The following is a 71,461-nucleotide window of genomic DNA, read 5'->3' on the forward strand; positions in this document are numbered from 1 at the left end:
CAAGCTGTGTGGCACAGTCAACTTGCCTGAGGGAATGGATGCCATCCAGAGGGACCTGGACAGGCTGGAGAGGTGGGCCTGTGCAAACCTCGTGAAGTTCAACAAGACCAAGTGCAAGGTCCTACATCTGGGTCGGGGAAATCCCAAACACAAATCCAGGCTGGGCAGAGAATCGATCAAGAGCAGCCCTGGCTTGGGGGTGTTGGTGGATGAGAAGCTCAACATGAGCCGGCAATGTCCACTCACAGCCCAGACAGTCAACTGCATCCTGGGCTGCAGTCATTCTGCCCTTCTACTCTGCTCTCGTGAGACGCCACTTGGAGTACTGCGTCCAGCTCTGGAGACTCCAACATATGAAGGACATGGACCTGTCGGAGTGGGTCCAGAGGAGGCCAGAAAGATGATCAGAGGCCTGCGTCAAGCTCTGGGGCCCCCAACATAGGAAAGACATGGACCTGTTGGAGTGAGTCCAGAGGAGGGCGACAAAGATGGAGCACCTCTCCTATGAGGACAGCCTGAAAGAGTTGCGGTTTTTCAGCCTGGACAGGAGAAGGCCCAGAGGAGACCTTAAAGCCCCTTAAAGTACCTAAAGGGGCTACAGGAAAGCTGGGGAAGGACTCTTTATCAGGGAGGGTAGCAATAGGACAAGGCGTAATGGTTTTAAACTGAAAGGAGGTTTTTAGATTAGATACTAGAGCGCAACAGCGCTCCCGCCTTAAAGGGGCCGCGCCATCGAATCGCCCAGCAAGACCGGGTGGGGCCCACTGCACCGACACCGCGTCCAGCCCGACCCGCGCCGCCACCATGAGGGAGATCGTCCACATCCAGGCGGGCCAGTGTGGCAACCAGATCGGGGCCAAGTTTTGGGAGGTGATCAGCGACGAACACAGCATCGACCCCACCGGCACCTACCACGGCGACAGCGACCTCCAGCTCGACCGCATCAGCATCTACTACAACGAGGCCACCGGGGGTAAGTATGTGCCAAGGGCCATCTTGGTGGACCTGGAGCCGGGCACCATGGACTCGGTGCGCTCAGGACCCTTCGGGCAGATCTTCCGGCCGGACAACTTCGTTTTTGGCCAGAGCGGCGCAGGCAACAACTGGGCCAAAGGCCACTACACGGAGGGGGCCGAACTGGTGGACTCGGTCCTGGACGTGGTGAGGAAGGAGGCGGAGAGCTGCGACTGCCTCCAGGGCTTCCAGTTGACCCACTCGCTGGGCGGTGGCACCGGCTCCGGCATGGGGACCCTCCTCATCTCCAAAATCCGGGAGGAATACCCTGACCGCATCATGAACACCTTCAGCGTCGTCCCGTCCCCCAAGGTGTCCGACACGGTGGTGGAACCCTACAACGCCACCCTGTCTGTCCACCAGCTGGTGGAGAACACGGACAAGACCTACTGCATCGACAACGAAGCCCTCTACGACATCTGCTTCCGCACCCTGAAGCTGACCACCCCCACCTACGGTGACCTCAACCACCTCGTCTCGGCCACCATGAGCGGCGTCACCACCTGCTTGCGTTTCCCCGGTCAACTCAACGCTGATCTCCGCAAGTTGGCCGTCAACATGGTGCCCTTCCCTCGCCTCCACTTCTTCATGCCCGGCTTCGCCCCCTTGACGTCACGCGGCAGCCAGCAGTACCGCGCCCTCACCGTCCCCGAGCTCACCCAGCAGGTCTTCGATGCCAAAAACATGATGGCCGCCTGCGACCCGCGTCACGGCCGTTACCTCACGGTGGCCGCCGTCTTCCGAGGCCGCATGTCCATGAAGGAGGTGGACGAGCAGATGCTCAACGTCCAGAACAAGAACAGCTCTTACTTCGTGGAGTGGATCCCCAACAACGTGAAGACGGCCGTGTGTGACATCCCGCCGCGGGGCCTCAAGATGGCCGTCACCTTCATCGGCAACAGCACGGCCATCCAGGAGCTCTTCAAGAGGATCTCGGAGCAGTTCACGGCCATGTTCCGGCGTAAGACCTTCCTCCACTGGTACACGGGCGAGGGCATGGACGAGATGGAGTTCACCGAGGCCGAGAGCAACATGAACGACCTCGTCTCCGAGTACCAGCAGTACTAGCAAGAAATTCTTGACTGTAAGGGTGGTGAGGCACTGGCCCAGGTTGCCCAGAGAAGCTCTGGCTGCCCCATCCCTGGAGGTGTTCAAGGCCAGGTTGGACAGGGCTTGGAGCAACCTGGGCTAGTGGGAGGTGTCCCTGCCCAGGGCAGCGGGGTGGAACTGGATGATCTTTAAGGTCCCTTCCAACCCAAACCATTCTATGAGTCTACAATTCTATGATTCTAAAGCAGAATCTTTACCGGACTCTTAGCAAAACTCCCCACATCTCCAGGACGGGGCGGGCGTCAGCAACATATCCTCACCTTTGATGTTTGAAGCCCACCACAAAGAGGTTTTCCACTCTGTCACATCCTGTGAGCTAAAACCATCAGCAGGTGCTGGCTCATTCTCGGGCTCGGTACCACCCAGACATGTGACCTGCAGTCCAAAAGTACCCCCGAAAAGACCTCGATAACTGCATTAACACACCGGCACGCACTTAAGATGTAAACACTGCCAAGTCTTCTCATATTTGCATCACATACAGAAGACCCAATTTAGCAAATCTAGCCTTTCTTCTGCTGAAACTTTCCTTACACACAGCTCATCTTCTGCCTTCATAAACTGCAATAAAGACCTGTTTGAGCACAAGGGCTTGAACGCTGTCTATGGTGAAGACGCCATTTAGACAAGCCCCAGGTTTTTTTCCTCAATGCCGCCTTGCTTCCCAGAAATCAATCAATACGAAAAGCTCCCTATGAAGACTGCATAAAAAAGCCAATTGCAAGTGCCTTTCCTTGCTACTGTGTTTGTCAGGCAGCATTCAAGGAAGAAACTAGCTTTTCCCCCTAGTTTTGCTACAGATTCATTACCTTTAAAGATGACACTTCTTCCTGTTGCTACACCATTACAGCCTCAGAGCTGAGCCAAATCATACTTCAGGTATGTAGAGACAGGCATGCGACAGGAATATGTTACTCTCAAAAATCAGACTCTTTCAACCACTCTTCCCTTTGCGTACCGAAGTTCAGAGACCATTAGAAAATAAGAACACGAAAGCAGGGTTCTGTCTTCTGTTTTATGAAGCCCATTCTATCAGCCATTCAACTTGAAGCCCAACTCCAGGCAAAACCCCAGAATAAGAAATACCTTCTTAAAAATTTCACAAAAAGGAAGGGCTTTGAAGTCACAAGACATGAAAACATTCATGAAAGCACCGCCATGCAGGGACACATCCTTTATCACAGACCACCTGCCCTGTTGGCTGAGCAATGTTCTCTGCTCATCTGCAGCCACTGACAATTTCAAAATAGCAGAGCGTCTCTTGTTCATTAGCACCGAGCATGTAGGTTGGAATTGGAGCTGGGAAGAAACCCATACACGGTCAGTCTGGTTTCATTCCAGTCCAGATAAGTTCATGATTACTAGGACTGACAGCAGGTCCGCTCCATGTCTCCAGACCCCAACACTGCTCCTGTGCAGCATCCCGAGAAGCAATAAGTGCAGAACAAGAAACCTTCCTTCAAAATAAGGCCCCCAGCTGGCTGTTTGAACAAGATGCATAGAGCACCAGCTGAGAATAACCTCTGCTTTAACTACACCTCGCTCCACTGTCCACATACGGACACCAGCCCCTAAATGATCCCTAAAACCACACATCTTCCTCAGGGCAATGCTAAGGAAATACCAGAGCACAGGGACACCGGGTCATTCAGTTTAAGTTGATGGGGAGAAGGGCAGAGGACTAGAAAGAGAAAAACATGATGAAAGAAAAGACAGAGGAGCCAAGAAAGAAAGGTGCAAGGAAAAAGGCTAGAGAGATGGAGAAATCAAGGCAAACAGGGATGAGGAGACCTGCAGAGACATGGAGGAAGAAAAAGTTGGGTTGAGGAGGAAGACAGAGAGACAGAGATGGGGGCAGGGAAGAAGAAGGAAGGTGGGATAGAGAAAGACAGGGACAGGGAGCAGGATGTACAGATGGAGAGAGAAAAAGGAAGGACAGGGAGGAGAACAAAGGGACCGAGAAACAAAGAGGGTCAGATCCTGATGACGAGACTGAGAAGGAAGGGGAAAAAAAGCAGCAATGTGTAGAGCACAGAGGAAAAGAGCGAGAATAACAACAAAGAGAAAGAGAAGAACAGGGACGGTGAGCAGCACAGGGGGATGGAGAAAGAAAGAGAGGTATCAGGAGCCCTGCAGGGGAGGGGGGGGGAACGGTCAGGGAGCAGCAAAGAGGGAAAGAGAGAGAGGAGATGGACAGGGAGAAGGACAGGGACCGTGGGATACAGAATGAAAAAACACAGCAACAGCGAGCAGGACAGAGCGACAGAGAGAGAAAGAGAAGCGGAAGGAAGGAGGGAGAGGGGAAGACAAGGACAGGGAGCGTGACGTACAGGCAGAGACACAGAAGGAGAGGGCACAGGCCAGAGAGACTGAAAAACAGGGAGGGATGCAGATCAGCACAAAGAGACAGGGAAGGAAACAACAGCAATGGGCTGCAGGGCAGAGAGAGGAAGAAAAAAAGAGGGACAGGGAGCAGGAGAGAGGGACAGCAAGAAAAAGACAGGGGTGGGCAGAGCGACAGAGAAAGAGGAACTTGGAGAAGAGAGGGATAGGGAGCGGTACACACAAAACTAGGAGAGGTACAGGGAAGTGAGAAAAACGACAGAGAGGGAAATGGGAGGAGGGCAGAGAGGGGCTGGGAGGCAGCAGAGGGGTGATGTGGCCCCAAAGGCCTGGGGCTCACTGCAGCTCACGCTCTCTGCGCTGCCAGCAACATTACGTTTCAGGCAGTTCTGTCTCTGCCTCCCTGCCCCTTCCTGCCTTCGTCTCCTCAGCTCTCCTCCCCTCAGCCGGGCCGTGGCTGGAGCAGAGACTGCTGCACCCGACACAACATGGCTGCCGGGCAGCCCTGTGCCCCCGGACTACAGCTCCCAGCATGCCCCGGGGTGTGCTGGCTCCCAGCATGTCCCAGGACTACAGCTCCCAGCATGCACTGGGACTAAAGCTCCCAGCATGCCCCGGGGTGAGCTGTCTCCCAGCATGCTCTGCGCATTCCCGCCCTCTGACCCCACGGGGTCAGCCTGAGCTGGGCTCCTGGCGCGGGGTTGAATGGCTCCTGTGGTGGCACTGGCACAGAGAGCTTGGAGAGGTGTTTTGGCTCAAGATCTCGAGGCGAGGCGAAATCAAGCCCTGCCTGTGGAAATTCTGCTTCCCAGAGCACCGTGGGGTGGAAGGGGCCCCTCTGCTGAGCTGCTCTCACTGACAGATGTGCCCACCACAGCCACACACCGCTCCTCCGAGGGCCGCTCTGGGGGCTGCAGGAGGAGGCAGAGGCAGGCAGTAGGCAGGAGCGGGGCAGGAGGGATGGTTCCTCTCCCCAGGGCGACAGGCCAGCCGAGGGGTCTTCCTCAGCGGCACTGGACAGCCCACGGAGGCTAACTGCACGTGGCCAGCCTTAGTGATGTACTTTGAAAGGGTAAAATTTACTTTTAAAAGGTAGAATGCATTTTCAAAGGTAGAATTTCTCACTAAGCAAGAACAAAAAGCTGTAAAAAGGTTACAAGGCTCTATCAAACAAGACACTTCGTATAACCAATACATGCCTTGCTCATGAAAGTACCCTCGAAGAACAAAAGAGGGATGATAACATGGGAATATCCTTAAGCAGAAAGTGCCAAAACCGCTGAGAACTGTACAGCTGCTGAAAGAGGCCCAAAGCCATCAAAGATAAGCAGTAACTGGGGGAAAGGTAAAGGCGGCAGTGGGAGATCACGACCACCGACTCAATTAGAGACTGAAAAGAATTACCCCCCCACCGTACTGGAGCATGCGCAGATCAGTTAAAGGACACTGTAGTTTCAAATGAAAGCGAGAGCCTGTACTAACCAATAGAAGTCATTAAGATAACTTACTAAGCAATAATTATAATTAAGGGTGTGTATTTCTGTGTCTTGAACTGTATAAGTATTCCAAAGATTTTGTAGGCTGCTGTGCTAGTTTGTGGATTACCACCTAGCACCCATCTCTGGCATGGAGATGGACAGGGCATAAACCTGCCCGCTTGCGTTGGTATTGGCCTTGGCCTCTCAAGGGGGTTGAGGTGAGGACTGGCTGTGGCGTTGGAGTAGCCGTTACTGCTGGGTGCAGTCCATCTGTACCAAGATCCAGTTGTAAAAGTGCTGCGCGGAGGTGTAGACTCTGGGCTGGTTTGCTCTCGCACAGCCCTTCCCCCAGCTGGTCACTCCAGCAAGCCAGAAGTGGTCAGCATTGCTGTCTTTGCAGACGAGAGGACCACCGCTGTCACCCTGCAGGGGAGGAGAGAGGATGAAGGTGGTGTCGGGTGGCCGCTGTCCGCACTCTGGCCGGCTCCTTCTCTCTCACAGCACCTGCCAGAGCTGTACTCATGGCACAGAACGGCTCTGCTCAGGTGCTGGAGCCTGCAGAGCCTTGCCTGGGAGGGGGTGGTGGGCCTGTAAGGTTGGGCTATCTCTCATCCCTGCACAGTGATCCTGGATGCGTGGAAGACAGATGTTCCGGGACTGGGATCTGGACCTATGAGCTGCCAAGAGCACTGAATGGGCTTTCTGGGCAGAGTCCCCGGCCTCGGGGGGACTGAGGTGCACTGGGCAAGGAGCTGCAGATGGGGCAGGGAAGGTGAGCCCCAACAGCAGTGGGGACCCAGCGGTGGGAGGGTGACTTGCCAGGCAAAGCACATGCCAGGGTCTGTTTGGGCATTGTGACAGGGCAGCCTGTGCTGCTGGGGCTGAACTTGTAGCATATCCTACCTGGCAGGTGTCGGTGCCACCCTGCGGATAGCCAGCACACAGGTTGTGGCTGTGGATGTCCTCTGCGTACTGCCGGCTGGTGTTAGAGCTCAACATCACTGAGGCACACCTTGGCCTCCTGCAGAACATCGGTTGATGCTCCTGCTGTGAGCTCAGAAAGGAATGAACACGCAGCAGCTCGTTGTTGCCAGTTCTCCTTCCCTGTCTGGGTGAAGCCCTTCCCTAGGGATTTCCTTTGCCTCCTGAGGGCATTGCACTGGGGTTTCCCTTCTGTCTCGTGTTGGGCATGGGTCAGGCCCATCTCTCTGGAGACATACGTCCCTGCAGCCTGGATCTGGCTGTCAGCTCTGCTCTCGGGAAGCCCAACCCATCTCCCCAGTGATCCAAGCTTGCACTCAGGACACCAGTACTTTTTGAGAACTCACATCTTGCACTCTTGGAACCCCAGCCACTGGTGTATCAGGTTCTCAGCTCTGACACTCTCAGCAAGGCGTCGGGCACACAGGCAAGCTGTATGGAGGAGCTGCACTGGACAGGCTGGTCCAATTCCAGCATGGCGATGTCGTAACTCTTCCTTCTGTCCAGGGCAGCCCATGGAGGGATTCAGCTGACCAAATGGAGTCATAGAATCATAGAATGGTTTAGGTTGGAAAGGACCTTGAAGATCATCGAGTTCCAACCCCCCTGCCATAGGCAGGGACACCTCTCACTAGACCAGGTTGCCCAAGGCCACGTCCAGCCTGGCCTTGGACACCTCCAGGGCTAGGGCCTCAACAACCTCTCTGGGCAACCTGTTCAAGTGCCTTACCACCCTCAAAGTGAAAAATTTCTTCCTAATGTTTAATCTGAACCTAACCTCTTCCAGTTTAAAGCCATTCCCCCTCAGCCTATCGCTACATGCCCTAGTAAAAGTCCTTCGCCAGCTCTCCTGTAGGCCCCCTATAGGTACTGGAAGGCTGCAATTAGATCTCCCCGGAGCCTTCTTTTCTCCAGGATGAACAGCCCCAACTCTTTCAGCCTCTCCTCATAGGAGAGGTGCTTCAGCCCTCGAATCATCCTCGTGGCTCTCCTCTGGACAAGCTCCAGCAGGTCAATGTCCTTCTTCTGCTGGGGACTCCAGCTGGATGTAGTACTCCAGGTGGGGTCTCACAAGAGTGGAGTAAAGGGACAGAATCACCTCCTTTGACCTCATGGCCACACTTCTTTTGATGCAGCCCAGGATACGGTTGGCCTTCTGGGCTGTGATCGCACACTGCTGGCTCATGATGAGCTTGTCAATCAGCACCCCCAGGTCCTTGTCCTCGGGGCTTCTCTCCAGGCATTCCCTGCCGAGCCTGTATTTGTGCTTGGGATTGCCCCGACCCAGATGTAGGACCTTGCACTTGGCCTTGTTGAACTGCATGAGGTTTGCACAGGCCCACCTCTGCACAGGTACCTCTGGATGGCATCCCTCCCCTCCCGTGTGTCTACCTTGCCAAACAGCTTGGTATCATTGGCAAACTTGCTGAGGGTGCACTCAACCCCACTGTCCATGTCGCTGACAAAGATGTTGAACGAAGTCATGTGGCATAGGCAGAGCTAAGTCTCTCTTCCTCTTCTCAATCAGCTCTCATTTCCACATGTCGCTGGAGTACAATGGCAGGTGTCTCATGTGCATCCCTTCCTTGCCTAACCTAATTCAGGGCAGCTGAACTTCAATTTAGTTTACAAATTCCGTCCTGTAGTGGTAGGGGAGGTGCCAGGGCTCTCCAGCACAACTGCATGCGCCTGACAGGGACAGCAGAGGTCCTGTACAGGAACCCCGTCCCCATCCAGCCTGGCTGTGTGACAGGCATCACCCAGGGCATCTCAGAGAGAGTGGGTGCCTTTGGGCCAGTGACTGAATCCCACCCCTGCAGTGGTTTGAGCTCTCTCCCTTCTCTCTCCAGTAGATACTGGGCAGTGCCCGAACAGCAAACACATCACACCAGGGTCTTCACTCGTGTTCCTTCACTCTCTAACTTGAAAAGGTTCTTCTCTCCTCCAGTGTTTAACCATTCCCTTGATGATACAATTATGGATCAGGCCAATTATTTTCACAGTTGGCCTGAATCACATGCTGTCCACACCAAGGACACTCTCAGCATCATCTCTTCCTTCCTGAGATCAGCTTCACAGAATCTCAGAATCACAGAAATTTTCAGAGTTGGAAGGGACCTCTAGAGATCATCTAGTCCAACTCCCCTGCTAAAGCAGGATTGCCCAGAGCACATGACTCAGGACTGCATCCAGGCGGGTCTTGAAAATCTCCAGAGAAGGGGACTCCACAACCTCCCTGGGCAGCCTGTGCCAGTGCTCTGGTACCCTTCTTCACAGTTAAAGAAGTTTTTCTGTGTATTTGAATGGAAATTCCTATGTTCCAACTTGTGCCCATTACCCCTCGTCCTGTCACTGGGAACCACTGAAAAGAGTCTGGCTCCATCCTCCCTCAACCCACCCTTTAGGTACTTGTACGCCATAATAAGGCCTCCCCTCAGCCTTTTCTTCTCCAGACTAAAGAGTCCCAGCTCTCTCAGCCTTTCCTTGTAAGGGAGATGCTCCAATCCCTCAGTCATCTTAGCTGCCCTTTGCTGGACTCGCTCCAGCAGTTCCCTGTCTCTCTTGAAGTGGGGAACCCAGAACTGGACACAGTATTCCAGTGTCCTGGAATCCTCAGCATTTCAGAGTAGAGGGGGAGAATGACCTCCCTTGACCTACTGGCCACACTCTTCCCTATGCAGCCCAGGATTCCATTGGCCTTTTTGGCAACAAGGGCACATTGCTGGCTCATAGATACTTTACTATCTACCAGGACCCCCAGATCCTTCTCCTCAGAATGGCTTCCCAGCAGGTCTACCCCTAACCTATACTGGTTCTTTGCATTCTTCCTCCCCAGGTGCAGGACTGTGCACTTGCACTTGTTGAACCTCATCAGGTTCTTCTCTGCCCAGCTCTCCAGCCTGTCCAGGCCACGCTGGATGGCAGCACGGCCCTCTGGAGTGTCAGCCACCCCTCCCAGTTTGGTATCGTCAGCAAACTTGCTGAGGATACACTCTGTCCCCTCATCCAGGTCTCTCACATTTCCTCACTCCTCTCTCTGGCTGCTCTTGCCCAGCAGTTTTTCCCCCTTCGTAAATCTGTTCTCCCAGAGACGCTCCCACCATCACTGATGGGCTCAGCCTTGGCCAGCGGTGGGTCTGTCCTGGAGCTCTGTCAGACATGGGGGAAGCTTCTAGCAGCTTCTCACAGAATTTCCCCCTCTAGCCCTCCCACTACCAGACCCTTGCCAGGCAAACCCAGTAGAGAATTCATTCTTCTCGTTTTCTGCCTCATTTGGGCACAGCTATACAGCTACAAAGAGCCCCTGTTTGGATCGCTCTTGGCAGCATTAGCACTTTCTTACTCTGCTGATGCTGCCCACTGACAGTTCATTATTCATGGTCCTCATCTGCTTTCTGGAGCTTTCCTTGCCCCGTGTGCCCCAGTCAGATGTCGGGCTTATGGAACTGTGGGAGTCTTCTCATATCGTGTCTCTGTTCACGGCTCTCACTTGCACTCCCCACCTTGGTCCCCTTCTGTGCTCAGGTGGATCCATCCTTGCAGAAATCTCTTTATTCCAGTGCCAAAGTCCCCGTGGTCAGGTGTGCAGTATTCTCCTTCACAGTTATCCGCAGTATCCGCTGATACTCGAGTTACAGACAAGTTGATGGGCTCCTCGAGAGACAAGAAGTTGTTTCGATGCCTTCGTACTTCTTCCCCAACTTGGGTGTCACTACCGCTGAGCCTCGGACCGTTTGTGCCCATGGAGTCACTGGCACCTGCTTGTCATGTACGCGCCTGTCACCCTTCCCGCTGGCAGACCCATGGCATACAGTACAGGTGTGCTCCAGTGATTAGTCCGTCCAGCCCAGTGGTGGCGGTTTTGTTGGTTTTTTTTTCCCAAGAAACCAGCAGTCACATGCACTTCTAGGCCTCTGGCTTGAATTCTGCCTTGTATCTACCTCCCTTCTTTTTTGGCTTCATCTGTATCCTTCGTACTCGTCAAGTGGCGGCATCCTTCTCTTTTGAGGTCACAGCTCCTTTTCCTTTCGGTGCTTCCTGTTATGCTTTACTCCTAAGTTCCCCAGTTTTGGTCTAACAGTGCTAGATAGTTTTTGTTCAGGGCAGCCTGGGACCTGAATGGGAACAGAGGTGTTAACTGGGGGCACGGGCATATGCTGTTCTTTCTGCTTGAGCTGTGGCAGTGGACACCACGGCAGCAAGAAAAAGCAATGAAGCCCAGCAGTGTGAGCAGGTAACGGCTAACAGGGGACTAACAGGAAGCAGCAAGTTTCTCCATCCCAAGAAAAAGGTACAGTAAGAAACACACTGATCACAAGGATTTTGTCTAAAACCCAGCCAAAGAATAAGGTTTGTCTTAGATTTGTTTCTAAGACCACACTTCCTACAGCAAGAAGCTGGGTACTATTTAAGCCCCACCAAATGGGTTTGTTCCATTTACGTTGAGGAAACGGTGGAATGGGAGACTCTTTGAAACGGTCCAATTTTCCACACTTTACTCTGAAGCAATGGAGATAAAGGAAGACATTCAAGCCGGACAGGTCCCAAAGCACCATCTTTATCATTTCATGAGCTGGAGGAGCGGCTGGCAACCGTGGAACCTCGGAAGTACATTCTGTACTGGCTGGCAACTGCCTTTGTTGGTGCAGCAAGCCTGGAGCGGGTACCACCTCTTCGTTTGTGTGTGTATTTCACTGTCAGTTGTAGTTTTGTTTCAAGAAAGAATCAGAGGTAAGGTTCTGACGGTCTAGTTTTTGAAAGAAAATGACTGCTTTCAGGGTAAGAATACGATTTGCCTGACTATTGATAGCTTTAACGTTTTCATGTATGTTCTGGCAGTGGAGGAGAAGCACAAAAGGTGAAAATGGCCACTGCTGGGAATGACGACTATTTTTATTCCGACTCTGCACAGGTAAATGCAGTAGATTTTAGAGTGGTTTGTATTGTTGATTTTCTTGAGATGTCCATGTTGAAAGGGAGGTTTGTTCTGTAAAGTTTGAAGTTGCTATGTCACGCTGGCTGGGTTATGGCAGCATCTGTAGATGAGATATCTGATCTTCAGAAGTGCTGAGAAGAGCTACTGATCATCTAAACTATGGACAATTTTTCCTGGGAACTGGGCTCGGATACTCAGAGAATACACAAGTTAAAAACCGCACATAGAGATCACTCATCACTGTCCTGTTGAACCAACATTATATTCTGAATAAATAGGCCGTGTTTGCAACTTCTGCTTATAGCGACTCCCTGAATTTTGCAAAACCAGTTCTTTAAAGCAAAGTCCTTCAAAAGGGGTTTGTTCTTCCAAGAAATATTTACATTCCACCTGGTGAAAATCCGGGGGCGGCTGTAGGGCTCTTTGTCATTGCATCCGTTTCATCCCGGGGGATTTAGGCGTTAATGCCGGGGCGATGGGCTTTGGCTCCAGCCCCCAGCGTGTCTCAGGGGATGGCCCAGTCGTACTGACTACAGTCCAACAGTGGCGTGGGTTTGAGATGCTGCTCCTAGACCCAGCTACTGGTGTCTGGAACTGAGTGAAACTGACCTTCAAATGCTCCGATATTTTCAAGTGTGACTTTGTTTTCCTCTAAAAAATCACTCAGAAACTGGTTAAGAAATAACCGGCAACCTGGCATTTCCAGCTGTCAGCTGGGATGTCGTTCATACCCAGGATATAAACCCGAGTTTATATTTGTCACCATAATGCTGTTATACCTGGACTACTGTATTATTAATTAAAACCGAAGAGTTTTAAAAGAGGAGATTCACTTTTGAGGCAACCACTAGCGTACGGGAATGTAGCGTGACTTACCCACAAAGTCATTGTCCTCATGTGGGTTCCGGGTGCAGATTCTGTCGCTGTGTTCACAGCAGCCCCCCCCGCGTATTAATCCATTTAGTCCATTTTTATTGTTGTATTTACAGTACCTGAAAACTGTTTTCTCCTGCAGCAAAAGTACAGCAACACCTCCTGTTGCTGGGAAAGACAACCCTCAGGCTGTTTGAGCGTCAGTTGTGCCTTCCATCACAGCAAACCTCGTTACATGAATGGGCCTTTTTTGCCGCCTAGTAACAGTGAGTAAAAATATATTCTCAACCATTTGTTCATGAGAGTAAGTAGATACAGGAAAACGCCCTCCCAGTGCTTACTTCCCGTGCTTACATAGTATGTATTAAGGTCAAGAAACGCACTGTTACAAATCACTCGGGTATGATCTGCTGCCCCAGCAAGTTGAAGGCAAAGAAAGGAATTGTATTGGCGTTTGAATAGGGTCTGCCACATGATTTTTTTCAGCTGTCACATTACAGGTCTTCCTAACTATGAGTGACATGAAAGATGAACTCACAAATGGCAATTTAGGTTGCCAGGGTCCACAGAGTAAAAGTGTTGCTTTACTTGGGTATTTGCTAGATTAAATCTCTCCAGTAGTGAAAGCGGTGAGTAGGCAGGTAATGATGTAAGAGAAATGAGTAGTGTGTGTGGTGGGGGAGGAGGTTGGTAGGGCCACCGGTAGCAATATCTGTTGATAGAGCACAACATGTGAGATGGATGAGACCCCCCTCGGATAGATAACGTCAGACTACAGTGCAGTGCGTGCAGGTGTCTTTCCATTCATCATTTGGAATAAATTGTTCAGGCGTGAACATTGGACGCAGGCTATTGAAATACAGTGTGCAAGGCAATACCATACCCCCTCGTCCTTTTTTACATAGCGTAGAATGATAACTGTGTTCCTCTTTGCAAAAGGCTTTCTTCAGCACTGCCTCATCTGCCCATTCAGAGAAGCAAGTGCCCATGATTCTTCCTACTCTCTGTAGTTGGAAGGTGCTCTTGGAAGAGAGTGTCTCTCCTACTCTCTGGTGGTTGGAAGATGTCAACCTCTGCAGATTTTTTCTACAATGCACAATCTCTCTATTTAATGATTCCTTCAATATGATAATGATTTAAAAACTGTACCTGCTGGTCTGAACCTGGACTTGATGTTCTAGTTCCCTCCTAATAAAATACATATAATGTTCTTATCTGCAGATGCCCCATTGCCACAGGGTGTAGGAGAAGGGATTCTGCCTCCGGCCCATCGTCAACAATCGCTCAGAACTCATAAGAATATTTTACTACCGGTTCACCCTCCAGTGATTATAAACCTCAATGACGAAGATGACGAAGAGGACGATGAAGAGAAAGAGAACTGTAAAAAGTTTTTGTCTTTCTTTTTCAATGAAGTAGAGTGGGGGTTTTGGACCCTTGCAATGTACTTCACAACTGATGTATTAGAATTTTTTTTTTAGAGAAGAGTTGTTGACAATTTTTGGAAATAGTTTCCAGCTAATCTTCAAATTTTGGAACTGGTAGTCCCCAGATGGGAGTGAGGCAACGTTTTCTAACTCCTGTGAAATGCCTGGCTGTAGATGTCAGCAGTGGTATAAACCACATACCTGAACTGGGACAGATAAGGAGCGCTCACTTCACCAGCTCTGCCGGCAGACGTCACGTGATGGTGACTTTAGGCAGAGGTTTGGTGACACACACTCCCCAGTGACGTGTTTAGTCAGGAGATTTCCTTTTGGGTGTAAATGAAGGATTATTTTGCAAAGGAGTACTGAAGATGCTTTTGAATCATTTTAAATCACCAAACGTTAGCTTAATATGTGTTGTGAGTGCAATTCCATTGCACTTGGCAATGCCTAATATTAAGGAACCCTTTTTCTGTCCCGAAGCAGAGGCTACAGTCAGAAAAGAAACAGCCATGACCGAAATGAAATTCATTATGGGATTTGATTATTAAGAATTGTTGAAGGTCTTTGTATAGATACCTAAAAATCTTTTAAAACTGTTTCCTACAGATGTTTCTGAATGGGTGCCTAAGACCGCTGCAGATATTGAAGAGGAAAGAGCAATAAAGGAAGTGTGCTATATATCTGGTAAATACAGAATTAGTCACTCTTTCCTAAACAGCAGCACTGCCAATATAGTAAACTCCGGTGGTTTTTTTCCCTCTTGGGATATATTTAGGCGAGTATTACAGGATTCAGTACCCTCACAAACACCGATCAACAAAAACCGCGTCTTTGCGTTGGGAAAATGAGCTATTACCCTTGGAAGCTACCAAGCGACGCTTGCAGAAAGGCAAGTACTTTCCGTCTTCTCGGACAATGTTTACCAGTTTTCAAATTACTGTTACAGGGAGAAACGATGACATAGTTTCCCGTCCTCCCCGCTTTTTTAATTTAGTGACGATAAAAGATAGCATATTACAAAGAGCATAAAAATCCTTCATTCCTTTTTCCCCATATATATTTATACTGTCACACGCGTGGTGACTCCCTGCATCAGACGACTGTAAATGGAAAAGGTGGAAATGGGCTGTTAACCCTACGCGTACGTTCCTGAGATACACAACATAGGTCTTTCATAGACTTTTTCTTCGCGATCAAGATCTATGTAGTCTAAGTTTAACCACCCTAAGGTTAGGAATGTAGTTTAGATTTCACATGTGGGCTCACTGTTGGACATGGAGAGAGACGGGCACTCTTTGGGGGCTGTTTATTGGATCATAAGACAGCGCCAAAGACAGGTGAGATGGCACCGCGCTCTCTGCTGGCTCTCTTGGCTGTCTAGAGGATTAGATGCAGCCATACACCAAACTTTTATAGAACTAAATTTAGAAGAAATAAGTACCCCCTTGAAGTGTCTCGTAAAAGATAGTACCAAAAGAGTTCCATGTTGTTTTGAATGTTGGGCTTTATCCAACATAATTAAGGTCCAAGGAAGACAAGCTAATAAATATTTACCTCCCTTAATATGTTTCTACTTCATTCTTGACCAAGTGGCACGACTGAAAACAATCTGTATTAGTTCATTTAATGAACCAGTAATAATCCAATTCCATTTGTAGCCTCACAGAAGCCAAAGCAGCTTAGGCTAGATCAGGAAAGAACCTCACGCATTGTCAGACTCTCCTGTAGTGACCTTTGAGAGCATTTTGCTGTTGGCATTCAAACTATTTTAAAAATTGAAGATTTTGCTGCTTGGGTTTGATGATGAAACCTGAAGACTTCTTGAAATGTACTGTTAGAGTGTTGAGGCGATAACAGCACAATGTTACACAGAAAATTTTGCCTTTAAATCTGTGAAAGAATTTTCTGAAGTGTTGTGTAAGTACATAGTAACAAATATTCTTAAAAACTGATTGATATTCTTTTCTGTATTTATGTTGTTTTCAGAACACGCAGATGACAATGCCCCGACTCCTAAGAACTCATGGGTAATTGTCGGAAGAATCCCTGCTGGAGGAGTTAAAGCTAGCAGCAAACCATCAGTTATGTAAGTGTCCATAAAGCGTTGTATTCTTTGTTCAGGTTTCAGTGTGTTAGCTTTTTTTATGGGTATTAGTTTACAGAGGCATTGAGATTGTACCTCTCTTGTTAAAGCTGCTCTGACCTTTTGTTGTCATGGGGCAGATTTTAATGTATCTTTTATTTTGGTCACCAGACTCCTAAATCACACAAAATGCTTTCAGGTGTCATTGCTACTACTATTTTTAGTCCATTTAGCATATGGAACACGTTTAGTATTTTGACACCTTCATGGCTAAGCGTGGTGGATACCTGAAGACAGTGTGTGGGCTTCCAAAGAGAAACACTGTTCTACAGACTGTGCTGCTGAGATTTTTGTTATTTCTTTGTCAGACTACTGATTTGTTTCACGGAAGTAAACTTGCACTTTGAAGCGTCAAAATTATGACTGTTCCTTCTTAGAAACTAAACTGCTCTATCTGGTACCCATTTGTAATACCAGGGACCCACAGATTGGCTGAAGTTACCTCTATGCTTTGGTGGCTGATTCTTCAAGAACACAAAACTGTAGCACAGGCTTCATTTTTTTGGTACTTACAGAGCCGAGATAAAATATCTGAGGACTTCCTCTTGCACTGCCGTGTTCTCTATCTGTCAGTCTCAGAGTGCTTTGTGACCAAGGAGAACTGTGATTTGGGGTTTGGGTTTTTTCAGTACCAGGAGAGAACAGGTTATGTATACAAAGGAACTTCCCCGTTCACTAGATTGTCAGAACATAATGTTTTGATGTTCGGGTTTTCGAATGTGTTTTCACTGCTTTATGTTGGGTACAAGTGCTTTATTTGAAGTTCTGATCCCCTTTCTTTCTTCTCCTAGAAGTCGAACTGGGCCTACGAGTGGAACATCAAAAGCAGTATGTAAAAACAGTCTCAAAGGTTTTTCTACACACTGCACTTAATTCTAAACAATGTCGCCTTGTATTAATTTTCCAAACATTGACTTAATCTATTTTCCAGTAAAATGTAGTCTTTGTGGCAAATACAATGTATTGAATTCAGCATAGCAAAAAGTGAGTAATGCCATCATTTGCGCAGTTCTCATGCGAATATCGGTATTTGTGCCCAGTAATGCATTGTATTTCATAGTGAATATGCTGGAAAATTTCCTGTACGACTTTATGTTGTACAGATAATGTATGGTGGGTTTTAGATCATGCAGGTTCAAGGTTTGCACAGCTGAACTTGGTGCCGTGTTCTACCTCTGTCTGTCCGTAGCTTGTGATACGTATGTTTGTATGGGTTGTTGCGTGCTTTTTGTTTCCTGCAATGAAAATTCTTTAGAGGGTATTTTTTTCCTTTTTCACATTGTATTGCTTAGCTTTGGTTTTGGAACAACTTCCCCGACTCTTGAGTGTCCTTTTAATGCTGCAAAATATAAATACTGATAGTTGCATGCATCTTTCCCCATTAAATGAACAGTGGATAGCTTGTCCTTCTAATGGTCCAGAGCTTAAAAATCCGTTTAAAAATACGGGATAGTATATTTTTTTCTGCACATAGCTTCAGTCCACTTGGAAGAAAACTGGATTGTTCACAGCAGTCTTTCTGTGAGATACAAACAGAGCCGAAGGTTCTGAGTGCCCGAGAATGCTCTTTTCAGGGGGGTGAACGGGCACATAAACATCACGCGATGGCATATGGACTCCCCAGAACACGTTCAGGACAACTGTATTTGATCGAAGCAGCTGTTTTCACGCAACCTCAGCTAGCGTTGTGCTGCTCTTTCCAGGATGGGGTGAGCGGTGCTGTCTTGGGCTGTGTGGGCTTGAACGTGTCTCTAACGTGTGCATCAAATCCTTCCCTGTTACACAGAGTGACGACCTGGCCGGTGCTTCCGAAGAAGATATAACGAAAGCTACGATGATCCAGTCGTGCTGTAAATACGATCCAATGAAGTAAGTGTTGCTAATGTCACATCTCTTCTTTGAAGATTATGGAAAGATTGTAGAGGTGGGTTCTTTTAACAAGAGAGACAAATGCATACCTTTTTCTTCTTTTCCCAAAAAATTGTTAGTTCCATGAAGAAACCCTTGGCTCCACCTCCACCATCATACATTTGCTTTCGTTGCGGAAAACCTGGCCACTATATAAAGCACTGCCCAACAAATGGGGTAAGATTGTGGGGTACTTCTGGTGTTACTTAGCTTTTCTTATTTTTACCTTGGCAGTTACGTAACAAACACGGGAACGCTCTTATTCGGAAGTGTTTCTCTTGGGGTGACAGACAGATGCTATATGGCAATGTTGCAAAAGCCTTCAAAATTCAAGGGAAACCTAGAATTAAAAATGTGACATTTTCTTTTTTCTACGTCATAGACATTAAATATGCCCATAGATCTTTCTCTGGGAACTTTCATGTGTATTTACATATATTTCAATACTATTGATGTTTCTGTTGACCCCACCTATTGAGTATTTGCGTGTTTTAATGACACAAGTCTCTGGCTGAGTACTCATGCCAGGTAACATCAGTCGCTGAATGCATGTGCAGCCTTCATGTATATAGGTGGTGAAAGTAAGTTTCTGCAGTGGCCGATTCCGAGCACTGAGTTCAGCTCTCACTCTGGACTGCGCTTTGGAGCCATATGCGATTGTGTCTCCTCTCTGAGTGGGTGGTGAGCTCAGGGATATGTTACCCTTATGGAACCTGAAGTTAAGCAAAAGAACGTCGATTGAGTTCAATACGCTGCTCAAGTCTTTGAAACATATTGGCTCTATTAATTTAGGAAAATAAGTATTTTAGTCGAGAAACCCTTGTGCTAGGTAAAAGGAGAGGATTAAGGGCTTTTGCTGCTTAAAATAATCATTGAAATGTCATTCTAAGCGTGGGTCTTAAGATGAGATATGTCTGCATTTCTTTTTTTAACAGGACAAAAATTTTAAGCCTTTTCCCAGAATTAAAAAGAGCACAGAAATACCAAGGAGTTTCGCGATGGACGTGAAAGATCCCAATAGAAAGGGTGCTATGCTGAAAAACACTGGAAAATGTGCACTACCGATTATTAATGCGTAAGTATGGAGTTAATTGGATGGACCAAAAAGTGAAGGAGACAAACCCATGCGTAAATGCCTGAGGGACGATGCAACCGAGTTGGCCAGCGTCGGTCATTACGGGGGAGGAAGCACTGGCATTGCATCGTCACCTTAACAACTGTGATACTTGCTAGTATTAAAATGGGGTGGTCCTACTGTTCGTGCCTCTGGAACTTGGTTAAACTTGCAGTGCGCTAAGAATCTGTAGTTCTGTAAAACATTTCTGTCGTGTTTAATGTGGAGTTGTTCTCTTGGAAAGCTCATTTTGCTTCTGTTTTATGTTCCAAAGGCTTCTTGTAAAATTTAACAAATAGCTCTTGGACTGAGATTTCCTCCCCTGCTCTGACTTTTATCAAATCCCATGTGGGAAACCCATTGAGATTTTCCTGTTGCTATAAACTAAGACAATAGTACTGTGTGCTGGCAGGAGTGGCTGTTTCAAAATGCACTTGGTGGCACTTCTGTTCTTCTGTCACGCATCTCCTTTTGTAGAAGCTGTAACATAGACCTCTTCCATCTATAAAATGCACTTACTCGGAGACAAACTTTATCCTGAGCCTACAATTTGCATGTACCCTCTGGCCCAGGAGAGGTGGGATTCATTGCACCTGATTTCTGGCTGTCAACAAATGATGTTTCTAGTCTGAGCTAATTTCTTAGTTGATCCAATGAATGGGAAAGTTCTGCAGAAGGAAGATTGTTCCCACCTCCCTCTTCTCATATTGTGACTATTGCAAAGTGGTTTAAACTAAATGTCTGCGTCTCAGAAGGCAAATGTGAAATGAGAATTCCATCTATTATCTTCCTCTGGTGATATCCAAAGCTTCGAACAGTTTTCCTTTACCCATCTGTAACTTTTTTCTTCTTCCTTCCCCACCCCACCCTCCAGGGAAGCTTATGCTGGAGGAAAGAAGGAAAAGCCTCCCTTTTTACCAGAGGAGCCGTCCTCCCCCTCGTCCTCAGAAGACCCTATTCCAGCTGAGTTTTTGTGTGTCATTTGTAAAGAGATAATGACTGATGCCGCTGTTATTCCCTGCTGTGGAAACAGTTATTGTGACAAATGTACGTATTCTTCCCGTGTTTGTTAATTCAAAACATCACCTCTGATTTTCTGAGAGCAGAAATAGGAGACGGCGAAATTACGTTGTTGCCCGTTCTATTTCATACTAATGTATCCCCTGAATAGGAAAGGGCTCTTTTTGTATAAAGGAAAAAAAAAGGCAGAAAGCTTTTTTTCCTTTCATGTATCCGGTTAAATCCTCTTTCCATGCGGAAGGAGGCGTATGAGAAGAGTGCATAACTGCGCAGTGCATTGCAGTATTAGATATCAAATGCATTTAGTTTTTTCACAGCCCTTTCTCTCACACATAATTGTGTGCTCTGCAACAAACAGGTCGTTGGGCATTTAATCTGCATTCTTCTCCAGGGGAGAGTTGGTGGAATCCTTCAGAACTCAAACCTACTAATGTTTTGTTGAGGTGTGTTTTATTCATTAACTGTGAGGTTGGTGACATCTCACTGCAGCGGATAGTGGAAAAGAGACTGGTCGAACCATCAAGTGTTACACTGGTGAAATATCAAAACTGTATACCAGAAATAAATGCTGCATACTAGAAATGTTTTACACTATTGAACATTTACAGCTTCACGCTCTCAATTAAAGCCATATTCCCCCATCAGTCATATATGTCTTTTTATTAGAACCCCCAACATTGCCGTCCTTTGGCTAAACCTTCTGTGATGACTCTATTGACACACAGGTATTAGAACGGCATTACTGGAGTCTGAGGAACACACATGCCCAACGTGTCATCAGACAGATGTTTCTCCTGATGCTCTCATTGCCAACCAGTTCCTGCGCAAGGTAACGTGATGACTTCTACGTAAACTGTTTGTAAGAAAAGTCTGTTAGTAAAAGGTGAAAGGGAAGAAAATAATAATTTACGTCTCCTTAAGCAAGGCTAAATTGCATAATAAGGCCACGTTTACTTTCTAAATACATCATCTGCTGTTACAGAAGCTTACAACTCTTTAGAGACAATGGGGCCACTTCAGGGCACACTTTTGTTTTCCAATTTGGTGTTAACACTGAAGTGCTTTAAATACAGATACTCTGAGTCACTCGTCATCAATATCAGTGTTTAATGCGATGTGTTCATACATCTGTGTGTTGATTCATTTTAGGATTGATAACGTTTGCAGGAGCACACAAGTAACATTACTCTGTGGAGCCTTTTCTTCGTGTATCTACTGAAGTTTCATACTACCTTTTTGTAAACGTTTTTCTGCCTCTAGGCTGTGAACAACTTCAACAATGGAACTGGTTACGCAAAAAGGCTCCGTCAGCAGATTCAGCAGCAGCAGCCGCCACCGCCGCCACCACCTCCACCACCGCTCATGCCTGTTTTACCTCCTGGACCTTTTCGGTAGGAAATCTGTAGATCAACATGAATATGAAAGACACCAAAATGCTGCAGTCAGATTCTTCTTCTTGAGCTTCTCCGCTGGCGATTTATGCATCATTAGTGACAGTTCCAGATAACTGTGGAATTTCTGGGTTTTGTCTTTACTTCGAATGAGGACACATTGATAAGTTGGAAGTGTGCCTCATGCAAGAATTTTCTCAGACCTGTTTCTTGCTTGGTTGCCTTATCAGTCGTTCAGTAAAGGTTTACCCTGAGAGAGGAACGTTTTTTCCCCAGAAGCCCTTTGATTGCATGTGGCTCACAGTTCCTAAAGGAACCATTTAGTTATGTCAAATCTTCTTGAGTGCATCAATTTCTCTTTAGGACTGGGGAAATAATATTTTCATGAAAAGTGTAAAAGTACAATTATAGGTAAAATTGGCCAGGTGTTTTCACATTACTTTTTTCTACAGTCTTGATATCATCGATACTATGATAAGTCAGAGTCATCCTCAGCAATACACAGTGTAGTCAGTGCCACATACAGATTGGATAATAAACGTTGAAACACTGTAAATCTGAAGTATTTACAAACATGACAGTCTAAGTTTGCAACCCAGTGAAGTCATATGAAAATACATGAGAAATCTGTGCTATTGTTTAGGGCTTATACCCTTTCGACTTCATGCGCTGAATGCAAACAGCCGCTCTGCCCAGCAGACTGTCGGGCTCGGCCGTACCGTTGAATGCACCGGATCACAGTTCAAAAGAACCTCTCGGGCAGTCTCTGAATGATCACATAGACATTTCCCAATAGAATTGCAGCTCTTCCATCTTCCCACACTGAGATTGAGCGTGTGGGTTACACGTACTCTGATCCTTTCATGTGCAGCCAGCTTAATAAACTATTTTTCCCGTGAGATTTCTCTTTCAATGCCAGTAGTCCATAGGGACTTCTCGACAGGGCTTCATTTGGAATCGGCCAACTTCACATTTGTAAATCTGAAGTTGTTTCTCTTATTTATATTTTTTTTCTCCATTTCCAGTAGTCAGCCTTTTCTCACCTTAGACTTTATATTTCAAGCAGCATTCCAAAATGCTGTTTGATTAATAAAAGTGTGGGTTTTTTTGTAGTGGTGCCGATAGCGTTATACCTCTTGCTGCTCTGCTGACGGCTGCTGAACCTCCTCAATCTTCCTCTCTGTCAATCAGCAGTTTGTTGGAAGAGAAGGTAAGTTTGATGTCAACATAGGCAAGGATTCTTGTATTTTAGTAGAGCTTATTTTCCAACTGTTTGCATTTACTCACAAGACCTGTCAGGTTCCTGTGCTGCGACAACCAGCGTTCCCAACTCTTCCGGGCCCCCAGGGACAACCGATACCCACAACTGGTAAGGAACGATAACTTCAGAATTTCGTTTAAAAAATTGACCTTCAGACAAACTCAATGGGATTTTGCTCTTTGTCCTCTCCCCACTCCAACAGGTCGCCCAATGGGAGGCAGTGCGCCTCGCTCAGCAGGTGGCAGACCGGGCTGCGAACTGTAAGTGTCCTACCGAAATTCAATATGTTCCTACTTGTAACCTGCTAAACGAGGCCGTACCACATAACTTACACAACAGCTGATTTATAATGAAAAAAGTCTGCACAGATAGTTGTGGAGAATACAAGTGGTAATTAAATTTTAAATGCCTTAATTTGAATTGGCCTTAGCAGAGGGGATCTGCGCTTGCAGTAAGATGATTTAAAATAAAAGCCCAGTACAGGATTGAAAAGAGGACTCTGAAAAATGAATGCTTTTTGAGGAAACCATAATTCCATGTAAAACCTAAAGAGAATTAAAGGATCAGATGGAAAGCCGCCCTTTAGATTACTGACTGAATAGAGCTGGAAAAATTGATTTCCCAATAGAAATCAGCCTCCAACGTTCTTTTTTCTAAAAATTTTAGTTGATACTAATTGAGCAAATCCTTGGAAAAGTCAGTGCTGTCATTTTATGACAATTCTGAATTTCTTCAATGTGTTCATGTCCAACAGCCAAGCTGCTTTCTCTCAGTTGGAGAGAGCAGAGACTGTTTTATCCATCATTGCAGTGTCAAGCTGGTCCTTCCTTTTGGTATATATTTGTTCTAGATAGATTGTAAGGGCACAGTGTGTTTATAAAATGTTATGAGCAATAAAACCAGAAACCAGGATCCATTCCACAGATTATCTAAAAATCTCAAGTTCAGTAAGCAAGAAAAGAACAATTCAGGGACAGGAACAGGCCAAATACATCATGGTGAGGCGACAACATCGGAAGTATTAAGTGTCTCACGGAGCGGCAGAGGAGCGGTGGGCGCTCAGCACATGGGAGATGGGAGTCTCTTTTAAGCACGGGCAGCCTCCACCCACAGTCGCAAGGCGAGAAGAGGAGAGAAGACTGCGGGAACTGTTGGGGGTGAGGGTGTGGAAGGCAAGTGAGAGGATCAAGAAATGAGCGTAGTCTCAAATGACCAGGAAGCAGGGAGCAATATGCTTACGTTGAGAACAAGAAGCCACCATGCTCCCGCTTTGTTCTCTTTCCTCTGTAAAATCAGGGCAGAGCGTTACAAACAGTGACACATGTCTTGGGGTCTCTTTAGAAGTTCAAATCGAGGATTCCCGCACAGCGAATGTTCCCAAAGAAGGGCTCAAGCCCAACGCTACCAACATCAACACCAGTCTTTGTGCCTGTGCCTCCACCTCCCTTGTATCCTCCACCACCCCAAGCACTTCCCCTTTCCACCGGCCTTCCACCACCCCAAGCACTTCCACTCTTCCACAGTTTTCTTCCTCAGTTTCCGCCTGCTCAACTTCCATCTGCTGCGTACACTGTCCCCCCGCTCCAGGGTATGCCCCAGCTCCTGCAAGCGTGTCATCAGCTTGGGTACCAAGAGCAGTACCATCCCCACGACACACGCACCTCCTGTATCTCGGGAGGAGTTTTACAGGGAACAACAGAGTCTGAAAGAGGAGTAAGTAGTTGGCTCAATGAAGTTGTGTTGCTCTTCACTTCTGCATTTTGAGAGCAGACCGGACTGCAGTTACACTAAAGTGCATCTGACATAAGCAAAAATGACGTAGTGCTCTTTCCAATCTACGTTTTCATTGGAGACAGTAAACATGCAAAACTATTCTAAAGGATTCAAATGAGCATAGGCAAAAAAAGCCCAGATGACTGTTTGACATGTCCGTACTGGAGAAGCAGGTTGTCTAGAAGAATCAGGAGGAGTTCCGCTCCAGCCCCTGTCATTACAGGGGTTGGATGATTCAAGGGATCACCCTGACAGGAGTTTCCTACGTAGGGTACTAGCTCACATACGGCAGAGGTTACAGCAGAGCCATCGTTAGAATTGGGCAGCAGTTGTTCAGGAGCAGGTGTCTCCGTTACTAAAGCTTCACTGTAATGACATCCTTCACCTCCTGACAGCTGTGGCGAGGCCAGAAGCTGAATAGGTGTCATTGCAGGATTTTCTGCGTCTCCCTGTTCTGACTGTAAGCGTTACCTCGAAGCCCTTTGAAGGGGACAAGGAGAGAAGGTGTCTTTCTTTCCTCTTTTCCTTATCACATGTGGATACACGTAGAGATATTTACCTGGGCTGAAAACTGGTGGCTTTGGCTAGTATTTGGTTGACATTGTTTTCTTTGGAATTGAAAGATCAGACTTGTTTGTCAGGAAACTTTACACTGGTGAAGGACTTTGAGAGGAGGAATGATGCCAACGAACATATGAGGAATACTTTGAAAGGGTTCTTCAAAAACTAATGAAAGACAAACTTGTGAAGAAAAGACTCAAAGTAGCTGATGTCTTCTATGCCTAAAAGTCACTTGGGCAGGAGTGGGAATAGGCGGCTCTTAGTAATGCTGCCAGAATCTCTCCTAGAGGAATGGCATTGCGTCATAGTGCCAGAGGCTGAGTTTAGAAGCTTTTAGACAGGACTTTTCTTGAAATGCTGTCACTATCCTTGGTGAGAGCTATTATGGGCAAAATTTTGGTAGGCCATCAGGCCAGAAGTGTTGGTTAAACAGTCCTGTGTGTAGGACTGCAGGACATGTAGTTTGCATCCTGTACAAATTGCCAAATTTGTGAAGTTAAAATGACAAAGCTGGCATTTTAAAACTGAGCTTTACTGTCTGAATCGTGTTTTCCCGATGTTTCACAGTGTGCTGTAGACATTAAGACTTGCTCTTTTTGCATCTTACTGCAACAAAAATGGTTTGCACTGCATGGAGTTGCCGAGTAGTGAAACGTGTGCGTTCGCGCACCAGTAGAGGCCAGTATACACCACCTTATATCAATCAATGGCTGTGGTAGTTGATGTGCTAGAAGTGAGTGGAAACAGACTTCCCCTTCCCGTATGCTTTTACCCTAACAAAGCAGCAGCTGTTCTGTCTTGGAAGCAGAAACTTTTACATGCCATCAAGTTCTTCAATTGGCAGGAGTGCTGTCAGCAGCCAAAAGGAGTTTTGACATAAGCATACGGAGAGGGAAAAAAGGAACAAACCAAATTGGTGAGGAAACAAAATTACTTTCATTTATTGCTTTTGTGTTGTGTTTTTTTAAAGGTCCAAGACTCCCTATAGTGCTTTATCTTACCACCGTTCATATACCTACTCCACATCAAGACCAGGTTCTTGCCGCTCTCGCTCCCGCTCCCGCTCTCCATCATTTAGTCGTTCCCATTCTCGTGCCTATTCGCGATCACCACCGTGTCCAAGAAGAGACAAAGGGAAGGGGCAAAGGGAAGTTCCAGCATATGACAGGGAAGCTTACTACGGCAGATCGGTTGACTTTCGAGATCCATTTGAAAAGGAAAGACACAGAGAAAGGGAAAGGGACTATAGAGGACGGTATGGAAATTATTACAAGGACTGTGCTGGTGGTGCTCATCCTCGACCTCCAGCAAGCAGAGACACATATTCTCCAGAGAGGTTTGGTCCACCTGGGAGCAGACGAGAACATTCACCATATGCTCGAGGACATAGGGAGGACTACCCTGGTGGGCAGAGCCACCGAAGTCATCATAGAGCTGGAAATTACCCTGAAAAACCTTCTGGAAGGGAGAGCCATGGCATCAGAGAGCCTACAAAATTGAAAGACAATCAAGTGGGAGATAACAAAGGACAGAAACATCAAAAACATTCAATTGTTTTCAAACTGGTGTCTGAAAAGGAGAAAAAAGAGGAGTATAAGCCCAAAGCAAAAATTGAAAAGCGGAAAGTAGAAGCAGCCGTTCCTCCTAAGAAAGACAGTATTATAAAACCATCAAAGGCTTCCCAAGAGAAGGTCGGCACTGATCATGAAAAATCTCCGCGAAAGGAACCTCCTGTGAAAAAGGTGAAAAAGGAGTTGCCAAAGACAGGCAGTGTTAAAACATCTTCCTCTTGAAAGGATGAAGCTATTTTGATACCATCATTTAAAGAGTAGTCCCCAGTTTGGGAAGACAGAAGAGCATTACCTTATCAGCCTCGGCGTAATGTTGTAACATATTACTCGTCTTCAGGTAACATAGCAGAAGCGCTTGACCTAGTTCAGATGAATTTTTATTTCTTGAAAACTGTTAATTTTCTCTTGTTTGCTACCACGTGCGTAAGCACAAATCCCATGTTCATCAATAAAGTTAACGGTCTTGTAGCCTCGTGTGTTCCCTGTTGTGTCCATATTACATTTCTAAGCAGCACCTTACCATCAGCTGACAGGTGTCTCAAAAAAAAAGAAAAAGGGAGAAATGCTGGAGTGGGAGAGAAGACTTAGTGTTAGTGAGAACTAATCAAAGTAAATGAAAGACAAAGCAAACCCATTCCCTTCTTGTTTGCTGTGACAGCACCTGGTGTGGGCTGTGGGCAGCCACAGGGAGGGCGGAAGCCTTGCGTCACTCTGTACGTTCCTCTCTCTCTCCGCCCCTGTAAAAGCACTGCGGCTGCAGGTGCTTCTCGTGGTGGAGACACAATCCGCTTAATTCTTAAAGCTAGCTCAGGGCTTGGTCTGAAGTGTGGGGGGTTTCTTCTCTTCGCCTTTTTTTTTGTTTGTTTTAAATCCACTCATTTCTGTACCTGTTTCAAAGCAGAACCTGGATCTTCGTGTGGCAGGAATAAATCACGGGGAAGCTTGCCAATTATTGTTGAACAGGAAAGCAGCAAAATTAAAATCAGTTCAGAATTTTTTCAAGAGGATGCACAAAAACTCATCATTTGACTATTTCTTCATTGTCTTGCTGCTTTTACGTTAGCTGTCATTGCACGCTTGCAAATCTGCGCTGCTGTCCTGCGATTACTACCGCCAAAGCAGGAAAGTGGATGCGTTTTGTTTTAGTGTAACCACGGCAGTAACTGCACGGACCTCTAGTTGGTCTGTGTCCTGAGAGGCTGCAGAAATGCAGAGAGCCGTGCCCATTGCTGCATCGCCATCAAGCGCAACTGTCATCTTTCCTGGCTGAATCTGTAGTTTAGTCAAGTTATTGGGTTTTAGGAAACCACCGTGAAGTAACTGTAGCACCCAGCAGTGACCTTCCCCTTCCCCTCCTCTTTCCTGTCCCCTTTCCCCCTTACTTTGTGCCAGTTTCTGTTTAGTCTTCTGTTTAAATGGGATTTAATACACTGACTGTCAATTCTGTTTTGGGGGGGCTTGTGGGGTTTTGGGGTTGTTTGGTTTTTGGTTTTTGGTTTTTGGTTTTTGTTTTTATTATTCTGCAGTATTATCTTAGAGTTCTATACAAGTGTCATGGATATGTTGTTTCTGCTTGACTGACTGGAAGGAATACTTCAGTATTACTGAATAATACTCCAATCGAGAGCTTTCCTGATGTCTGGTTTGTGCCTGAAAAACCACAAAATGGGAAAGGCTGTGCCTGCCACGAGAGAACATAGGACTGGTTTTCCACATGTGAAAAAGAGTGGCCTATGGAGCATGAAGCTTCAAAATACTTGATCAGGCTTTCTTTTCCACAGAACTCGGCACAAAATGTTCTGAGGAGAGGGAAACTTGAATATTCTGGTGAGACTTGCAATGAAAGGAAGTTCTCTGTTCCCAGACCTGGGTGTTCCTCTCCAAAGGCATATTCTCAAGAACTTTATAGTTCTTAATACCGTAATGTTGTGTGTGCTAGATACTTTACTATCTACCAGGACCCCCAGATCCTTCTCCTCAGAATGGCTTCCCAGCAGGTCTACCCCTAACCTATACTGGTTCTTTGCATTCTTCCTCCCCAGGTGCAGGACTGTGCACTTGCACTTGTTGAACCTCATCAGGTTCTTCTCTGCCCAGCTCTCCAGCCTGTCCAGGCCACGCTGGATGGCAGCACGGCCCTCTGGAGTGTCAGCCACCCCTCCCAGTTTGGTATCGTCAGCAAACTTGCTGAGGATACACTCTGTCCCCTCATCCAGGTCTCTCACATTTCCTCACTCCTCTCTCTGGCTGCTCTTGCCCAGCAGTTTTTCCCCCTTCGTAAATCTGTTCTCCCAGAGACGCTCCCACCGTCACTGATGGGCTCAGCCTTGGCCAGCGGTGGGTCTGTCCTGGAGCTCTGTCGGACATGGGGGAAGCTTCTAGCAGCTTCTCACAGAATTTCCCCCTCTAGCCCTCCCACTACCAGACCCTTGCCAGGCAAACCCAGTAGAGAATTCATTCTTCTCGTTTTCTGCCTCATTTGGGCACAGCTATACAGCTACAAAGAGCCCCTGTTTGGATCGCTCTTGGCAGCATTAGCACTTTCTTACTCTGCTGATGCTGCCCACTGACAGTTCATTATTCATGGTCCTCATCTGCTTTCTGGAGCTTTCCTTGCCCCGTGTGCCCCAGTCAGATGTCGGGCTTATGGAACTGTGGGAGCCTTCTCATATCGTGTCTCTGTTCACAGCTCTCGCTTGCACTCCCCACCTTGGTCCCCTTCTGTGCTCAGGTGGATCCATCCCTGCAGAAATCTCTTTATTCCAGTGCCAAAGTCCCCGTGGTCAGGTGTGCAGTATTCTCCTTCACAGTTATCCGCAGTATCCGCTGATACTTGAGTTACAGACAAGTTGATGGGCTCCTCGAGAGACAAGAAGTTGTTTCGATGCCTTCGTACTTCTTCCCCAACTTGGGTGTCACTACCGCTGAGCCTCGGACCGTTTGTGCCCATGGTGTCACTGGCACCTGCTTGTCATGTACGCGCCTGTCACCCTTCCCGCTGGCAGACCCATGGCGTACAGTACAGGTGTGCTCCAGTGATTAGTCCGTCCAGCCAAGTGGTGGTGGTTTTGTTGTTTTTTTTTTTTTCTAAGAAACCAGCAGTCACATGCACTTCTAGGCCTCTGGCTTGAATTCTGCCTTGTATCTACCTCCCTTCTTTTTTGGCTTCATCTGTATCCTTCGTACTCGTCAAGTGGCGGCATCCTTCTCTTTTGAGGTCACGGCTCCTTTTCCTTTCGGTGCTTCCTGTTATGCTTTACTCCTAAGTTCCCCAGTTTTGGTCTAACAGTGCTAGATAGTTTTTGTTCAGGGCAGCCTGGGACCTGAATGGGAACAGAGGTGTTAATTGGGGACACGGGCATATGCTGTTCTTTCTGCTTGAGCTGTGGCAGTGGACACCACGGCAGCAAGAAAAAGCAATGAAGCCCAGCAGTGTGAGCAGGTAACGGCTAACAGGGGACTAACAGGAAGCAGCAAGTTTCTCCATCCCAAGAAAAAGGTACAGTAAGAAACACACTGATCACAAGGATTTTGGCTAAAACCCAGCCAAAGAATAAGGTTTGTCTTAGATTTGTTTCTAAGACCACACTTCCTACAGCAAGAAGCTGGGTACTATTTAAGCCCCACCAAATGGGTTTGTTCCATTTACGTTGAGGAAACGGTGGAATGGGAGACTCTTTGAAACGGTCCGATTTTCCACGCTTTACTCTGAAGCAATGGAGATAAAGGAAGACATTCAAGCCGGACAGGTCCCAAAGCACCATCTTTATCATTTCATGAGCTGGAGGAGCGGCTGGCAACCGTGGAACCTCGGAAGCATAACATTCTGTACTGGCTGGCAACTGCCTTTGTTGGTCCAGCAAGCCTGGAGCAGGTACCACCTCTTCGTTTGTGTGTGTATTTCACTGTCAGTTGTAGTTTTGTTTCAAGAAAGAATCAGAGGTAAGGTTCTGACGGTCTAGTTTTTGAAAGAAAATGACTGCTTTCAGGGTAAGAATACGATTTGCCTGACTATTGATAGCTTTAACGTTTTCATGTATGTTCTGGCAGTGGAGGAGAAGCACAAAAGGTGAAAATGGCCACTGCTGGGAATGACGACTATTTTTATTCCGACTCTGCACAGGTAAATGCAGTAGATTTTAGAGTGGTTTGTATTGTTGATTTTCTTGAGATGTCCATGTTGAAAGGGAGGTTTGTTATGTAAAGTTTGAAGTTGCTATGTCACGCTGGCTGGGTTATGGCAGCATCTGTAGATGAGATATCTGATCTTCAGAAGTGCTGAGAAGAGCTACTGATCATCTAAACTATGGACAATTTTTCCTGGGAACTGGGCTCGGATACTCAGAGAATACACAAGTTAAAAACCGCGCATAGAGATCACTCATCACTGTCCTGTTGAACCAACATTATATTCTGAATAAATAGGCCGTGTTTGCAACTTCTGCTTATAGCGACTCCCTGAATTTTGCAAAACCAGTTCTTTAAAGCAAAGTCCTTCAAAAGGGGTTTGTTCTTCCAAGAAATATTTACATTCCACCTGGTGAAAATCCGGGGGCGGCTGTAGGGCTCTTTGTCATTGCATCCGTTTCATCCCGGGGGATTTAGGCGTTAATGCCGGGGCGATGGGCTTTGGCTCCAGCCCCCAGCGTGTCTCAGGGGATGGCCCAGTCGTACTGACTACAGTCCAACAGTGGCGTGGGTTTGAGATGCTGCTCCTAGACCCAGCTACTGGTGTCTGGAACTGAGTGAAACTGACCTTCAAATGCTCCGATATTTTCAAGTGTGACTTTGTTTTCCTCTAAAAAATCACTCAGAAACTGGTTAAGAAATAACCGGCAACCTGGCATTTCCAGCTGTCAGCTGGGATGTCGTTCATACCCAGGATATAAACCCGAGTTTATATTTGTCACCATAATGCTGTTATACCTGGACTACTGTATTATTAATTAAAACCGAAGAGTTTTAAAAGAGGAGATTCACTTTTGAGGCAACCACTAGCGTACGGGAATGTAGCGTGACTTACCCACAAAGTCATTGTCCTCATGTGGGTTCCGGGTGCAGATTCTGTCGCTGTGTTCACAGCAGCCCCCCCCGCGTATTAATCCATTTAGTCCATTTTTATTGTTGTATTTACAGTACCTGAAAACTGTTTTCTCCTGCAGCAAAAGTACAGCAACACCTCCTGTTGCTGGGAAAGACAACCCTCAGGCTGTTTGAGCGTCAGTTGTGCCTTCCATCACAGCAAACCTCGTTACATGAATGGGCCTTTTTTGCCGCCTAGTAACAGTGAGTAAAAATATATTCTCAACCATTTGTTCATGAGAGTAAGTAGATACAGGAAAACGCCCTCCCAGTGCTTACTTCCCGTGCTTACATAGTATGTATTAAGGTCAAGAAACGCACTGTTACAAATCACTCGGGTATGATCTGCTGCCCCAGCAAGTTGAAGGCAAAGAAAGGAATTGTATTGGCGTTTGAATAGGGTCTGCCACATGATTTTTTTCAGCTGTCACATTACAGGTCTTCCTAACTATGAGTGACATGAAAGATGAACTCACAAATGGCAATTTAGGTTGCCAGGGTCCACAGAGTAAAAGTGTTGCTTTACTTGGGTATTTGCTAGATTAAATCTCTCCAGTAGTGAAAGCGGTGAGTAGGCAGGTAATGATGTAAGAGAAATGAGTAGTGTGTGTGGTGGGGGAGGAGGTTGGTAGGGCCACCGGTAGCAATATCTGTTGATAGAGCACAACATGTGAGATGGATGAGACCCCCCTCGGATAGATAACGTCAGACTACAGTGCAGTGCGTGCAGGTGTCTTTCCATTCATCATTTGGAATAAATTGTTCAGGCGTGAACATTGGACGCAGGCTATTGAAATACAGTGTGCAAGGCAATACCATACCCCCTCGTCCTTTTTTAAATAGCGTAGAATGATAACTGTGTTCCTCTTTGCAAAAGGCTTTCTTCAGCACTGCCTCATCTGCCCATTCAGAGAAGCAAGTGCCCATGATTCTTCCTACTCTCTGTAGTTGGAAGGTGCTCTTGGAAGAGAGTGTCTCTCCTACTCTCTGGTGGTTGGAAGATGTCAACCTCTGCAGATTTTTTCTACAATGCACAATCTCTCTATTTAATGATTCCTTCAATATGATAATGATTTAAAAACTGTACCTGCTGGTCTGAACCTGGACTTGATGTTCTAGTTCCCTCCTAATAAAATACATATAATGTTCTTATCTGCAGATGCCCCATTGCCACAGGGTGTAGGAGAAGGGATTCTGCCTCCGGCCCATCGTCAACAATCGCTCAGAACTCATAAGAATATTTTACTACCGGTTCACCCTCCAGTGATTATAAACCTCAATGACGAAGATGACGAAGAGGACAATGAAGAGAAAGAGAACTGTAAAAAGTTTTTGTCTTTCTTTTTCAATGAAGTAGAGTGGGGGTTTTGGACCCTTGCAATGTACTTCACAACTGATGTATTAGAATTTTTTTTTTAGAGAAGAGTTGTTGACAATTTTTGGAAATAGTTTCCAGCTAATCTTCAAATTTTGGAACTGGTAGTCCCCAGATGGGAGTGAGGCAACGTTTTCTAACTCCTGTGAAATGCCTGGCTGTAGATGTCAGCAGTGGTATAAACCACATACCTGAACTGGGACAGATAAGGAGCGCTCACTTCACCAGCTCTGCCGGCAGACGTCACGTGATGGTGACTTTAGGCAGAGGTTTGGTGACACACACTCCCCAGTGACGTGTTTAGTCAGGAGATTTCCTTTTGGGTGTAAATGAAGGATTATTTTGCAAAGGAGTACTGAAGATGCTTTTGAATCATTTTAAATCACCAAACGTTAGCTTAATATGTGTTGTGAGTGCAATTCCATTGCACTTGGCAATGCCTAATATTAAGGAACCCTTTTTCTGTCCCGAAGCAGAGGCTACAGTCAGAAAAGAAACAGCCATGACCGAAATGAAATTCATTATGGGATTTGATTATTAAGAATTGTTGAAGGTCTTTGTATAGATACCTAAAAATCTTTTAAAACTGTTTCCTACAGATGTTTCTGAATGGGTGCCTAAGACTGCTGCAGATATTGAAGAGGAAAGAGCAATAAAGGAAGTGTGCTATATATCTGGTAAATACAGAATTAGTCACTCTTTCCTAAACAGCAGCACTGCCAATATAGTAAACTCCGGTGGTTTTTTTCCCTCTTGGGATATATTTAGGCGAGTATTACAGGATTCAGTACCCTCACAAACACCGATCAACAAAAACCGCGTCTTTGCGTTGGGAAAATGAGCTATTACCCTTGGAAGCTACCAAGCGACGCTTGCAGAAAGGCAAGTACTTTCCGTCTTCTCGGACAATGTTTACCAGTTTTCAAATTACTGTTACAGGGAGAAACGATGACATAGTTTCCCGTCCTCCCCGCTTTTTTAATTTAGTGACGATAAAAGATAGCATATTACAAAGAGCATAAAAATCCTTCATTCCTTTTTCCCCATATATATTTATACTGTCACACGCGTGGTGACTCCCTGCATCAGACGACTGTAAATGGAAAAGGTGGAAATGGGCTGTTAACCCTACGCGTACGTTCCTGAGATACACAACATAGGTCTTTCATAGACTTTTTCTTCGCGATCAAGATCTATGTAGTCTAAGTTTAACCACCCTAAGGTTAGGAATGTAGTTTAGATTTCACATGTGGGCTCACTGTTGGACATGGAGAGAGACGGGCACTCTTTGGGGGCTGTTTATTGGATCATAAGACAGCGCCAAAGACAGGTGAGATGGCGCCGCGCTCTCTGCTGGCTCTCTTGGCTGTCTAGAGGATTAGATGCAGCCATACACCAAACTTTTATAGAACTAAATTTAGAAGAAATAAGTACCCCCTTGAAGTGTCTCGTAAAAGATAGTACCAAAAGAGTTCCATGTTGTTTTGAATGTTGGGCTTTATCCAACATAATTAAGGTCCAAGGAAGACAAGCTAATAAATATTTACCTCCCTTAATATGTTTCTACTTCATTCTTGACCAAGTGGCACGACTGAAAACAATCTGTATTAGTTCATTTAATGAACCAGTAATAATCCAATTCCATTTGTAGCCTCACAGAAGCCAAAGCAGCTTAGGCTAGATCAGGAAAGAACCTCACGCATTGTCAGACTCTCCTGTAGTGACCTTTGAGAGCATTTTGCTGTTGGCATTCAAACTATTTTAAAAATTGAAGATTTTGCTGCTTGGGTTTGATGATGAAACCTGAAGACTTCTTGAAATGTACTGTTAGAGTGTTGAGGCGATAACAGCACAATGTTACACAGAAAATTTTGCCTTTAAATCTGTGAAAGAATTTTCTGAAGTGTTGTGTAAGTACATAGTAACAAATATTCTTAAAAACTGATTGATATTCTTTTCTGTATTTATGTTGTTTTCAGAACACGCAGATGACAATGCCCCGACTCCTAAGAACTCATGGGTAATTGTCGGAAGAATCCCTGCTGGAGGAGTTAAAGCTAGCAGCAAACCATCAGTTATGTAAGTGTCCATAAAGCGTTGTATTCTTTGTTCAGGTTTCAGTGTGTTAGCTTTTTTTATGGGTATTAGTTTACAGAGGCATTGAGATTGTACCTCTCTTGTTAAAGCTGCTCTGACCTTTTGTTGTCATGGGGCAGATTTTAATGTATCTTTTATTTTGGTCACCAGACTCCTAAATCACACAAAATGCTTTCAGGTGTCATTGCTACTACTATTTTTAGTCCATTTAGCATATGGAACACGTTTAGTATTTTGACACCTTCATGGCTAAGCGTGGTGGATACCTGAAGACAGTGTGTGGGCTTCCAAAGAGAAACACTGTTCTACAGACTGTGCTGCTGAGATTTTTGTTATTTCTTTGTCAGACTACTGATTTGTTTCACGGAAGTAAACTTGCACTTTGAAGCGTCAAAATTATGACTGTTCCTTCTTAGAAACTAAACTGCTCTATCTGGTACCCATTTGTAATACCAGGGACCCACAGATTGGCTGAAGTTACCTCTATGCTTTGGTGGCTGATTCTTCAAGAACACAAAACTGTAGCACAGGCTTCATTTTTTTGGTACTTACAGAGCCGAGATAAAATATCTGAGGACTTCCTCTTGCACTGCCGTGTTCTCTATCTGTCAGTCTCAGAGTGCTTTGTGACCAAGGAGAACTGTGATTTGGGGTTTGGGTTTTTTCAGTACCAGGAGAGAACAGGTTATGTATACAAAGGAACTTCCCCGTTCACTAGATTGTCAGAACATAATGTTTTGATGTTCGGGTTTTCGAATGTGTTTTCACTGCTTTATGTTGGGTACAAGTGCTTTATTTGAAGTTCTGATCCCCTTTCTTTCTTCTCCTAGAAGTCGAACTGGGCCTACGAGTGGAACATCAAAAGCAGTATGTAAAAACAGTCTCAAAGGTTTTTCTACACACTGCACTTAATTCTAAACAATGTCGCCTTGTATTAATTTTCCAAACATTGACTTAATCTATTTTCCAGTAAAATGTAGTCTTTGTGGCAAATACAATGTATTGAATTCAGCATAGCAAAAAGTGAGTAATGCCATCATTTGCGCAGTTCTCATGCGAATATCGGTATTTGTGCCCAGTAATGCATTGTATTTCATAGTGAATATGCTGGAAAATTTCCTGTACGACTTTATGTTGTACAGATAATGTATGGTGGGTTTTAGATCATGCAGGTTCAAGGTTTGCACAGCTGAACTTGGTGCCGTGTTCTACCTCTGTCTGTCCGTAGCTTGTGATACGTATGTTTGTATGGGTTGTTGCGTGCTTTTTGTTTCCTGCAATGAAAATTCTTTAGAGGGTATTTTTTTCCTTTTTCACATTGTATTGCTTAGCTTTGGTTTTGGAACAACTTCCCCGACTCTTGAGTGTCCTTTTAATGCTGCAAAATATAAATACTGATAGTTGCATGCATCTTTCCCCATTAAATGAACAGTGGATACCTTGTCCTTCTAATGGTCCGGAGCTTAAAAATCCGTTTAAAAATACGGGATAGTATATTTTTTTCTGCACATAGCTTCAGTCCACTTGGAAGAAAACTGGATTGTTCACAGCAGTCTTTCTGTGAGATACAAACAGAGCCGAAGGTTCTGAGTGCCCGAGAATGCTCTTTTCAGGGGGGTGAACGGGCACATAAACATCACGCGATGGCATATGGACTCCCCAGAACACGTTCAGGACAACTGTATTTGATCGAAGCAGCTGTTTTCACGCAACCTCAGCTAGCGTTGTGCTGCTCTTTCCAGGATGGGGTGAGCGGTGCTGTCTTGGGCTGTGTGGGCTTGAACGTGTCTCTAACGTGTGCATCAAATCCTTCCCTGTTACACAGAGTGACGACCTGGCCGGTGCTTCCGAAGAAGATATAACGAAAGCTACGATGATCCAGTCGTGCTGTAAATACGATCCAATGAAGTAAGTGTTGCTAATGTCACATCTCTTCTTTGAAGATTATGGAAAGATTGTAGAGGTGGGTTCTTTTAACAAGAGAGACAAATGCATACCTTTTTCTTCTTTTCCCAAAAAATTGTTAGTTCCATGAAGAAACCCTTGGCTCCACCTCCACCATCATACATTTGCTTTCGTTGCGGAAAACCTGGCCACTATATAAAGCACTGCCCAACAAATGGGGTAAGATTGTGGGGTACTTCTGGTGTTACTTAGCTTTTCTTATTTTTACCTTGGCAGTTACGTAACAAACACGGGAACGCTCTTATTCGGAAGTGTTTCTCTTGGGGTGACAGACAGATGTTATATGGCAATGTTGCAAAAGCCTTCAAAATTCAAGGGAAACCTAGAATTAAAAATGTGACATTTTCTTTTTTCTACGTCATAGACATTAAATATGCCCATAGATCTTTCTCTGGGAACTTTCATGTGTATTTACATATATTTCAATACTATTGATGTTTCTGTTGACCCCACCTATTGAGTATTTGCGTGTTTTAATGACACAAGTCTCTGGCTGAGTACTCATGCCAGGTAACATCAGTCGCTGAATGCATGTGCAGCCTTCATGTATATAGGTGGTGAAAGTAAGTTTCTGCAGTGGCCGATTCCGAGCACTGAGTTCAGCTCTCACTCTGGACTGCGCTTTGGAGCCATATGCGATTGTGTCTCCTCTCTGAGTGGGTGGTGAGCTCAGGGATATGTTACCCTTATGGAACCTGAAGTTAAGCAAAAGAACGTCGATTGAGTTCAATACGCTGCTCAAGTCTTTGAAACGTATTGGCTCTATTAATTTAGGAAAATAAGTATTTTAGTCGAGAAACCCTTGCGCTAGGTAAAAGGAGAGGATTAAGGGCTTTTGCTGCTTAAAATAATCATTGAAATGTCATTCTAAGCGTGGGTCTTAAGATGAGATATGTCTGCATTTCTTTTTTTAACAGGACAAAAATTTTAAGCCTTTTCCCAGAATTAAAAAGAGCACAGAAATACCAAGGAGTTTCGCGATGGACGTGAAAGATCCCAATAGAAAGGGTGCTATGCTGAAAAACACTGGAAAATGTGCACTACCGATTATTAATGCGTAAGTATGGAGTTAATTGGATGGACCAAAAAGTGAAGGAGACAAACCCATGCGTAAATGCCTGAGGGACGATGCAACCGAGTTGGCCAGCGTCGGTCATTACGGGGGAGGAAGCACTGGCATTGCATCGTCACCTTAACAACTGTGATACTTGCTAGTATTAAAATGGGGTGGTCCTACTGTTCGTGCCTCTGGAACTTGGTTAAACTTGCAGTGCGCTAAGAATCTGTAGTTCTGTAAAACATTTCTGTCGTGTTTAATGTGGAGTTGTTCTCTTGGAAAGCTCATTTTGCTTCTGTTTTATGTTCCAAAGGCTTCTTGTAAAATTTAACAAATAGCTCTTGGACTGAGATTTCCTCCCCTGCTCTGACTTTTATCAAATCCCATGTGGGAAACCCATTGAGATTTTCCTGTTGCTATAAACTAAGACAATAGTACTGTGTGCTGGCAGGAGTGGCTGTTTCAAAATGCACTTGGTGGCACTTCTGTTCTTCTGTCACGCATCTCCTTTTGTAGAAGCTGTAACATAGACCTCTTCCATCTATAAAATGCACTTACTCGGAGACAAACTTTATCCTGAGCCTACAATTTGCATGTACCCTCTGGCCCAGGAGAGGTGGGATTCATTGCACCTGATTTCTGGCTGTCAACAAATGATGTTTCTAGTCTGAGCTAATTTCTTAGTTGATCCAATGAATGGGAAAGTTCTGCAGAAGGAAGATTGTTCCCACCTCCCTCTTCTCATATTGTGACTATTGCAAAGTGGTTTAAACTAAATGTCTGCGTCTCAGAAGGCAAATGTGAAATGAGAATTCCATCTATTATCTTCCTCTGGTGATATCCAAAGCTTCGAACAGTTTTCCTTTACCCATCTGTAACTTTTTTCTTCTTCCTTCCCCACCCCACCCTCCAGGGAAGCTTATGCTGGAGGAAAGAAGGAAAAGCCTCCCTTTTTACCAGAGGAGCCGTCCTCCCCCTCGTCCTCAGAAGACCCTATTCCAGCTGAGTTTTTGTGTGTCATTTGTAAAGAGATAATGACTGATGCCGCTGTTATTCCCTGCTGTGGAAACAGTTATTGTGACAAATGTACGTATTCTTCCCGTGTTTGTTAATTCAAAACATCACCTCTGATTTTCTGAGAGCAGAAATAGGAGACGGCGAAATTACGTTGTTGCCCGTTCTATTTCATACTAATGTATCCCCTGAATAGGAAAGGGCTCTTTTTGTATAAAGGAAAAAAAAAGGCAGAAAGCTTTTTTTCCTTTCATGTATCCGGTTAAATCCTCTTTCCATGCGGAAGGAGGCGTATGAGAAGAGTGCATAACTGCGCAGTGCATTGCAGTATTAGATATCAAATGCATTTAGTTTTTTCACAGCCCTTTCTCTCACACATAATTGTGTGCTCTGCAACAAACAGGTCGTTGGGCATTTAATCTGCATTCTTCTCCAGGGGAGAGTTGGTGGAATCCTTCAGAACTCAAACCTACTAATGTTTTGTTGAGGTGTGTTTTATTCATTAACTGTGAGGTTGGTGACATCTCACTGCAGCGGATAGTGGAAAAGAGACTGGTCGAACCATCAAGTGTTACACTGGTGAAATATCAAAACTGTATACCAGAAATAAATGCTGCATACTAGAAATGTTTTACACTATTGAACATTTACAGCTTCACGCTCTCAATTAAAGCCATATTCCCCCATCAGTCATATATGTCTTTTTATTAGAACCCCCAACATTGCCGTCCTTTGGCTAAACCTTCTGTGATGACTCTATTGACACACAGGTATTAGAACGGCATTACTGGAGTCTGAGGAACACACATGCCCAACGTGTCATCAGACAGATGTTTCTCCTGATGCTCTCATTGCCAACCAGTTCCTGCGCAAGGTAACGTGATGACTTCTACGCAAACTGTTTGTAAGAAAAGTCTGTTAGTAAAAGGTGAAAGGGAAGAAAATAATAATTTACGTCTCCTTAAGCAAGGCTAAATTGCATAATAAGGCCACGTTTACTTTCTAAATACATCATCTGCTGCTACAGAAGCTTACAACTCTTTAGAGACAATGGGGCCAATTCAGGGCACACTTTTGTTTTCCAATTTGGTGTTAACACTGAAGTGCTTTAAATACAGATACTCTGAGTCACTCGTCATCAATATCAGTGTTTAATGCGATGTGTTCATACATCTGTGTGTTGATTCATTTTAGGATTGATAACGTTTGCAGGAGCACACAAGTAACATTACTCTGTGGAGCCTTTTCTTCGTGTATCTACTGAAGTTTCATACTACCTTTTTGTAAACATTTTTCTGCCTCTAGGCTGTGAACAACTTCAACAATGGAACTGGTTACGCAAAAAGGCTCCGTCAGCAGATTCAGCAGCAGCAGCCGCCACCGCCGCCACCACCTCCACCACCGCTCATGCCTGTTTTACCTCCTGGACCTTTTCGGTAGGAAATCTGTAGATCAACATGAATATGAAAGACACCAAAATGCTGCAGTCAGATTCTTCTTCTTGAGCTTCTCCGCTGGCGATTTATGCATCATTAGTGACAGTTCCAGATAACTGTGGAATTTCTGGGTTTTGTCTTTACTTCGAATGAGGACACATTGATAAGTTGGAAGTGTGCCTCATGCAAGAATTTTCTCAGACCTGTTTCTTGCTTGGTTGCCTTATCAGTCGTTCAGTAAAGGTTTACCCTGAGAGAGGAACGTTTTTTCCCCAGAAGCCCTTTGATTGCATGTGGCTCACAGTTCCTAAAGGAACCATTTAGTTATGTCAAATCTTCTTGAGTGCATCAATTTCTCTTTAGGACTGGGGAAATAATATTTTCATGAAAAGTGTAAAAGTACAATTATAGGTAAAATTGGCCAGGTGTTTTCACATTACTTTTTTCTACAGTCTTGATATCATCGATACTATGATAAGTCAGAGTCATCCTCAGCAATACACAGTGTAGTCAGTGCCACATACAGATTGGATAATAAACGTTGAAACACTGTAAATCTGAAGTATTTACAAACATGACAGTCTAAGTTTGCAACCCAGTGAAGTCATATGAAAATACATGAGAAATCTGTGCTATTGTTTAGGGCTTATATCCTTTCGACTTCATGCGCTGAATGCAAACAGCCGCTCTGCCCAGCAGACTGTCGGGCTCGGCTGTACCGTTGAATGCACCGGATCACAGTTCAAAAGAACCTCTCGGGCAGTCTCTGAATGATCACATCGACATTTCCCAATAGAATTGCAGCTCTTCCATCTTCCCACACTGAGATTGAGCGTGTGGGTTACACGTACTCTGATCCTTTCATGTGCAGCCAGCTTAATAAACTATTTTTCCCGTGAAATTTCTCTTTCAATGCCAGTAGTCCATAGGGACTTCTCGACAGGGCTTTATTTGGAATCGGCCAACTTCACATTTGTAAATCTGGAGTTGTTTCTCTTATTTATATTTTTTTTCTCCATTTCCAGTAGTCAGCCTTTTCTCACCTTAGACTTTATATTTCAAGCAGCATTCCAAAATGCTGTTTGATTAATAAAAGTGTGGGTTTTTTTGTAGTGGTGCCGATAGCGTTATACCTCTTGCTGCTCTGCTGACGGCTGCTGAACCTCCTCAATCTTCCTCTCTGTCAATCAGCAGTTTGTTGGAAGAGAAGGTAAGTTTGATGTCAACATAGGCAAGGATTCTTGTATTTTAGTAGAGCTTATTTTCCAACTGTTTGCATTTACTCACAAGACCTGTCAGGTTCCTGTGCTGCGACAACCAGCGTTCCCAACTCTTCCGGGCCCCCAGGGACAACCGATACCCACAACTGGTAAGGAACGATAACTTCAGAATTTCGTTTAAAAAATTGACCTTCAGACAAACTCAATGGGATTTTGCTCTTTGTCCTCTCCCCACTCCAACAGGTCGCCCAATGGGAGGCAGTGCGCCTCGCTCAGCAGGTGGCAGACCGGGCTGCGAACTGTAAGTGTCCTACCGAAATTCAATATGTTCCTACTTGTAACCTGCTAAACGAGGCCGTACCACATAACTTACACAACAGCTGATTTATAATGAAAAAAGTCTGCACAGATAGTTGTGGAGAATACAAGTGGTAATTAAATTTTAAATGCCTTAATTTGAATTGGCCTTAGCAGAGGGGATCTGCGCTTGCAGTAAGATGATTTAAAATAAAAGCCCAGTACAGGATTGAAAAGAGGACTCTGAAAAATGAATGCTTTTTGAGGAAACCATAATTCCATGTAAAACCTAAAGAGAATTAAAGGATCAGATGGAAAGCCGCCCTTTAGATTACTGGCTGAATAGAGCTGGAAAAATTGATTTCCCAATAGAAATCAGCCTCCAACGTTCTTTTTTCTAAAAATTTTAGTTGATACTAATTGAGCAAATCCTTGGAAAAGTCAGTGCTGTCATTTTATGACAATTCTGAATTTCTTCAATGTGTTCATGTCCAACAGCCAAGCTGCTTTCTCTCAGTTGGAGAGAGCAGAGACTGTTTTATCCATCATTGCAGTGTCAAGCTGGTCCTTCCTTTTGGTATATATTTGTTCTAGATAGATTGTAAGGGCACAGTGTGTTTATAAAATGTTATGAGCAATAAAACCAGAAACCAGGATCCATTCCACAGATTATCTAAAAATCTCAAGTTCAGTAAGCAAGAAAAGAACAATTCAGGGACAGGAACAGGCCAAATACATCATGGTGAGGCGACAACATCGGAAGTATTAAGTGTCTCACGGAGCGGCAGAGGAGCGGTGGGCGCTCAGCACATGGGAGATGGGAGTCTCTTTTAAGCACGGGCAGCCTCCACCCACAGTCGCAAGGCGAGAAGAGGAGAGAAGACTGCGGGAACTGTTGGGGGTGAGGGTGTGGAAGGCAAGTGAGAGGATCAAGAAATGAGCGTAGTCTCAAATGACCAGGAAGCAGGGAGCAATATGCTTACGTTGAGAACAAGAAGCCACCATGCTCCCGCTTTGTTCTCTTTCCTCTGTAAAATCAGGGCAGAGCGTTACAAACAGTGACACATGTCTTGGGGTCTCTTTAGAAGTTCAAATCGAGGATTCCCGCACAGCGAATGTTCCCAAAGAAGGGCTCAAGCCCAACGCTACCAACATCAACACCAGTCTTTGTGCCTGTGCCTCCACCTCCCTTGTATCCTCCACCACCCCAAGCACTTCCCCTTTCCACCGGCCTTCCACCACCCCAAGCACTTCCACTCTTCCACAGTTTTCTTCCTCAGTTTCCGCCTGCTCAACTTCCATCTGCTGCGTACACTGTCCCCCCGCTCCAGGGTATGCCCCAGCTCCTGCAAGCGTGTCATCAGCTTGGGTACCAAGAGCAGTACCATCCCCACGACACACGCACCTCCTGTATCTCGGGAGGAGTTTTACAGGGAACAACAGAGTCTGAAAGAGGAGTAAGTAGTTGGCTCAATGAAGTTGTGTTGCTCTTCACTTCTGCATTTTGAGAGCAGACCGGACTGCAGTTACACTAAAGTGCATCTGACATAAGCAAAAATGACGTAGTGCTCTTTCCAATCTACGTTTTCATTGGAGACAGTAAACATGCAAAACTATTCTAAAGGATTCAAATGAGCATAGGCAAAAAAAGCCCAGATGACTGTTTGACATGTCCGTACTGGAGAAGCAGGTTGTCTAGAAGAATCAGGAGGAGTTCCGCTCCAGCCCCTGTCATTACAGGGGTTGGATGATTCAAGGGATCACCCTGACAGGAGTTTCCTACGTAGGGTACTAGCTCACATACGGCAGAGGTTACAGCAGAGCCATCGTTAGAATTGGGCAGCAGTTGTTCAGGAGCAGGTGTCTCCGTTACTAAAGCTTCACTGTAATGACATCCTTCACCTCCTGACAGCTGTGGCGAGGCCAGAAGCTGAATAGGTGTCATTGCAGGATTTTCTGCGTCTCCCTGTTCTGACTGTAAGCGTTACCTCGAAGCCCTTTGAAGGGGACAAGGAGAGAAGGTGTCTTTCTTTCCTCTTTTCCTTATCACATGTGGATACACGTAGAGATATTTACCTGGGCTGAAAACTGGTGGCTTTGGCTAGTATTTGGTTGACATTGTTTTCTTTGGAATTGAAAGATCAGACTTGTTTGTCAGGAAACTTTACACTGGTGAAGGACTTTGAGAGGAGGAATGATGCCAACGAACATATGAGGAATACTTTGAAAGGGTTCTTCAAAAACTAATGAAAGACAAACTTGTGAAGAAAAGACTCAAAGTAGCTGATGTCTTCTATGCCTAAAAGTCACTTGGGCAGGAGTGGGAATAGGCGGCTCTTAGTAATGCTGCCAGAATCTCTCCTAGAGGAATGGCATTGCGTCATAGTGCCAGAGGCTGAGTTTAGAAGCTTTTAGACAGGACTTTTCTTGAAATGCTGTCACTATCCTTGGTGAGAGCTATTATGGGCAAAATTTTGGTAGGCCATCAGGCCAGAAGTGTTGGTTAAACAGTCCTGTGTGTAGGACTGCAGGACATGTAGTTTGCATCCTGTACAAATTGCCAAATTTGTGAAGTTAAAATGACAAAGCTGGCATTTTAAAACTGAGCTTTACTGTCTGAATCGTGTTTTCCCGATGTTTCACAGTGTGCTGTAGACATTAAGACTTGCTCTTTTTGCATCTTACTGCAACAAAAATGGTTTGCACTGCATGGAGTTGCCGAGTAGTGAAACGTGTGCGTTCGCGCACCAGTAGAGGCCAGTATACACCACCTTATATCAATCAATGGCTGTGGTAGTTGATGTGCTAGAAGTGAGTGGAAACAGACTTCCCCTTCCCGTATGCTTTTACCCTAACAAAGCAGCAGCTGTTCTGTCTTGGAAGCAGAAACTTTTACATGCCATCAAGTTCTGCAATTGGCAGGAGTGCTGTCAGCAGCCAAAAGGAGTTTTGACATAAGCATACGGAGAGGGAAAAAAGGAACAAACCAAATTGGTGAGGAAACAAATTTACTTTCATTTATTGCTTTTGTGTTGTGTTTTTTTAAAGGTCCAAGACTCCCTATAGTGCTTTATCTTACCACCGTTCATATACCTACTCCACATCAAGACCAGGTTCTTGCCGCTCTCGCTCCCGCTCTCCATCATTTAGTCGTTCCCATTCTCGTGCCTATTCGCGATCACCACCGTGTCCAAGAAGAGACAAAGGGAAGGGGCAAAGGGAAGTTCCAGCATATGACAGGGAAGCTTACTACGGCAGATCGGTTGACTTTCGAGATCCATTTGAAAAGGAAAGACACAGAGAAAGGGAAAGGGACTATAGAGGACGGTATGGAAATTATTACAAGGACTGTGCTGGTGGTGCTCATCCTCGACCTCCAGCAAGCAGAGACACATATTCTCCAGAGAGGTTTGGTCCACCTGGGAGCAGACGAGAACATTCACCATATGCTCGAGGACATAGGGAGGACTACCCTGGTGGGCAGAGCCACCGAAGTCATCATAGAGCTGGAAATTACCCTGAAAAACCTTCTGGAAGGGAGAGCCATGGCATCAGAGAGCCTACAAAATTGAAAGACAATCAAGTGGGAGATAACAAAGGACAGAAACATCAAAAACATTCAATTGTTTTCAAACTGGTGTCTGAAAAGGAGAAAAAAGAGGAGTATAAGCCCAAAGCAAAAATTGAAAAGCGGAAAGTAGAAGCAGCCGTTCCTCCTAAGAAAGACAGTATTATAAAACCATCAAAGGCTTCCCAAGAGAAGGTCGGCACTGATCATGAAAAATCTCCGCGAAAGGAACCTCCTGTGAAAAAGGTGAAAAAGGAGTTGCCAAAGACAGGCAGTGTTAAAACATCTTCCTCTTGAAAGGATGAAGCTATTTTGATACCATCATTTAAAGAGTAGTCCCCAGTTTGGGAAGACAGAAGAGCATTACCTTATCAGCCTCGGCGTAATGTTGTAACATATTACTCGTCTTCAGGTAACATAGCAGAAGCGCTTGACCTAGTTCAGATGAATTTTTATTTCTTGAAAACTGTTAATTTTCTCTTGTTTGCTACCACGTGCGTAAGCACAAATCCCATGTTCATCAATAAAGTTAACGGTCTTGTAGCCTCGTGTGTTCCCTGTTGTGTCCATATTACATTTCTAAGCAGCACCTTACCATCAGCTGACAGGTGTCTCAAAAAAAAAGAAAAACGGAGAAATGCTGGAGTGGGAGAGAAGACTTAGTGTTAGTGAGAACTAATCAAAGTAAATGAAAGACAAAGCAAACCCATTCCCTTCTTGTTTGCTGTGACAGCACCTGGTGTGGGCTGTGGGCAGCCACAGGGAGGACGGAAGCCTTGCGTCACTCTGTACGTTCCTCTCTCTCTCCCCCCCTGTAAAAGCACTGCGGCTGCAGGTGCTTCTCGTGGTGGAGACACAATCCGCTTAATTCTTAAAGCTAGCTCAGGGCTTGGTCTGAAGTGGGGGGGGTTTCTTCTCTTCGCCTTTTTTTTTGTTTGTTTTAAATCCACTCATTTCTGTACCTGTTTCAAAGCAGAACCTGGATCTTCGTGTGGCAGGAATAAATCACGGGGAAGCTTGCCAATTATTGTTGAACAGGAAAGCAGCAAAATTAAAATCAGTTCAGAATTTTTTCAAGAGGATGCACAAAACCTCATCATTTGACTATTTCTTCATTGTCTTGCTGCTCTTACGTTAGCTGTCATTGCACGCTTGCAAATCTGCACTGCTGTCCTGCGATTACTACCACCAAAGCAAGAAAGCGGATGCGTTTTGTTTTAGTGTAACCATGGCAGTAACTGCACGGACCTCTAGTTGGTCTGTGTCCTGAGAGGCTGCAGAAATGCAGAGAGCCGTGCCCATTGCTGCATCGCCATCAAGCACAACTGTCATCTTTCCCGGCTGAATCTGTAGTTTAGTCAAGTTACTGGGTTTTAGGAAACCACCGTGAAGTAACTGTAGCACCCCAGCAGTGACCTTCCCCTTCCCCTCCTCTTTTCTGTCCCCTTTCCCCCTTACTTTGTGCCAGTTTCTGTTTAGTCTTCTGTTTAAATGGGATTTAATACACTGACTGTTGATTCTGGTTTTGGGGGGCTTTTGGGGTTTGGGGGTTGTTTGGTTTTTGGTTTGGTTTTGATTATTTTTTATTATTATTATTCTGCAGTATTATCTTAGGGTTCTATACAAGTGTCATGGACATGTTGTTTCTGCTTGACTGACTGGAGGGAATACTTCAGTATACTTCAGTATTACTGAATAATACTCCAATCGAGAGCTTTCCTGATGTCTGGTTTGTGCCTGAAAAACCACAAAATGGGAAAGGCTGTGCCTGCCACAAGAGAACATAGGACTGGTTTTCCACATGTGAAAAAGAGTGGCCTATGGAGCATGAAGCTTCAAAATACTTGACCAGGCTTTCTTTTCCACAGAACTCGGCACAAAATGTTCTGAGGAGAGGGAAACTTGAATATTCTGGTGAGACTTGCAATGAAAGGAAGTTCTCTGTTCCCAGACCCGGGTGTTCCTCTCCAAAGGCATATTCTCAAGAACTTTATAGTTCTTAATACCGTAATGTTGTGTGTGCTTTCCTAAACACAGAGAGAAGGAATGATTCACTGAAGGGAGGTTGCAATCTACATACATCTTCTGCATGGAGATATTTTTCCCTGAGTCTGCTAAAACTACTCCCTTGGCTTCTTCCACTACATTCAGTAATAAAGGAGAAGAGCTTTTTCCAAGGAAGGGTTTTAATATCTCTTCCGATCCGTTTAGTGACCTTGCGAGGAGAGCTGTTCAGTTGGCATTGTGAAATTTTACTCTCCATTTTTGAACAACTGAAGACGGAATAAGCACTGATTCCAGTGTCTTTCTGAGAATGTTTCACTGGTGGAAGCTTAACTGCTGCTTGTGGCATAATATAATTCCATATCCCGAAAAAGGACCAAGATAAGAGTTACTCCTTTTACTTGTGGACCAACCACCCTTCAGAATTCCTTCTCAATAAACGCTGCCGTCCATTCCTAACTGGTGGCCTGAGGACTTCATTCCTGCAAGCTGCTGCCGTAGGTAGCCGGGAGGGAGGAGTCTGATTGCATTTGCAGGATTGTGCTCTGAATCCATGTTTCCATCATCATTAAAAACTTGTTTTGGTCTGATAGCAAGGAGAATAAGATCAAATTCTCACACTTCCCAAAGTACTTTGGAGAGTATGGCCTGTGGTCTAATAAAATACATAGAAATAAAACAATACCTATAAATAAAATATGTATAAAACAAGATGTTTCTTGAGGGAAAATAGCAGAAGATCGGTGAGGAGGTTTGTGAATGTGTTCGAGTGACTTGCAGCTGGGGGGTAGAAAAATAAATATTCTAATTGTTGTTAATTGCTGTGTGCTTGACAAGGAGAACATCTGTGCTTAGATAACATCAGCCTGTGATAGACTTAGAGGCCCCCTATGCAACGTGCTTGAGATTCCTGCCCTGCTACAGGGAAGGTCCAGCCACAGTGGTAAACTACTCCTGCGTGAATCCCTGAAAACAGGCGAAAACAGCAGGTTTGGTGACTCTTGAGCACGGCCCGAGCTGCGCGGTGCCCGCACCCCCGCTTGTGTGCCTCTGCCCAGGTCCTGCTTCAGCAATCCCCGGTTGGCGAGTTAATGACAATAAATTTACTCGTTGCATTTTATCTGTGGTTTTGTGGTCGCTCCTGCCTCCTGCCTGTGCTGACTCACGCAGACACCGTACCCGACTCTGCACGCCTGCAGAGCACATGTAGTCCTACTTCCCCCCACCCACAACGGAAGAAGGAACCAAGTGTACAGCGCACGATGCCATTGAACAGAACACAAGGCTGACAGAGCAGATGAGAAACTGGCTTAGCTGCAACTCAAGTTCTTGCTAACCCTGATTTGAAGGCTGCAGCATAACAGTCTGCAATTAATGCAAAAGCAGCCAATGTGCTCTCGATAACAGCAGTAATGTGCGTTACACAGCGGCTGTACCCCATGGCGAACAAGGACGGGGTAAGACAGAACTCCCTTTGGAAATGCACTCTGAGCTGTGGTGAAGCGAAGGCTGAGAGCATCCCCGAGGCAAGAGAGCCAGGAGGACCATGACCCCAGTGGCTGTGAAGGGGCGCACAGCCGGTCCTGGGTCACCCCTGCATCCGTGATGTCATTACAGGGCGTGTGATGTCATTATGCAGCACGTTCCAGAGCCACCAGCCAGGCAGGGGTTGGGAGACGGTGTTGGAGGGAGGGCACGGACAAAAAGCTGTAGCACCTCCGGGAGAAGCACCTTCCACTGCCGCAGGCTGTGACGTGGGCGATAGCTTGGCTCCCAGCGACACTCATCCTCACCCAGGGAGAGGAAGATGAGTGCTGTGCTTTGCACCACCTGCAGTGAGCTTTGCCTGGAGGAGAGACTCTGTGATGTGGTTATCAGCGTGGGTGGCATTGAGTTCAGTGCTCACAAGAACATCCTCTGTAGCTGCAGTCAATACTTCAGGTCAGTGCTTGGAACAAGAGGGGATGGGGACACACAGCATTTCCCAGGCTGTGTCACGCTGCCTTAGTGTCTCTCCAGCACTTCCCTCAGCCCGAAAACACTCCTCCAGCACTTCCCCATAGTCCTGGTGCCTCCCTGGACACCAGAATTCATCCCCAACCCAAGATCTCACAGCAGCGCTGGAAGCGGTGTCTGACGAACCCCCAGATGCGGTGCAGGGCTGGAGCGTGGCCAGCCGGGCTTGTCTGCCGTGGGGCGGGAGGTGTTCCTTCCCCACACACCGCCATTCTCTGGTGGTCTTGTTGAAGCAAGGGGGGCACTGGCGATGTGGCTCTCTGTGCACAGCCGGAGGCGGTGACTCCTTGTTATACAACCGGCTCGTAACACATGAATTAATAAACCCCACGGCCTCCCAGCGTGGCTACTGTGCGTGCCCAGATTGGTGCCCCGGGAAGGAGGCACGGGATAACGGGATCTGGGTTTAACGCAGCAAAGCTGCTTTTCCCCCAGCACTGCTTTGCTTTTTCCAGGGCTTTGTTTTCCACCAGCTGGAGCAACGCCGGAAAGGTCATCTATAAAATCCCCGGCACGTCACCCAAAATGATGCGGCTCATTATCGAGTACGCCTACACCGGCACAGTACCAGTCACAGCCGACAACGTTGAACATTTGCTGATAGCGGCCGACCAGTTCAACGTCATGGGCGTCGTCAGACTGTGCTGTGAGTTCTTAAAGTCCCAGCTGTGCTTGGAGAACTGCGTCGGCATCTGGAAATTCACTGAGTATTACTACTGCCCTGACCTGCGAGAAGCAGCCCATGCGTTCGTCCTCCATCACTTGGAGGAGATGATCAGGGTGTCGAGAGAGTTTCTGGAGCTCTCTGTCAACGAGCTCCAGCGTGTCCTGCAGAAGGAGGAGCTCCGCGGGAGAGAAGAGGCCGTGTTCGAGGCCGTTCTGCAATGGATGGCTCACGACCCGCAGAACAGGAGGCAGCAGGTTGCAGTCTTGCTGGGCAAGGAAGAGTGGAAGGGGGGACAGAGGGGATGTATTTAAAACAAGAATCTCTAGGTTATTCTTAGTTTAGAAAAAATAAACTCAGCATTGGTGACAGTAAGGACTTTGCTTGAAACTTTTGACATCCTGCCATCTCAATGGTATGAATTTGTCGTTCATATTCACTCTATGTACACGTCACTCACCCAAATCCGATTGCTTGTTGGCACGTGCATGGTTTCAGAAGGCACACACACTGACACTGATGGGATGGAAATGATCAGGTATCTATTTTCCATGAGTGCCCAGGCCACAGTTGTGTGAGGCATTGCACAAGCATCTGAAATCCTTGCCCAAAAGAGTTTGCAAACCACCTGTTCCTTTACACAGTCCCTGGATTGCAACCCTTCCCCCTGTGACAATCTCCTCTTGGGGCAAACTTGCCTGTTCTCATCAAAGGTTCCTTCAGCCGAGTCAATCCTGAACCAATATAAAAACGGAGCCCAACCTCTATGTTCACCCTTGGGCTACAAGACCCATACCACAGGGCTCTCACTTCAGTCCCACCTGAGGTAAGTGACTGTAATTTCATTTCCCACTGGTCAAATATTCCTCTTCAGAGCTCTCTTTAAATGGAGGTCTGCCGGTAAGGGAGAGCAGAGAGTTCCTCACCTCTTACGCAGTCAGGGCACGTTCCCCTGCTCAAAGCAGCATACTCAGGCCTCCCATTTGGGTGGCATCTGTTAAAAGAGGAACACTGAGTCTGAAGTTTATTCATTTCACAGAATCACAGAATGGTCGGGGCTGGAAGGGACCTCTGGAGATCATCTATCCAGTTCCAACCCCTGTGACAGAGCAGGGGCACTTACAGCAGTGGCACAGGACACGTCCAGGTGGGTTTGGAATGGCTCCAGAGTGGGAGACTCCCCCACCTCTCTGGGAAGCCTGTGCCAGCGCTCTGCCACCCGCAAAGGAAAGAAGTCCCTCTTCATGTTGAGATGGAACTTCCTATGTTCAAGTTTGTGCTCGTTCCCTCTTGTCCTATCCCTGGGCACTACTGAAAAAAAAGACTATTCCCATCCCCCTGGCACCCTCCCTTTAAGTGTTTGTAAGCATTAATGAGATCCGCCCTGAATCTTCTTTTCTCTACACTAAAAAGCCCCAAGTCCCTCAGTCTTTCCTCATGAGAAAGATGCTCCAGTCCCCTCATCATCTCCGTAGCCCTTTGCTGGAACCTCTCCAGCAGTTCCCTGCCCTTCTTGACCCAGCGCTCCTGATGTGGCCTCACCAGGGCAGAGCAGAGGGGGAGGATGACCTCCCTCCACCTGCTGGCCACACTCTTCCTGATGCCCCCCAGGATGCCATTGGCCTTCTTGGCCACCAGGGCACATTGCTGCCTCATGGTGATCCTGTTGTTCCCCGGGACTCCCAGATCCCTTTCCACAGAGCTGCTCTCCAGGAGGTCAGCCCCCAACCTGTACTGGTGCAGGGGGTTATTCCTCCCCAGATGCAGTACCCCACACTTGCCCTTGTTGAATTTCATAAGGTTTCTTTGCCCAACTCTCCAGCCTGGCCAGGTCACACTGTATGGTGGCACAGCCTTCCAGCGTGTCAGCCACCCCTCCCAGTTTTATGTCATCAGCAAACTTGCTGATGGTACACTCTATCCCTTCATCCAGGTCATTGATAAATATATTGAACAGGACTGGACCCAGTACTGACCCCTGAAGGACACCACTCGTTACCGACCTCCAACCAGACTCTGCACACCACTAACCCCAACCCTCTGAGCTCTACCTGCCAGCCACTGTTCAATCCACCCCACTGTCCATTCATCTAACCCACACTTCCTAAGCTTGCCTGTGAGGATGATGTAGGAGACAGTGTCAAAAGCCTTGCCGAAGTCAAGGTAGACAACATCCACTGCCCTCCCCTCATCCACCCATCCAGTCACACCATCGTAGAAGGCTATCAGATTAGTCAGATGTGACTTCCTCTTGGTGAATCCATGTTGACTACTTCTGATAACCTTCTTTTCCTACAGATACTTGGAGATGATGCCCGGAACAAGCTGTTCCATCATCAGGGATGGAGGTGAGGCTGACCAGCCTGTAATTTCCTGGGTCACCCTTCTTGCCCTTTTTGAAGACTGGAGTGACATTAGCTCTCCTCCAGTCCTCAGGCACCTCACCTGTTCTCCAGGACCTTTCAAAGATGATGGAGAGCGGCACAGTAATGACTTCTGTTCCATCATCAGGGATGGAGGTGAGGCTGACCAGCCTGTAATTTCCTGGGTCACCCTTCTTGCCCTTTTTGAAGACTGGAGTGACATTGGCTCTCCTCCAGTCCTCAGGCACCTCACCTATTCTCCAGGACCTTTCAAAGATGATGGAGAGCGGCCCAGTAATGACTTCCACCAGCTCCCTCAGCACTCGTGGGTGCATCCCATCAGGACCCATGGACTTGTGGGTATCCAGTTTACTGAATTGTTCTCTAACTTGTTCTTCTTCAACCAAGGGAAAGTCTTGCTTCCTCCAAACTTTCTCTGTTGCCTGCAAAGTCTGGGACTCCCGAGGACTGGCCCAAGCAGTGAAGATAGAAGCAAAGAAGGCATTCAGCAACTCCAACTTCTCTGCATCGTCTGTCACCACGGCACCTCTCTAATTGAACAGTGGGCCCACATTTTCCCTAGTTTTCCTTTTGCCTCCTATGTACTTTAAGAAACCCTTCCTGTTGACCTTGACATCCCTCGCCAGGTTCAATTCCAAGGCTGCCTTGGCTTTCCTTGTTTCATCCCTGCATACCCTGACGGCATTCTTGTACTCTTCCCAAGCAGTCAGCCCCTTCTTCCACCTACTATAAACTCTCTTCTTCCACCTGAGCTTTTTCAGAAGCTCCCTGCTCAGCCATGCAGGCCTCCTGCTTCCCTTGCCTGATTTGTAGTTTTTAGGGATGCACCGATCCTGAGCTTGGAGGAAGTGATACTTAAATATCAGCTGGCTCTCTTGAGCCCTCCTACCCTCTAGAGCCCTCACCCATGGGATTTCTCCAAGCAGTTTCTTGAAGAGATCAAAGTTAGCCCTCCTGAAGTCTCATATTTCAACCCTACTTGTCATTTTGTGCATACTGCACTTAATCCTGAACTCTGTCTTCTCATGATCACTGCAGCCCAATCTGCCCCCAACCTTAATGGCCTCCACCAGTCCTTCTTGGTCTTCAGTACTAGGTCCAGTAGCACACCTCTCCTTGTGTGCTCCTCCACCACCTGAGTCAAAAAGTTATCATTAATGCACTGGAGGAACCTCCTGGACTGTACATGCCCAGCCGTGTGGCCTTGCCAGCAGATACCAGGGTGATTGAAGTCCCCCATGAGAACCAAGGCCTGTGATCGGGAGGCGATTCTCAGCTGTCTGTAGAAGGCCTCATCATCTTCCCCATCCTGATCAGGTGGCTTGTAATAAACACCCACAACAGTGTCTCTCCTGTTACCCTGCCCCTTGATCCTTACCCACAAGCTCTCAACTCACTCTTCATCCACCCCCAGGGAGAGCTCAATACCTTCCAGTTGCTCTCTCACTTAAAGAGCAACCCCACCACCTTGCCTCGTTGGCCTATCTTTCCTGAAGAGAACATAGCCCTCCATGATGGCATTCCAGTCATGTGAGCTATCCCATCACGTCTCAGTAATTGCAGTGAGATCATGGCCTTGTGACCGCACGCAGATCTCTAATTCTTCTTGTTTGTTCACCATGCTGCACGCATTAGTGTATAAGTATTTCAGAGAGACAATTAAGTGTGTAGTTTTTGCCCTTGGGGGGTGGTGGGCCTTCCGACTCTCAAAAATACTAGCACTGTGACCCACAAGTGTTGAGCTACTACAGCCAGGTGCCTGACAACCTGCCCCAGGAAAATTGTCCCAGACCAGTCCCACACACTGGCCATTGCCATCTCTGACCATACACCTCACCTCTGGGTCTTCCTTTTATCCCTTTTTGAAAACAGGGGTTATGTTTCCCCTTTTCCAGTTGGCAGGAACCTTGCCAGACCGCCACGACTTCTCAAAGTGACACTCAAAGAGTTGTGGTCCACAGCTCCATGTCCAAGTGGAGACCAGTTAAAAGTGGTGTTCCTCAGGTACTGGGACCGATGCAGTTCAACATCTTTGTTGATCAAGGTTCTGCTTGGAAATACATACAGAATACGGAGGGATGTAATTTGTAGGGTCCTGCAGGGGTCTATACCACAACCTGCACTGGTTAATGTGGTTTTGAGGAGTCAAGAGTGCTTATTCATAAGATTTGTAGAAGATGTCACATTGAGGAGAGACTCACCTTCTTTCCCCTGGTATCATTTTGAGGAGGGGGAGCGAGTGAGCAGCTGGGTGGGTGGCTGGCTGGCTGCTGGTCAAAGTTAACCAACCACAGGACCATATCAGCACTGCTGTGCCCAGTATGGAGCTCCCCAGCACAAGACAGACCCTGGCAGACTGGAGTGAGTCCTGCAGAGGCCGGAAGGATGGTTGTGGCCTGGAGCACATTATGGACAAGGAGACCCTGGGAGACCTGGGTCTACATTCATATTGTAGATGATGCTCAATCCCGACAGCACATGCCCTCTTCTCTGCCACCACCGGCCCCATTATGCAGGAGAGCATGAGTGTCCTCAGGCAACTCCCGTATCTCGTATCCCGTATTATAGCAGCTTTCCAGTATCTGAAGGGGGCCTACGAGAAACCTGGAGAAGGACTTTTTACAAGGGTGTGTACAGATAGGATAAGGGGTATTGGCTTCAAACTAGAAGTGGGGAGATTTAGATGAGATGTTAGGAAGAAATTTTTCATTCTGAGGGTGGTGAGGCACAGGACACTTGTGGATGCCTCATCCCTGGAAGTGTTCAGGACCAGGCTGGATGGGGCTTTGAGAAAACTGATCTAGTAGGAGGTGTCCCTGACCATGGCAGGGGTTTGCACCTAGATGATCTTTAATGTCCCTTCCCACCAAAACCATTCTATGATTCTATGGTCTAGCCAGTCTCCTTTCCCTCTTCCTGCTGGGTGTCCACTGACTCCCATGGAACTGCAGAGTTCTTGTTGGTGGGTACCTCATTTCAGTGCTTTACTTTGGAGGCACTTCATCTTTGAGGGTGTTTCACCTTCTGAGTCTCCATTCACTCCCAGCTCAGGACACATGGCCAGTCCCCTTCCTCTCCCGACCACTCCAAACTCATTTCCAGAGAGACCTGTACATGCCATCAGTCCTGTCATACAGGACGCAGCCTGAGGACGTAATTGGGAGCTCGTGCACCACCTTCTGCCATTGGACACCAAGCAGAGAGCCTGTAAAACCAGAACTCTTGGTACAATAGAACCCACGGGTACCATGTGCTTAACCCCAAACACAGGAAGAACACAAAGAGAACAGGCACTTTAAAAGACAAATTCTTGCAACATTTTGTTGGCAGTAACTTTGGAGGAAGAGTCCCGGCTTCAGGCACTGCACCCAGGAGATGCCCTTTTATTGGAGAACTGCTATTGGACATGCTGCATCTTACCCAGACATGTGCAAGGGACAGACACATTATCCAGCCTGAGGAGAAGTAGTATAAACCTAGAATGTGAATTATAAGTAAGATTATCATGAGGGAAAAAAGTAAGCACCCAGCCAAAGATAAACTCGGGAAAATATGCAGAGAAGGGAAGAGAGGTTATTGTTGGTGAAACAACGTCTATTGAGCCAGTTTCCGTAGGGCATCCTTGAGCTCCTGGTTCCTCATGCTGTAGATGAGGGGGTTCACTGCTGGAGGCACCACCAAGTACAGCACTGCTACCAACAGGTTCAGGGATGGGGAGGAGATGGAGGGGGGCTTCAGGTGGGAAAACATTCCAGTGCTGAGAAAGAGGGAGACCACGGCCAGGTGAGGGAGTCACGTGGAAAAGGCTTTGTGCCGTCCCTGTTCCGAGGGGATCCTCAGCACCGCCCTCAAGATCTGCACATAGGAAAAGAGAATGAAAGCAAAAAACCCGCATCCTAGTAAGACACTAACTACCAGAAGCCCAACTTCCCTGAGGTAGTCTGAATGTGAGCAGGAGAGCTTGAGGATTTGGGGGACTTCACAGAAGAACTGGTGCAGGGCATTGCCCTGGCAGAGGGGGAGTGAAAATATGTTGGCAGTGTGCAGCAGAGCATAGAGAAAGCCACTGCCCCAGGCAGCTGCTGCCATGCGGACACACGCTCTGCTGCCCCGGAGGGTCCCGTAGTGCAGGGGGTGGCAGATGGCAACATAGCGGTCATACGCCATGACAGTGAGGAGAAAATACTCAGCTGCCATAAAAAAGAAAAAGACCTGTGCACCACACCCTTGGTAGGAAATAGCCCTGGTGTTCCAGAGGGAATTGGCCATGGCTTTGGGGACAGTGGTAGAGATGGAACCCAGGTCAAGAAGAGAGAGGCTGAGGAGGAAGAAGTACATGGGGGTGTGGAGGCGGTGGTCGCAGGTGATGGCAGTGATGATGAGGCTGTTTCCCAGGAGGGCAGCCAGGTAGATGCCCAGGAAGAGCCAGAAGTGCAAGAGCTGCAGCTCCCATGTGTCTGCGAATGCCAGGAGGAGGAAGTGGGTGATGGAGCTGCTGTTGGACATTTGCTGCCTCTGGGCAGGGGGACCTGTCCAAGTAGGAAAAGACAGTTACAATCAGGAGAGACTTCTCTGAGAAAAACCCAATGCCATTCCTCACAGAAATCCCCCTCCCTCTGCTGAATGAGGAATGACCCAGATCATTCCCCAACCCCACCAACTCAATGACACGCTCCATGACTGGTTAAGATCCTATTTCAACAGCTATTTTCCATGAGGGCACCTCTGGGGCAGGACTCCCAGAGTCAGAGGCAGAAGAGAAGCCGACCCGCACCCCCACCCCAACTCCTGAGATCAAGAGTACTACAGATGGGTGGGGAAACAGGAGAAATGTGCCTGTGCTCTGAAAAATTGAAGCGAGGAGAGGAAGGCAGATGGGTGTGCAGAGAAGCCTTCTCCTCACCCAGCTGTGCTGTCCCCCTCAAAAAGGGGGTCTCAAACCTCAGGGGACTGCTTTTCCTGGCTGTCCAGACCTCCTGAGGGAACCCTCTGCATCAATATCAACTGCTGACCGCTCCTATCACCTCTTCTATAACTAAAAAGTAAATAAAAAGAACCTTTGAAATAAAAAAAAAATATATTTTCTATTACATTCCCTTTAAAATCTTCCTTCTAAATTACACTCTGAAACAACTCCAATTAGCTCTATTGAAAACTTGAAGAAAATTACAGGAAGAGAAATAGCTCGATAGCACTTTCTGTACTTTAACGAGCTCCATGGTGTATTTGGCCCTGAGTCCATCAACCTCAGACACTGAGAGGAGACTGAACAAACTGCTCAAGAAGTCCAAGTCAGAAGCAAAGTACCTTGAGGCCTTGATTGGCCCCACTGAGGGTCGTTACTGCCAAAGCCTCCCCAGGGACTCGTTAGAGCAGATAACTGGAGGCTGTGGTTGCAGGTAGGCAAAGGCACTGTGCAGGTGGCTGTAATGCTGAGGAACCCCTTGGCTTGGTTGATGCAGCAGAAAGGCCAAACCCTGACCCCCAGGCCCTGGGAGGGCAGGTCCTGACCCTCACTGGTGGCTCAGGGCTCTTCCTGGGGGTGGTGGGGTGTGAGGGTGATCAAGGCCAAGTGTAGGAAAACTGCACAACCCCTCCCGGCTTCCCCGAGCAACGGGGAAGAAGAAAGCAAGTCCAGAGCCTCAAAGTAAAGTTGTGCCTGTGTTATGGTTGGTTCCCTCTCGCTGGACGCCATTTGAAGAAGCTGGCTCCGGCTTCGTTAGTGCTCTGTTATCCTGAAAAACACTTATTGAACACTGTAAGTGTTACATAACAATTAACACCACACATTTTAAAATTAAGGATTCTCACCCAAAATCAGATCTCCCAAAGGTACATATCAAACATCTCCATTCTCCTGCATCACCCACCAGGTACGCCCCAGTCCTTCAGCAAAAGCAACCCCACAAGTGGGTCTGCCCTTACCTGAGGCCGGGGCAACCCAGACTGTTTTCCCCAACATATTCTTTACGTGCCCCACAGGGACCTGATCCCTTTCTACAGTGGGTAAAGCTCTGACTGAGCTGGACCGGCTCAGCTGACAGTTCCCCTGCTGTTGAACAACCAGGTGCCTTTTGCTAAATGCTGCTCCAATTTTTTAAATGTTCCCACACTCATTGCTTTCAAAATAGTCTTCAGTAATCCATCACATCATTCCACCTTCCCGGTGGCTGGTGCGTGATAGGGGGTGAGATATATCCACTCGACACCACGCTTGTTAGCCCAGGCGTCTATGAGATTATTTCGGAAATGAGTCCCACTGTCTGACTCAATTCTCTCTGGAGTACCATATCGCCACAACATTTGTCTTTTAGGCCATGAGGCTGAAAATAGTGTTACGGGCAGTGGCATGAGACACAGCATATGTTTCCAGACAGCCGGTGGTTGCTTCCACCACTGTAAACACAGAGCACTTGCCCGGGCAGGTTCGCGGAAGGGAGATATAGTCACTTTGCCAGGCCTCTCCATACTTGTATTTCAGCCACCATTCTCCGTACCATAAAGGTTTTGACCGTTTAGCTTGCTTAATTTCAGCACATGTTTCACATTCATGGATAACCTGTGAAATATTATCCATAGTCAAATCCACCCCTCGGTCACGAGCCCATCTGTATGTTGCATCTCTTCCTTGATGGCCTGAGGTGTCATGGGCCCACTGAGCTAAAAAGAATTCACCCTTACGTTGCCAATCCAAGTCTACTTGGGACACTTTAATCTTAGCAGCCTGACCCACCTGCTGGTTGTGGTGTTGTTCCTCAGTGGCCTGACCCTTGGGTATATGGGCACCTACGTGACGTACCTTCACAGACAGCTTTTCTGATCAGGCAGCAGTATCTTGCCACAGGTTGGCAGCCCAGATGGGTTTGCCTCTACGCTGCCAGTGTCTCTGCTTCCACTGCTGTAACTGCCCCACAAGGTATGAGCCGCCATCCATGAGTCGGTATAGAGATAAAGCACCAGCCGCTTTTCTCGCTCGGCAATATCTAAAGCCAGCTGGATGGCTTTCACTGCTGCAAACTGACCCAACTCACCCACTCCCTCAGCCGCTTCTGCGACTCGTCGAGTGGGACTCCACACAGCAGCTTTCCACCTTTCATGGTTTCCTACAATACAAGATCCGTCAATGAGCAGTGCATATCGCCTCTCATCTGATGATAATTAATTATGTGGTGGGACCTCCTCAGCACGCACCATCCACTCCTCTGGGGACCCTCCAAAGTCCGTACCTTGTGGCCAATCCATGATCACCTGTCGGAGTGGGATTGTGTCCCGGAGTAACGACGTAGCCTCAATGTGAGTATGGCCGTTCTTGTTTATTAGGTGTTTTAGCAGAGTATATATAAGCTTGCCAGTAGCAGAGTATATAAAGGCTTACAAAAATAGCACACACAAACAATATGGTGAATATATATATATGTTTACAGAAATAGCACACATAAACAACGTGGTGATTGGTTTAACCTGATCAGCGATGTGCTATGCCCATGGACACAGCACACGCTGATTGTTTTCCCTTCTGCAGTTTCGCTCCCAAGCCAAGTTTGTTCCCACGTTGTCCAGAATAGACTTCAAGGACAGCACGTGTAGGCCTCTGCGCCTGGCTAAAATCCTGGGTTGCTCATTGGAATCAGATCATGACCTCTCGCCCTCAGGAATTCCTCCACAATAGTTAATTAAGGGTAGTTGTGAAAGTGTGCCTTACTGAGCAATGTGCTGCATCTGGCTCGGGGCCTAAATATCTCCAAGTGCTTTAAGTGCTTTTTGGTTATTAGCTGGATGTCACTCTTACAAGCGCCTCTTGCCCTCTCCACAGGGGATTGCTGCTGCCTCCTGTGTTGGGCCGAGGGGACCGGCAGCCCTCAGGACAGGGACTTTCTCAGGCGCGGAGGTTAAACCCTGTCCGTGCTGCTTAAAAACTCCTCTGGTGTTACTGCGGTGGTCACGATGTGAAATCTGGTGGCTTAGGGGAGCCTAAGATTTGCATTCCTCTTAAGTGCGGGGGATTTGGGGGAGCCTGGGTGGTACAATCCCCTTCCTGCTCCCAGATTCCTGTCGCTGACCCGGCAGCGGGTGGTTGGAAGAATTGATGCCCGCAGCGGCTGAGGGTCGGCATGATCCCATCATTGCCGGAGCTCTGGAGCTGAGGAATGGGAGCGTGGCCCGTTTCCATCACGGCTTGTGAGGGAAATAGTGCGGTTTGATATAGTCGCGGTGTGGAAATGGCGATTCCTCTTTACACGTGTGCTTACAGGGTGCACGCACGTGTCTTAGGCTGACTGTTTCTTAACGACCACGAAGATTTATGAGATTGGTTAAAGAGCGTTGCTTTGCTGTGCAAGCGCAAAGTGTTAATTGCATGGAGAAACCAGCTCAGATGTTCCCTTTATTTTTCTTTTCTTAAAGGCAGAATGACTATTTTAAAGCTTTCCTTGCAGGCAGAATAACATCTGCTTTTGAGGATTGTTTCTTTCCCTGCAGGGTGGAAAAATCTACAGCCTCGCTAAGGCCGCAGAGGAAGAAAACTCATCAGTTTTCTAGAGAAAACTGCAGTTTGGAGGGGGGTGGAGGTCTGCCATAGCGCCTTTTAGCACCTCGTCGGGCACATTTCTTTTCCCTCGGGGCTGAGATGTAACATCGCCTTTTCATGTGGCTGGGTTTTGGTTGTATGAATTAATGGGTGTTTCAATGAGAACCACAAGACCTAATTTCTGAGTCTCCCTCCTAAGAATTGTGCAGGGACGGAAGCGGGACAGGGAGGTAACCTGAGTGAAACGCTGAAGGCTTTTAAGGATGGAATGAGGAATGGCCGGTCTTGTTCTGATCACACACTATGACAATAAAAGGCTACAAGTTCCCTGTGGAGGTAAAGAACCGACAATTCACATAGCCGCTCAAAGGAGGAGGGATCTTAACCACCTCTCTTATTTCAGGCTGCATCATGATAACGCCGGGGATTGATGTCCCGCTGGAGATTTTTCTCCAGTTCCCACCTTTTCCTGCTAAATGAGGGGCAGAGATTTCCCTGATAGACATGCAGTGAGCTCTACGCAGGGAATGTGAGCGTGGTTGACGGTGATTACACTGTTTTGTTCAGAGGCTCCTGCCTTCCAATGAAAGTCTGGAAAAGTGAAAAAGGATGTGCCTTTCTCCTTTGGGATTGCTATTGTAGCAGAGGGGATGGAAACAGCCCACCGGGGTTTTGCTCCGCTCCTGGCTTTGGCTTGGAAAAAACCCCGAACGGCTCAATCCCTGCGGGGCCGACTCTGAGCTGGGTGAGGGGCAGCTGTGCCAGGAGATCCGGAGGGTCCATCTCTACAGCTTACATGTCCAGTGAGCGATTTCATTGAAAGCAGGGAAATTCCAAGAGAATAGGGGGTGGTGTGCGATGATGAGTGCCGTGAGGCTAAAGGATGGTCTCAGCGGAATGATTTTTATCTTGAGTGGATTTTTTTTTATCTATCTTTCGGGCTGAATGGACGGGGACTTTGGGTTTTGGCCGATGAAGGATAACCCTAAAATCCACGTTGGGCTGTGAGTTCTGGCCCAACGGTCAGAATAACCGCAAACCCTGGGGAAACGGGGCTGAGGAGCGGGTGCGTGGTTGGTTTGGTGCTGGGGCTCGGCCGGCCTTCATTGTTGCTGTTGTCCTTCTCCCCATGGCTCGGCCAGTTCTCCCACTGCCCCACAGCACTGCTGAGGGTAACGGAGGGTTTTTGTTGGCCGCAGGATCCCCCCGTGCTGGCCAGAAATGGCCAGTGCTAGCCCAGGCTGGGCTTGCCACTCAGGCTGACTTCATGATGCTGTTTGCCGGACTCCCGCGTTCTACACAACATTCTGACGCTCTTTTTGGCCTGCGGTCGCAGCTCTTCTTCTGCTGGCCATCAGTCTCGGAGTAGATCTTGCCATTTCGATCAGGTTTTGAGGAAGAAATACCCAATTTTCTTGCCTGATGGGGCACAAAAGGGCTCGAAGGGCAGCACGGTAATGCTATTGGTGCCGAGATGGGGCTGTGGGAGTTGTTAGAGGGCAGTTGGTGATGCTGTGCTGAGAAAAAGTGCCGTACCTGACATGTCCCTTCCTTTGAAGCAGGTGCGTGCTATCGTGCTGTTCCCAACTTGCCTTCCTCACCTCCTCTGCCTTATCGATTTCAGATACGTCAACATTGGCAGCGACTTTCAGACGGAGATCCCAGACCTGCAGGACAGATCCCGGTTGGAAGAGGAGGAAGAGGGAGCGTCGCTGGTGTGGAAGCCCTGGGGAGACATTGAAACAAACCCGGATACCTGCTCCAAGATCGTGCCAGGGGAAAGAGCCAACCTCGAGCATGCCTTGCACCGCCTGCATGAAGCTCTGGTAAGAAGCAGCTGTTTTTGAATTCCTACTGGTCTAGGACAGCCTTTGGCACTGGCGTGAGCTGGGAGTCGCTCCTGAGTTTTCTGTTCTGCAGGCTCAAATCTCTTTGCTAAAGGGGCAGAGTTAAGGTCTCGTGAGGTGACAGACGCCATGTATCAATAGGAGCTTGTTTTGTCTCCTGTCAATTCTGTGACAATTTGGAGAATAGAAGTCCTCCTACTCCAAGTGCTGGGAATGAAGGAATATTCGCTAAAACCTGAGGTCTGCCCCGGAGAAATGTCCTGTGCTTGACAACTGCACCGTCCCTGGGCGCTCCTTGCTGAGCAAACACCTCCAGCCTGACCCCGTTGAAGCCCCGAGCGCGTCTGCTTTGCTCCCTCTTCTTCGAAGAAGGGATTTCACAGTGCTGAGCTGCAGCAGAGGACTCGGCGTCTGCTGCGTCTGCACGAGGAGACTCTGCCTGCAACAGGGATGAGCCCAAAAGGACTCCAGCAGCGAGCAGTCTTCTCCCGGAGGTGGTGGCCATTGGGGCGCCACAGCTTGGTCCCCGGAGATCTGCGCAGGTTCTGGTTTCTTAAAACAGATCAGTGTGGATTGAGGAAATATTCCCATCAACTCCTGTGTGGGGAGGTGACCCCGACACGTTGTTGCTGAGCATCGACTGAGCACCGTCTTCCCACAGTGGGCTGAAGAGTTGACCTTTTGGCCCCTCCTGAGGGGGAATTGAAGTCTTGTTCTCTGAACTCCCGCAGGAGAGGCTGGAAATGCTGCAGCCTGGGGCACCCCGGCGACCTGAATCCCATCCCCTGGCTGATTATCATTACGCAGGTAAACTGGAAGCAGAGCTTGTTCCTTCTCCGGGAATGCGAGCGGGTACTGCCGTTCCCTTTGTTCTGATTGAAAGAAGTGATTTTTACAAACGTGTGAGCAGCGGTTTGTGTTCTTTGGGGTGGGGAAAACAGTCATTTTAATCTATTCTGGTGGGGTTTTGGCATGGGGAATTCCTCGACCCTGTGTTCCAGCCCACTGTTTTCCTGTGTGGTGACGCCCCACGCCACTGTACGCTCCTCCATTCCCTGGTATGCCGGCTTTATGGCGTTCAGGGCTTGCTCTGCTGGCAGCCGTAACTGCTTCTGCTAAAGAACTCCCTGCAGTGTTAGCTAATTTCTCTTTAAGGAGGAGAGATTTTGATGCATGAGGAATAAATGGTGCGGGTTTCCTTGAGGCTGCGAGTGGTCTAATCATTTGCACGTGGCTGTTCATTCCCAGGCTCAGACACTTGGATGCCTCTCAAGGAGCAGTTGTTTAAAGAGGCCTTTTCTGTACACCAGAAGGATTTCCACCTGATACAGAAGAAGGTAAAGCCGTTAGACCGAGGCGGGTCTCGGGTTGTTAGCGTGGAGGGGAGTTTTAACCCAGAAAAGTCATCTTTTGAATGGTGTGTTGGAATCCTGTTCTTGGGATGCTGCTTCACGCTAAAAAGACACTGGTACAAGACATAATTGGCCCTAATGTGTAATTACCACAGAATATTTCATCTCTCTGGTGCAAAATACCAGAAATACTAAAAGAATACTGACACGTTCCGCTGACCACCGGTGTGAAACGTACAGTTCTGCCCTCCCATGGCTTCTTTACAGCTCTTTCAGAAGAAGGAGGCTCATTTTCTGCCTGATCTCTCCCATATGTTGTGCTGTGAGAACCAGAGACAAGGGGGGACAGACAAACAGCACTCGACAGATTTGTTGTGGGTCTGTGCCCTAAATGTTTTCCTGCAGTCTTTCCCTCATCAATCGCTTCTGGTTTTCTCCCAACAGATTCAGACGAAGACTGTGTCCCAGTGTGTCGAATACTACTACGCCTGGAAAAAACGTGTCAGATTTGCCAGCGGTCAGGCTGAATGGACAGAAGAAAAGCTGAAGGGAAACAAGGAGGAAGTGGAAGAAGCTGAAGAGAAGGTAGAAAAACTGCTGGGGGTTGGTGCGAGATGTCGCTCCTCGATGAAGCTATCGTCCCGGGCTCTGGGAAATAATCCCATTTGCGTTAAACTTGCTGCTGCTGATTTTCAGGGATGTTCCGTAACATCCCAGTGCTCCATAAAAGGAATTGCTGGTGACCCGGCTCTGCACAGAGGTTGCCAATACTTTCCTTGTCCGGAAACAGGAATTGGGTTCACAGAATTTTTTTTTTTTTTTGTTGTTGGTAGAAATTGGGTAACCACATCACTTCAGTGCTCAGTACTTCTACACTTTAAACCCGTTGTACAGACTTCTGTGGAGGAAAGGGCTATTCCACTGAGGACAGTAGGAGTTATACGGCTTTTCTTTCAAGGTCTGTCTTTGCACCCCCTCCTCCCCATCGAATTTCAGCGTTTTTTCATCTGTTTCGTGTTCAGAGGAGTTCAGCAGGGCAGGCTGGCACTGACAGAACGCGTTACACCCAGCACAAAAAGAAACCCCTCGCTGCCGTAGCCGTTGGGGGTTGTTTCCAGCTAGTTCTTCACTTTAGCTGTCCCCCTTGCTGAGGAGAAGGAGAAATGAGTAAAGGCTGTCTGCTTTACAGGCTGCTTGCAGCCCGAAGAAGAGGCGCCGGCTCGGGCCGAAGGAAAACACCAAGAAAAAGCAGAGGAGTTGTGAAAAGACGCCCCGCAGCACGGGCAGTCCCTCCCGCTGTCCCCATGACTCTCCATGCTGGGGTGGAGGCGCCGGTGATGTGGCTGTTTCCCTGCAGAGAGTGTGGAAGGTTAGCTGGTCGTTTTTCTTCTCGAAACTGCTGCTTTGGGCTCAAACTGATGGAAACTTTCAAAGGCGCCCAGGGGGAGCGGACCTAAGGGCAGCTGGAGGGTTCCCCCTGCCCCGCAGCCTTCTGGCGGTATTGTTTGACTTTTAACCCAAAGCTCTGTGTTTTCTGACGTGGGGAGACCCTCCCGCTGAGTCGCGAGGTTCAGACCAGACCCCCTTTGCTTTCTCACCTCCTCTGGGAGAGGAGTCCCGGCGCGGCTGTATCCAGCCTCAGCCTCCGACTGGGAAGGAGAGTCCGGAGCGCCGGCTCTGCCCCAGAGTGGCTTTGTTCCAGCTCAAGCTGGGTATCTCCAAAGAGAGAGCCCTCTCACTTGTCTTCCGGAGCCTTAGAAGGTCTATTCCCTGAGGTGTTCAGGCGCCTCTGTGTTCTGCATGCACCGACTTTTTGTCCCAGCAATTTGTTTAATAGCCGCTTTTCCTCTGCACTGATTGGAGCGACAATGCAGTGGGGATTGTTTCTGCTCGTGCAGTTTCACCCTCCTCCCATCCAGTCCGCACTTGGGTCTCCTCTGTCTCCTGACTCTCTTTGAAGGCCCTTTCCTCGAATTACAGGCTTGCTCCGCTTCATCCGGTTGTGCAAGAATCCCAGCGTTTCTCTATTTTCACTAAGAAGAGGTTCCACTAAAGTTCCTTTTTGCGGTTTGCGGCCCGAGGGCTTCCACGCTGCAGTCACTCGTGCCAAGCAACATCACTCATTCCCAGCAAAGCTGCTCAAGTTTCAATCCACCTTAATTTTAAGGAATCACACTGTTAATTCTCCTATTTTAATCCCCAACAATCTCTCTTGTTTAACCAGCAAGGTCCCACCCAGCCAGGGGTACCGGCAGAAACTGTGTAGGACCACGCAGCAAAACACAGCAGAAACTCACAAAATAAAACTAATGAAACGTGGTCTAAGAAACTAAAAAAAGAAATTAAAAATTCACGTTTGTTTTCTCCCTTCCAGGGTGTTTGGGAAGGTCAATGGGAGGAACGCTCACATGAAATTCCATCACCTGTGGGACGATTGGAAGGCCCCAGCAGCGTTTTTAAAGGGAGGTGAAGCTGAGAAAAGCCCAGATTGTGACCTCCTCCAGCTGGCAACTGGGCAACTGTCATCTCAGACCACCAACGAGGTCAATTTACTCTGTTTAGAAAACCCCACCGACCTCTAGCAGGGGGCAGCGCCTGAACTCTGCAGAGGATCCACCACCACGAGGTCGCCCCCACTCCAGAAAGACCCAGAAGAAGCAAACAGCAGAGAAATAGTTATCGTATTTAATAGCGTTTCCCCCTTAGGTGATAGTCCCGTGTATGTCTTAGGTCTTTGTTAGCCATCTTTTAGGTCTTAGTTTTAGGCTTTAGTGTTCTTCTGAAAGGAGTAAGGTTTGGTTTTCTTCTGATAGGAGTAAGGTTTGGTTTTCAGGAATCATGAAATTTTCAGAGTTGGAAGGGACCTCTAGAGATCATCTAGTCCAGCTCCCCAGCTAAAGCAAGATTGCCTAGAGCACATGACTCAGGACTGCATCCAGGCGGGTCTTGAAGATCTCCAGAGAAGGGGACTCCACAACCTCCCTGGGCAGCCTGTTCCAGTGCTCGATCACCCTAACCTTAAAGAAGTTTTTTTCTTGTATTTGAATGGAACTTCCAACTTGTGCCCGTTGCCCTGTCACTGGGAACCACTGAAAAGAGTCTGGCTCCATCCTCCTTCAACCCACCCTTTAGATACTTAGAAGCAATAAGAAGGTCTCCCCTCAGCCTTCTCTTCTCCAGGCCAAAGAGTCCCAGCTCTCTCAGCCTTTCCTCATAAGGGAGATGCTCCAATCCCTTAATCATCTAAGCTGCCCTATGCTGGACTCTCTCCAGTAGTTTCCCATCTCTCTTGAAGTGGGGAGCCCAGAACTGGACACATTATTCCAGTTGTGGCCTCACCAGTGCAGAGTAGAGGGGGAGAATGACCTCCCTCCACCTACTGGCCCCAGTCAGATTCAACACTTGGCTCCAAATAGGCTGGAAAACTGTCCTTACCCCAATGCACCTCAGAAATCAATCTGCATGAACAGGGAACTGTCACTCTCTTTGCAAACTCATCACCGGGGGAGCTGGAAAAATATTTATAAAATCTATAGCTACTTAGAGTCCAGACGATAAAAAGCACAGCACAGGTCCCGTGAGAGAAACTGCAATGGGAAGAGGTCTTGGTTTGATTAGGTTGATGGATAACAGCTTCAAGTTAAGGGATTTCTTGAGCTACCGCAACCTTTTGCTGATTGTCCTCCTCTTCCTTCCCCTTTGCTCTTCTCCTCACAAATCAATGGCAAAGGACACAAAGGGACAGACTTCCTTCATTGTATCCAAATGCCCCAGTGCTTCACATGAACACATTTTAAGGAAAAGAGCAACAGAAGTGACTGACAACATGGAAGAAGACTGGGCAATAATCCATTAAAAAAAAACCCAGACAATAAAACGACACCAGAAAATGCAATTGAAATGCCTCCTCTCTTCTTTGGCACTTGGGAAACTTCATCTGGACACTTCTCTCCCCCTCCTGGTTTCCACAGCCCAAGAAAAGACTTGCTGTGGGCCCAGCCCAAAACCTTTGGGATGATGAGGGGCACACAAGAGGCAGGCAGAGGGAGCTGCCTCTGGTCTGCATCAAGAAGAGGAGGCTCGGGGTGGACCCAGCTGGTGACTACAGCTGAACAAGTGGCACTAGGCCTAGAAGAAATCCCAGCTAGACAAAATGAAAAGATTGTCACCATGAGGCTCCTCAGACACAGCACAAGGGCCCAGAGGGGTTGTGAAGCCTGTCCTTGAAGGTACCCAAACATGACTGAACTAAGTTCCAAGCACGGGATCCAGCTGGGGCTGCTCTGAGCAGAAGCTTGGACTGAAGACCTCCAAACGTCTCTACCAACCTCTATGCTTCTGTGGTTCTTCGAAGGTGAGCTGTCCTGCCTTCCCCAGATGGGCAGCGACAGCCACAACCTTGTGGAAGGCGGCCTGTCACACTACCACCCAGGCCCTTACTTCAGATGAAGAGCCACTATCGAGCATGGGGGGCTTTGCCACTTGCAGGGCACTGGGTCGGTGGGAGGGCACTGAGGACCCCCAGCCCTCCTGGAACACTGTTGCCCTCTCAGGCAAGCAACATGGCGGGCAGGAGTGAGCCCCAGGAAAGAGGCTTTTGGCCCCCTTGACCCTCCTCCTCTTCCCACATTTGGGCACGTTTCAGGCCACAGCCCCCCCCCGCCCAAACATACCATAGTTGGCCACATGCATCAGCCACAGTCCCAATCAACATCACAATGTCTTCCTGATGTCATCAGCCACCTCACACTGGCTGTTCTTGGGGACCTATAAAAGCAGGGGTCCCTGCAGCTGGCCCACAGTTTGCCAAGCTTCCAGGCCCTTGGATGCCAAGCATGCTTGGAAGGAAGAGGAGCTGGAGCAGCGAGGCACATGGCTGCCCACCTTTGTGTGGAACGCCGCAGAGCCGCTCCCCGCAACCGCAGAGGAGGCAGGCTCATCCCAGGAGGAGGAAGCAGAGGCGGCACACCACTCCTGATGGCACAAGTGCGGATGACCTCGATTCTATAATCAGAGGCATGGAGCGCTTGACCATAAGCTCACCAGGAGATGACACAAGCGCGGCTGACCTCGATTCTATAATCAGAGGCATGGAGCGCCTCACCATAAGCTCACCAGGAGATGACAGAAGCGCGGCTGACCTCGATTCTATAATCAGAGGCATGGAGCGCTTGACCATAAGCTCACCAGGAGATGGCACAAGCGCGGATGACCTCGATTCTATAATCAGAGGCATGGAGCGCCTCACCATAAGCTCACCAGGAGATGACAGAAGCACAGCTGACCTCGATATTATAATCAGAGGCATGGAGCGCCTCACCATTAGCTCACCAGGAGACAGCGTGGAGCCCAAGCGCATCTGCCTGCCAGGGAACAGCCAGAGCAGTGAGGCAGATGGCCGTCCACTTTGGCCACAGAGCCACTCCCTGCAACCAGGGAGGAGGAAGGCACCTGCCAGGAGGAGAAAGCGCAAGCAGCGGAGGAGGAACATCACTCCTCATGGCACAGGTGCGAATGACCTCGCTTCCGTGATCAACGACACTCAGCACATGGCTGTAAGCCCACAAGAGAACGGCGTGGAGCACAAGTGCATCTGCCTGCCAGGGAGCAGCCGGCGCAGCGAGGCGGATAGCTGCTCAGCTTGCCGTGGGATGCCACAGAGCCACTTCCGGCAACCATGAAAGGGGAAGGCGCCTCCCAGGAGGAGGAAGCGCAATCGGAGAGGAGGAGGAACAACAACATCATCACCCCCCATGGCATAATTGTGACTGCCCTGGCTTCTGCAATCAAGAGCATGCAATCCACAGCATGCGATCAACTGCAACACATTTTATGTCTTTAACTTATTAAATTTAACTTATTAAATTAACTTATTAACTAAGTTGGTGAATGTAAAAGTTCTGGGACTGATCTTGCTGTTTGTGCCGTAAATAATTTAAGCAATTAAAACTCGTTCCGCTTGGTTGGTGGTACTGTTATGGCTGGAGAGACCCATAACATTTTATTGTCATTCTATCACCCGATGAGCCCTCCCCACCTGGGAAAGGGAATTGGGTAAAACAAGGCAACCCGGGAGCTGAAGTATAAACATGTTTAGTAGAGTTAGATTAGGTAATTAACATTAACAGCACATTCTCCTTTTGCTCCTCATCACTTGTTCGTAAAAAAACCTGAAAATCAAAGAAGCGGCGGTGTGTTCACACCTCCTCCCTAAGCCCGCTCCTCGCTGCGGGTGCTGCCAAAGCGATGCCAAAAGGTGGGAATTTGGGGAAAATACCTGGCACGGTATTGAAATACAGGTCCAAAAGCCCCGCGGGTGGATTTAAACCACCACTGCCCCACGGAAGGGCTCCACGTGCGGATTCCTGCTGCAAGTCTTGCTGCTGTTCCGTATGGCTTCAAAAACCTCAAAGTTCTGACGCATAAACAGAATCTGGACCAGATTCTCTGGCACCAGGACGGCGCGCCCATGCTCCAGGGTACCTTCCCTGGCAGCGAAGGCCTGGTCTGGCAGGAGGGCGGTGGATGGGGATGGCGAGGTACTGCCGGCTCAGCCGCCCCGCGGCCGGGAAGCGATGCTCATTGTTCTGCCACCAGTGCAGCGGCTGGTGCTGCGCTTGCAGAGGGGCTCCAGGATGTAGTTTTCCAG

General features: G+C 47.3%; 2 protein-coding genes across 3 annotated transcripts; both read left to right on the forward strand.

Moving 5' to 3' along the window:
* Window positions 1-804: 804 nt before the first annotated feature.
* On the forward strand, window positions 805-2,082 carry LOC309684903 (tubulin beta-5 chain-like; the record flags this gene model as incomplete). Of its 2 annotated transcripts, XM_082500742.1 has the most annotated exons (2): window positions 805-977; window positions 1,089-2,082. In XM_082500742.1, the coding sequence occupies 2 exons, from the start codon at window positions 805-807 to the stop codon at window positions 2,080-2,082; spliced, it is 1,167 nt and encodes a 388-aa protein (XP_082356868.1). The 2 variants fall into 2 exon arrangements, with proteins under 2 accessions (XP_082356868.1, XP_082356867.1); XM_082500741.1 differs by having other exon boundaries at window positions 805-2,082.
* Window positions 2,083-11,790: 9,708 nt separating this feature from the next.
* LOC309684914 (E3 ubiquitin-protein ligase RBBP6-like) lies at window positions 11,791-42,537 on the forward strand (the record flags this gene model as incomplete). Its single annotated transcript, XM_082500750.1, has 10 exons — window positions 11,791-11,838; window positions 18,095-18,177; window positions 23,205-23,262; window positions 37,287-37,369; window positions 37,489-37,585; window positions 38,344-38,483; window positions 39,397-39,569; window positions 40,268-40,371; window positions 40,803-40,910; window positions 42,397-42,537. 10 exons carry the CDS (start codon window positions 11,791-11,793, stop codon window positions 42,535-42,537), a joined length of 1,035 nt encoding a protein of 344 aa, XP_082356876.1.
* Window positions 42,538-71,461: the final 28,924 nt, after the last annotated feature.

This window comes from Vanellus vanellus (genome assembly GCF_965231255.1).
Source record: "Vanellus vanellus genome assembly, contig: HAP1_SCAFFOLD_40, whole genome shotgun sequence".
Taxonomy (NCBI): Eukaryota; Metazoa; Chordata; class Aves; order Charadriiformes; family Charadriidae; genus Vanellus; species Vanellus vanellus.